General features: G+C 35.7%; 1 protein-coding gene across 1 annotated transcript; it reads left to right on the top strand.

Annotated features, from left to right (window-relative positions):
- Window positions 1-30,724: 30,724 nt before the first annotated feature.
- LOC142338237 (uncharacterized) lies at window positions 30,725-52,881 on the top strand. Its single transcript, XM_075387899.1, has 6 exons — window positions 30,725-30,938; window positions 32,400-32,564; window positions 43,205-43,303; window positions 43,737-43,915; window positions 49,353-49,468; window positions 52,400-52,881. Exons 1-6 carry the CDS (start codon window positions 30,855-30,857, stop codon window positions 52,702-52,704), a joined length of 948 nt encoding a protein of 315 aa, XP_075244014.1. The 5' UTR covers window positions 30,725-30,854; the 3' UTR covers window positions 52,705-52,881.
- The last annotated feature ends 19,208 nt before the right edge of the window (window positions 52,882-72,089 follow it).

Below are 72,089 nucleotides of genomic sequence, written 5' to 3'. Positions count from 1 at the left end.
TCCATTGCCTCCCCAGGATGTGTAAGTAAATCTACTTAATTTTTTCAGCTAATAGCATTTTGTTTAAATGACTTTCAAATTAAAATTTTTAGGATTTTACATATAAAAGCATGTAAAATTTTCTTTCAACTGCATCTTTGCTTTCATTTTCGTCGACATGTAATTCAATCTCCTTAAGAAATAATTCTAAATTTTTTCGTTGATTCTAATATTATTTTACTGGGTTGAATATATATATTTAGACTGATGGCTTCGACCAGTTAGTACCATATGTTTTTCGATATTTCTATTCTGTGCAATTTTTACTTCAATCTTCTATGTTGTCTTTTTTCTTTCGTAGTTTCCCGACTTTGTCTCATTAACAACCAGGCCATTGGTTTCTTGAGGTGATCCATTTTAATCCATCTCATTTGGATCCGTGTCTGTTACGACTTTTGAAAATATTGGTTTTCAATGAGATATTTGGATCCTTGAGATACGCCATTTTTGAAATTGTTTTTGATGCCTGTACCTTAGTGTCTGAAAACACAGGTCACAGTCGATTTCCATCGAGATATAATTTAATTTCTTTAACGGTTTTAATTTCAACCAATTTTTTCTGGGCTTTGTTACTGCTGTTACTACGAGAACTCAAAAAAAGGTTTGAGATGTTTTGTATATTTGTTTTTTTTTGTGGGATATGTGTTTTCTTTTTAATTTAACATAGTGTAACGGCTGCTCTCCTTGTGTTTCACAAAGAAAGCTTTACACCACCCAGTTCGTTCTGAGTGGTTACAAAATCTGTCGATTTTACAAAATCTGTCGAAAACACAGGTCACAGTAGATTTCCATCGAGATATAATTTAATTTCTTTAACGGTTTTACTTTCAACAAATTTTTTCTGGGCTTTGTTACTGCTGTTACTACGAGAGAATTCAAAAAACGTTTGAGATGTTTTGTATATTTGTTTTTTTAGTGGGATATGTGTTTTCTTTTTAATTTAACATAGTGTAACGGCTGCTCTCCTTGTGTTTCACAAAGAAAGCTTTACACCACGCAGTATGTTCTGAGTGGTTACAAAATCTGTCGATTTTACAAAATCTGTCGAAAACACAGGTCACAGTCGATTTCCATCGAGATATAATTTAATTTCTTTAACGGTTTTACTTGCAACCAATTTTTTCTGGGCTTTGTTACTACTGTTACTACGAGAATTCAAAAAAGATTTGAGATTTTATGTATATTTGTTTTTTTGTGGGATATGTGTTTTCTTTTTAATTTAACATAGTGTAACGGCTGCTCTCCTTGTGTTTCACAAAGAAAGCTTTACACCACCCAGTTCGTTCTGAGTGGTTACAAAATCTGTCGATTTTACAAAATCTGTCGAAAACACAGGTCACAATCGATTTCCATCGAGATATAATTTAGTTTCTTTAACGGTTTTACTTTCAACCAATTTTTTCTGGGCTTTGTTACTGCTGTTACTACGAGAACTCAAAAAAGGTTTGAGATGTTTTGTATACTTGTTTTTTTGTGGGATATGTGTTTTCTTTTTAATTTAACATAGTGTAACGGCTGCTCTCTTTGTGTTTCACAAAGAAAGCTTTACACCACGCAGTATGTTCTGAGTGGTTACAAAATCTGTCGATTTTACAAAATCTGTCGAAAACACAGGTCACAGTCGATTTCCATCGAGATATAATTTAATTTCTTTAACGGTTTTACTTGCAACCAATTTTTTCTGGGCTTTGTTACTACTGTTACTACGAGAATTCAAAAAAGATTTGAGATTTTATGTATATTTGTTTTTTTGTGGGATATGTGTTTTCTTTTTAATTTAACATAGTGTAACGGCTGCTCTCCTTGTGTTTCACAAAGAAAGCTTTACACCACCCAGTTCGTTCTGAGTGGTTACAAAATCTGTCGATTTTACAAAATCTGTCGAAAACACAGGTCACAATCGATTTCCATCGAGATATAATTTAGTTTCTTTAACGGTTTTACTTTCAACCAATTTTTTCTGGGCTTTGTTACTGCTGTTACTACGAGAACTCAAAAAAGGTTTGAGATGTTTTGTATACTTGTTTTTTTGTGGGATATGTGTTTTCTTTTTAATTTAACATAGTGTAACGGCTGCTCTCTTTGTGTTTCACAAAGAAAGCTTTACACCACGCAGTATGTTCTGAGTGGTTACAAAATCTGTCGATTTTACAAAATCTGTCGAAAACACAGGTCACAGTCGATTTCCATCGAGATATAATTTAATTTCTTTAACGGTTTTACTTGCAACCAATTTTTTCTGGGCTTTGTTACTACTGTTACTACGAGAATTCAAAAAAGATTTGAGATTTTATGTATATTTGTTTTTTTGTGGGATATGTGTTTTCTTTTTAATTTAACATAGTGTAACGGCTGCTCTCCTTGTGTTTCACAAAGAAAGCTTTACACCACCCAGTTCGTTCTGAGTGGTTACAAAATCTGTCGATTTTACAAAATCTGTCGAAAACACAGGTCACAGTCGATTTCCATCGAAATATAATTTAATTTCTTTAACGGTTTTAATTTCAACCAATTTTTTCTGGGCTTTGTTACTGCTGTTACTACGAGAACTCAAAAAAGGTTTGAGATGTTTTGTATATTTGTTTTTTTGTGGGAAATGTGTTTTCTTTTTAATTTAACATAGTGTAACGGCTGCTCTCCTTGTGTTTCACAAAGGAAGCTTTACACCACCCAGTTCGTTCTGAGTGGTTACAAAATCTGTCGATTTTACAAAATCTGTCGAAAACACAGGTCACAGTCGATTTCCATCGAGATAGAATTTAATTTCTTTAACGGTTTTACGTTCAACCAATTTTTTCTGGGCTTTGTTACTGCTGTTACTACGAGATTTCAAAAAATGTTTGAGATGTTTTTTATTTTTGTTTTTTTTTGTGGGATATGTGTTTTCTTTTTAATTTAACATAGATTGCCAGAAAAAAACCGCAAAAGCTTCATAGATCCGTATTTTTAAATTGAAACTGAAAAAACAGAACTAAAAAAGAAATTATTCTTTTCATTAACGCTGAGACGGTAAATTTTAATAAAGAACCTGTATAAATTATTGCCGTTTTTTAGCTGCTCTTAAATAACCTTTATATAGAGTGAAAAGCGCCGATCTGACTTTTTTTAGGATTGAAGCAAAGAAAGTCATTATTAAAGAAAAGAAATCATTTTTGAGAGTGATGTAAGTCACGTGTGACTAAAATTTTAATCACGCGAATGAACAAAAAAAACTCGCTTCACTAAGAGTGTAAAATGACGTCACCCACGCAATTCAGTTGAAATTACATGATCGAATGAACAAAAACCAGATTTGAAGTGGTTGTGAAGTCATATGGTCAAATAAAAATCTTGACAACCAAATAAAAAACCAAGATAAGGCCAATAATAGCCTGAGCCATCCTTTCGCGGCTATTATTAACGTTAATCGTAGGACCTATTTGCTTTGAAATTCAATCCAATTGAACTTTTTTGTTAAATGACAAGTTTATGGTTTTAACGGCTTCACTGCCATTTTGTGCAAAATTTAATTGAACTTTTATTTTTGCCGGCATTTTCCTTCTTTTTGTAGCCTTATGACGAACACTGGATAATACCAGGTCTGAAATGGCTCCTACGGAGATGTAGGTGAACTATTTAGTGATTTCAGTTAACAACTAATAGAAACGTGTGTTTGAACTTCGCACCTTTTTGCTTTTTGTCGACCTGTTACCCAGTCACAGAGAGGACAGCTCCTTTACGTTTTCTAATGAGGTATAGGTTAATTTGTTTTGTTTAAGTTTTATCTGATGCTGGTTTAATTTTTAATGATTTTTTAATATAAACATCGAGTTTTGGTTGTAATTAGTTTTTGATATTTGAATTCTATTACTGTTTTTTCTAGTAGTCCTATTAACAAAATGTTTCATTGGCCCTTTAGCGTTGTGATTTAATTATTGCATTCCGTTAGTGATTTAATGAACGATATGTATGGTTTTAAAAGTTTTTTTATCTCTTCATCATTTGGTAGCCAATTAACTCAACAATGTGGATGAGCGGGGTCGGAACATTGTGTGGGTACGCACATTACCGAGCCTCCTTTAGCGTTGTTGCAAGTCTAACTTACTCCCTGTCTAAATTACTCCTTGTTGCAAGTCTAATTTCAGTACTGACTCAGAGCTATGGTCATGTCACTTTTTACACTTCACTTATCAGTCTTGCGCACTACTTGGCCAAGACTTGCAAGTCTGTGTCCAAGTAGTTGAAGATTATTCTGAATCCGAATAAGTGCATAAAATAACGGCATTACCTAATAGCATTACGAACCAATAAAAATTACGAGAAAATGCGCCTTGTTCCAGTTGATTTTTATTGAAGACATTCTCAATACTGTCGCTCTTCGGCAGAATCAGGTTTGGAGTTTTCTGATTGCGACGAAATCTTTTAACCTGTAAACAATTGGAAACTTCTAATGACCAGAGTGCATAAGCTGGAACGAAAACTGGGTTCCAAAATGACAAAAAATTGACGGCATTTCGACAATCAATGAAAAGAATAATGGTTTTGTAGGTGAGATCTCGCTTACAAAACCATTATTCTTTTCATCATAAATAATGAGGGAAAGAAGTTACAAATATAACTAAGAAAAGATGTTTAAAATATGTGAAGGAAATATGCGCAAAAGCTAACGTTCCTTTTCCACACTGGTATCACACGTCAATGCCGCTCCAAACTCGAGCGCTGAAGGGGATTTAATGTTCTTTCAACTTTTAAGAGGCATCAAACTGTTCTTGAAAAATGTAAGAAGTCATTTCAGAACACCTGGGAACTTTAAGTTCGATGCTGATTGTTTGCAAGCCGCGAAACAAACTCGCGACTATTTTGGACTCACAAGAATCTGAAATAAATTTTTAATTGGTAGAAAAATGGTTGAACATGCAAAACATGAGCGTGACAAACGGATCGTGAACCCAAGAGTTTTGTTCTCTTTTAATTGTAGTGGAAAGTAATTTGCAACTTTGTTCCAAAAACATCATTAAAATTTACTTGTAATACATTATGTTTTTTACTAGAATTTATGCTAAATTTTTCAAATTTCAGACTTTTTTCATCAAAATGGCACCAAGTATCATTTTAGCCCACTTTCTCTATATTTGCTGGAAATATACACCTGGAAACTGTGGTAATTTTCTTCATAACTCAAAAAGAGGAGTAGTTGTACTCCCGCTTCTGGAATTATAATACTGCCATTTATTCTTAATTTTATATTCGATAACTATACAGAATGCATTATTTTGATATAATGAAAAATTTTTATTATAATTTGATCTATTTCATAGCTTTTTGAACAATTGAGTGTTTTTTTAGATGTGCAGAGATATCAGGTCTGATCTTGATTTCACCACGGATCCTCACGGTAATTTTTTGTAGATTTTAATGGAGCGCTGCCTTTTTCTAAAACGTTTCCACATTTCGAGCTTTTTATGTAAAATACTGCAAAAATTCCAAATTAGTTGGCTCAATTATTGATAGCTACTATTTACGAAAATGAGGCTCAGCAACCATATAATACGGTTTCAGAGTTATGTTTATGCTGTTTACGGCACTTACCAGTTCTTATCTTAAAATTCTGTGGATTTCTTATGTTTTGCTTTCATTTGTTGTACTATTTTGTTATCCAGTGATTTAGTCTCCCCAATCTAAGATCCAATTGACCCTTTTAAGGTATAATGGAACTTAGGCAATGCGTTCAGTTGATGTCTAATTTCTCTTATGACTTTAAATTTATTTGTTTTAAGAAAATGTTGGTGAATTTTCGAGCATCGCCAAAACTTTAAACTATTTCTCTCAACTTATGGAAGAATCTCAAAAAAATATACCTAACGGTTTTATCTTTATCTAATGATTTCTTGGTTTTGATACTACGAATTTTTAGTTTTCTGTTTTTGAGCATAATTGCTCGTTTTACAAGTTCCTTTTGTTTCCTTGTCGAATTATCATTTCATTAACAAGTCCAATACAATAAAAGGATTGCATAATTTAGAAAATGCACAGTTTTGAATAGTGGCTATCTGAATATGTCAATTTTTTTGTCTCGCAAAAATTAGTGGAATTAAAAGAAATTACCTATGTTTGTTTTTCATTTGTTGCTGTACGATATATACCTGATATAGATGTGTCTCAATTGCCTCCCCAGGATGTGTAAGTAAATCTATTTAATTATTTCAGCTGATAGCATTTTGTTTAAATGACTTTCAAATTAAAATTTTTAAGATTTTGCATATAAAAGCATAAAAAATTTTTTTCAACTGCATCTTTGCTTTCATTTTCGTCGACATGTAATTCAATCTCCTTAAGAAATAAATTTAAATTTTTTCGTTGATTCAAATAGGTTTTTACTGGGTTGAATATATATATTTAGACTGATAGCTTCGACCATTTAGTACCATGTGTTTTTCGATATTTCTATTCTGTGCAATTTTTACTTCAATCTTCTATGTTGTCTTTTTTCTTTCGTAGTTTCCCGACTTTGTCTCATTAACAACCAGGCCATTGGTTTCTTAAGGTGATCCATTTTAATCAATCTCATTTGAATCTGTGTCTGTTACGACTTTTGAAAATATTGGTTTTCAATGAGATATTTGGATCCTTGAGATACGCCATTTTTTAAATGGTTTTTGATGCCTGTACCTTAGTGTCTGAAAACACAGGTCACAGTCAATTTCCATCGAGATATAATTTATTTTTTTTAACGGTTTTACTTTCAACCAATTTTTTCTGGGCTGTGTTACTGCTGTTACTACGAGAACTCAAAAAAAGGTTTGAGATGTTTTGTATATTTGTTTTTTTGTGGGATATGTGTTTTCTTTTTAGTTTAACATAGTGTATTGGCTGCTCTCCTTGTGTTTCACAAAGAAAGCTTTACACCACCCAGTTCGTTCTGAGTGGTTACAAATCTGTCGATTTTACAAAATCTGTCGAAAACACAGGTCACAGTCGATTTCCAAAGAGATATAATTTAATTTCTTTAACGGTTTTACTTTCAACCAATTTTTTCTGGGCTTTGTTACTGCTGTTACTACGAGAATTCAAAAAAGGTTTGAGATGTTTTGTAATTTTGTTTTTTTTGTGGGATATGTGTTTTCTTTTTAATTTAACATAGTGTAACGGCTGCTCTCCTTGTGTTTCACAAAGAAAGTGCCCAGTTACACCGCCCAGTTCGTTATGAGTGGTTACAAAATCTGTCCGGATACTTCGTTTATGCAGTTTGCTTTTGTAACTGTATATCCGTTCTACTGTACTTACCGTTGCATTAACTAATTTAATTATCTTAATTTTGGATTTTTCTCAATTGACCTGGGTCCACAGATCACACAATACGGGATCTCTATATGTTTACCAGGTCAATCGTTTTGATGAAACAAATCTAAGGCAAAGATATATGCCTGAGAAGTGTTATAAAAAATTTGTTTCTAACTTAATCTTTGATGTGTGTGTTGCGATTTTTGCAGAGTACTCACGAGTTGAAGATTGGAAATCAGGACACAGAAAATTGATTTTACTGTTCGATACCAGACACAATATTTGATAGAATATTGCTCAAGACAAATTTTTGGTATCAAGACACAGTTTCAATTTAACAATTATACTGCTCAAGTGTTTGGTTTTTTGCAAGACGCAGTAACACATATACTGCTCAAGACTATATTATTTCAACAATTTTATTGCTGAGTTTATTTTCTAGCTCGAGTTGCTAGGCTGACAAGACAATTGGAGTTGTTATGAGTTCTTATTTTTGTTCAGTTTCTTAACAATTTTTCTGCTGACGTGGCATACGCGGCTGTTTCTGATTTGCTATACACATTTTCCTCACTAGGGGGATGGATAATCCGGATAAAAATAGAACACAGTAATAGTTTTCGTCCTACGGATTTTGTTTTTCCTTAAGCTCAGCTCCAACATCGCCGGCCCTGTTTTCCTTCGTGAAAACAACATCGCCAGTTGGTAGTACTGGAGCGAGCTTCACTATTGGCCTCTTGTAGTATCCATCTTTCGTTCGGATTTTCGCTGATCGAATCACTCCGTCGGAACCTTCAAAGGTTTTGGTTATTCGACCCAGATTGTAACATCCACGTTTGTCACTGTCTTTCACTAACCACACAAGATCACCCTGCTGAAGACTTCTGTCCGTTGTGGTCTGCCATTTTATTCGACTATTCAACGTTGGCAAGTACTCTTTGCGGAATCTTTCCCGGATGAGGTCTGCGTAGGCTTGTGTTTGTCGGAGGAGCTTTCTATGATCAACAAATTGCTCTGCACCTGATAGATACAGTAAACAAAGGTTCTTGTTGCCAAGTAGGAAATGGTTTGGAGTAATAGCTTCTAAATCCGTAGCATCCGAACTGACCCGTGTCAGCGGTCTAGCATTCAGCGTCGGTTCAACAAGACGCATCGTAGTTGACAGAACATCTTCCGTGACTGATCAATTGCCCAGCACTGCATACATTGCCTTCTTGAAACTCCTAACCAGTCTTTCCCACAGTCCTCCAAAGTGTGCTGCTGCAGGTGGGTTGAACTTCCATCTGATACCTTGTTGAATCAGATGTTCCTCAATTTGCCTCTTGTTCCATGCTGCTATATACTCTGCCAGTTCTTTTTCAGCTACAACGAAGTTTCTCCCGTTATCGCTAATCATTTTGACCGGTTTGCCTCTTCGAGCAATGAGCCGCATAATTGCGGTCAGACAACAATCGGTGTCTAGTTTTGGTACAATCTCTATATGTATCGCACCTACTGTAAGGCATGTGAACAGACAGCACCAACGCTTTTCGTTTCTTCGACCAATCTTTACTGTGAATGGTCCAAAATAGTCTACGCCCACATTCGCGAACACTGTTGATGCGACCAATCACTCCTCAGGTATATCTGCCATTACTGGTGCCTTTGTTTGGCCTCTTCCCTTTCGACATCTAATGCATTTGTTTTGGATCGATCTCAAAGCATTTCGTATGCCTAGGATCCAGAATTCCTGCTGAACTATGTTTCTGACATGCTCAGTACCTTCGTGATGACTATTCTTATGTTCATTTCGCAAGAATAATTCAACTACATGGTGCTTCCAATGTAACAGTATTGGATGCTTGGTTTCGCAATTCAATTGGCTTTTACCTATTCTGCCTTGGGCGCGAATAAGTTCTTGCTGGTCTATGAATGGTGAAAACTGGAGGATTTTGCTGTTTTTTGGAATTTCCTTTTCAGCCCTGAGAGATTTCATCTCTTCAACAAACTGTTCTTGATGCAGTAGTCTGAAGATGCTTGTGCAGCCTCTCTTTCTTCAACACTTAGTGTTTTTGTTGCCGGTTTGTGTTTATTGAATTTGCGCTGTACGTATGCCATTGTATTTACTAGTCGATTGTAATTGCTGAATCGTTTCCATTGAATCATTGGCTTTTTCTCATCAACCTTTGCTGAGAAGACCATTTCGTAGTTTTGTTCGTCTGAAGCAAATGTTAAATTCACCTGTTCAGGCCATTCGTTCTCTCGTTGCTTCAACCAGGCCGGCCCAGTGAGCCGTTCACTTCTCTTAAATTCGTCAGCATTGATCGCTCGTGTCCCGATATCAGCTGGATTGTAAATACCACTCTCATGATTACATTGTGAAACATTAGTTGTAGCCAAAATCTCAGCTACTCTGTTTGCAACAAACACCTGTTGCTTACGGTGGGAGCTGTGAATCCATTGCAGAACAGTAATGGAGTCTGTCCAAAAGTTAGAACTGTGAATCTTCGATTCGTGTTCCTTCACTATCTGCTCTTTAAGTCTCACCGCCATCACTGCTGCTTGTAGTTCCAGGCGTGGTATGGAAAAGTGTCGCATCGGTGCGACTCTGCACTTTCCGATTACAAATGCTAAGTCTGCTGAGTATTCTCTGGGCTTTGAACGTAGGTAAGCCGCTGCGCACATTGTGTCTTCAGATGCGTCTGCAAACACATGAAGTTCCCATTTGTCCTTGGATGTGCTGAAGTATCTTCTATCAATGCTTGTTTCCGCTACTTCTGGAAGCTGCGCTTTCCACTTCAGAAACTCTTCTTCTTCGTTAGGTTCTACGGTGTTGTCCCAATGTTATCCATTTTTGGTCCAGATGCTCTTCAGGAGTCGTCTCATATGGACACTGAATGGTGCAAACAGTCCAAAAGGATCAAACACTGAAGAAACTAGAGATAAGATCTTCCTTTGGGTGATTGGGTTCTCAACTTCCTTGATTGTACCTCAAATAACCTGTAGACTATCATCGGTTATCGTCCACTGAAGCCCAAGCACCGATGACCTTGCCTGGTTGGGTTCTACTTCAACCTACTTTGTTTTGGTGATCGTTCTTAAGTCCTCTGGGATTGCGGTGGTTACCGCGTCGCTGTTGATGATCCACTTCTTCAGTTCAAATCCATGTTTTGATAGACGAGGTTGCAGTTGTTTGAAAACCATGATTGCTTCTTCAGGTATTTCGAGTGACTTGATGAAATCGTCCATGTAGAAGTTGTTTTGGATTGTTTTTGCTGCAATTGGGAACTCGTCCTCGTTATCGATGGCTACTCGCTTCAGAGCGTAGTTGGCACATGTTGGTGAACTCTTTGCTCCGAAAACATGACGTTGATACTCGTAAATTTGCACAGGTTCGTTCACTGTTGGTCACCACAGGAATCTCAAGCAGCTTTTATCCCGTTCAGGAACTTGCACTTGAAGAAACATTGATTCAATATCTGCGGTTAGGGCTATTGGTCCTTCTCGAAATCTGAATATTGTTCCAATCAATCCGTGTAGTAGATCGGGTCCGGCTAACAACTTGTCATTTAGGCACATATCCTTGTATTTTGCTGCAGCGCTGCAAACACGGCGAACTTTACCCGGTTTGTTGGGGTTTAGTACTGGATGGTGTGGCAAATACCATTCCTTTCCGAAATTGCCTTTGACTTCCGATTTACCAAGGATCTTCACAAATCCTTTTTCAACATCTGTATCAATTGACTGTTGATACAACTCTTTTAAATTTGGGTCTTGTTGGAATCTTCGTTCCAGTGAGTAGAGCTGACCAAGGGCCCAGCCGTAGTTGTTTGGATGATTGGGTTCTTATTCACTCCAGAGCATGCCCACTTCGTACCGCTCGCCCGTAAACTTTGTTGTGCTCTCTAAAAGCTTCTGAGCTTGCTGCTCTTTCTTTGATTGACTTACAACATTTATTTTGGAAGCATAAGTTTCTATGTCCCACCATGATTGTATATTTTCGGCCACTTTCACATCTTCTGTGGAGGCGAAATGACAAACATTTTGACTTTTTTGCCTGTCATGGGACCACTTACTACCCATCCTAATTCTGTTAAGACGGCGAAAGGCTCACTTCGTGTTCCAATCTTATAGTCCAATGGATGTTGAATTTCGTAGGCATCTTGTCCAAGTATGATACCTACTTCCATCAGGTTGAATGTTCTGTTAGTGAGAACATTCAGGTGTCTGAAGTTGTTCTTCAGTTTCTTGTAATCATATGTTGTGTTTCCCAACGAGATTGATGGGTGTGCAAACGCTTCAATTGAATGCACCTTTGAATGTAGTCCCTTATTGTGATAGGAACCTTCTCTGTCCTCAAATCTTGCGTCCCATGTATGCCAGCTATGTTCAAGGTAACGTCCGTGCCTTTGGCTTGTAGTTGATCCTTGACACTTGGATCGATGAATGATGCTGTTGACCCACTATCGAGTAAAGCGTAAGTAGTCAACCTGTTACTACCAATCTGAACCGATACCGGAACTATTTGAAGAAAACTAGTAACTTGGTTACCCTGGTTGATTGTTGCTGCGCTTACGTTAACTGCGTGACTACCCTCGTCCATTTGGTTATCTGAGTGTAGCAGTCTGTTGTGCTTTTTTGTACATCCATTTATACCCCACGGGTGGACTTTACAATCTTTGATTGCATGCCCTTTCCCCAGACATCCATAACATAAGCATTCTTTTCCCACTGCTGCATAGCGATCGGTGACATTCATATTCTTAAATACTGGACAGTTCCATATTTTTTGAGTGCCATCCGCTAGTGTACAGTTGTTGTTTTGCATTTGCTTGGTTTCGTTCGCATTCGAACTCGCACTAATATTTGATGATTTTGAGAATCGTTTTTCCTTGTTAGCGTTTGGTCGATAATCTTCCTTTTGTTCGCTCTTGGTTGATGGCATTCCTTCATGGACAAAAGCCATTCGAGCTAACCATTTTTCAAGGAAAGTGAGATCGGGTCTATCTTCATGACACTTGTCAACGAAGAAAAACCACTTTTCTTTCAAGTTTGGGGGAAGTTTTTCAATTGCCACTTGCAGTGTTGAACTTGAACGCAGGTCGCCCTCATAATTGTATTGCTTTAGTGCATTAACTAGGTTGCTGATTATTGAGAAATTATAACGAGGTTGTTATTGAGAAATTAATTATAGCCGTTGAGTCGTGCGTCCGAATTGGTTGTTGTTTGCGCAATATGTTCAGCTGAGCGTCGACAATTAGGTAAGGTCGCCCAAACTTCCGTCCCAGGAATTCCCACGCTTGAGCGTAGAATTCTCCCGAATAGCCCATTCCTGATATAGCTGACTTTGCTTTACCTGACAACAAAGTTTTCAAGTGTCTCATTTTCTCTGAGTTGGGTATATCGCGATGGTGAACCGTTGCTTTGAACATATTCGACCACTCCGGCCACTCTAGGGGGTTTCTGTCGAATGAACGCAACTTCAACTTCGGTAGCTGACTACTACTGCTTGGTTTTTGCGCTTAAACCTGTCTTGTTCCCGGGCTGTGCTGGCACGCTCTCCACTTGGTGGCCGTGACTTAAGTACACTTTCGCGATTGAAGCTTACCCTGGGAAAATTGTTGTCGATCTTGGTTTTCGCACGCTCGAAACTATAATCTAGCAAGTTGGAGAATTTATCCGAGTTATCGAGCCAACCGGAAACATCTTTATTCTTCGGGGTTTTCCAATTGAATGGTGATCTACTTCGAATACTAGGGGCTGCACTGTCATCAGAATCTGAGGCTCGTGCGTCAAGAGCTTCTTTCTCGTAATCCAGTTTCAGTGCACCTTCTTCTTCAAAAAGTTGCATCTCCATTTCAAGCTCGTTCCTTTTCAATTCGAATTCAATTTTCTTCAACCTCATTTTTGACGCAAAGTCTTTCTCTAGAGCCGCAAGTCTTTCTGCCTTTTAAGCTCGTTTATCAGAGGAGGCCTTTGAATCATTGTCCTTGTTTGGGTTTCCATTTTCAACAGTTCGTTGAGAAACTCCTACAACAGACTGTGAAATCTTAGCGGCAGTTGGTTCTGCATCGCTGGTCAATTGAACAGTTTGCTTCTGTTGATCCGTCATGTTTGTTTCTCCGTGAATGTATGGTAACCAGTCTGCGTTTAATTTTTGTAAGAAATTTAGTCGTTGCGCTTCGTAACCCTCAAACAATTCTGGATCACGAAGAAGATTTGCTCAATTCCGAAGAAGAATGCAAAAAGAGTCGTCAAGCTTCAGCACCTGTTGATAGATGGTCTTGAGTTTGCTTGGTCTATCGTTGTTTCTGATTAGCTCCTGACCCTCCTGATTTTTTGCTTCGAGTTGTTCTTGGCAGTCGCTAATCTGTCTATGCAAAATGTCTTGACTCTGTGACGGAGTCACTTCGTTTGTACTTTGGGACTGCAGCTTGAATCTCTACAGTACTTTTATTTATTTGCTTTAATTAAGCCTTGCTCTTCAACTTCTAATGCACTTTGCCTAATTGGCTTTGCGTCGTTGAATTGCCTGTTGAGTTTTGTTCTCGTTCGTCGATGACTTCGTCACTTCAACTGTTGGGTTGGACAGCAGTTTATTCCACTGTCCGGGTCGGCGGATCAAATGTAACGGCTGCTCTCCTTTTGTTTCACAAAGAAAGTTTTACACCGCCCAGTTCGTTCTCTGAGTGGTTACAAAATCTGTCCGGATACTTCGTTTATGCAGTTTGTTTTTGTAACAGTATGTCCGTTCTGCTGTACTTACAGTTGCATTAACTAATTTAACTAACTTAGTTTTGGATTTTTCTCAATTGAACTGGGTCCACAGATCACACAATAAGGGATCTCTATATAATTACCAGTTCAATCGTTTTGATGAAACAAATCTAAGGCAAAAATATATGCCTGAGAAGTGTTATGAAAAATTTGTTTCTAACTTAATCCTTGATGTGTGAGTTGCGATTTTTGCAGAGTACTCACAAGTTGAAGATTGGAAATCAGGACACAGAAAATTGAATTCACTGTTCGAGACGTTTTCGATACAAGACACAATATTTGATAGAATATTGCTCAAGACAAATTTTTGGTATCAAGACACAGTATCAATTTAACAATTATACTGCTCAAGCGTTTGGTTTTTTGCAAGACGCAGTAAAACATATACTGCTCAAGACTATATTATTTCGCCAATTTTATTGCTGAGTTTATTTGCTAGCTCGAGTTGCTAGGCCGACAAGACAATTGGAGTTGTTATGAGTTCTTATTTTTGTTCTGTTTGTTAACAATTTTTCTGCTGACGTGGCATACGCGGCTGTTTCTGATTTGCTATACACAATTTCCTCGCTAGCGTGACGGATAATCCGGATAAAAATAGAACACAGTAATAGTTTTCGTCATACGCTTTTTGTTATTCCTTAAGTTCCTTAAGCTCAGCTCCAACACATAGATTGCCAGAAAAACCGCAAAAGCTTCAAAGATCCTTATTTTCAAAATGAAACTGAAAAAACAGACCTAAAAAAGAAATTATTCTTTTCATTAACGCTGAGATGGTAAATTTTAATAAAGAATCTGTATAAATTATTGCCTTTTTTAGCTGCTCTCAAATAACCTTTATATAGAGTTACAAGCGCCGATTTGACTTTTTTTAGGATTGAAGCAAAGAAAGTCATTATTAAAGAGAAGAAACCATTTTTGAGAGTGATGTAAGTCACGTGTGACTAAAATTTTAATCACGCGAATGAACAAAAAAAACTCGCTTCACTAAGAGTGTAAAAAGACGTCACCCACGCAATTCAGTTGAAATTACATGATCGAATGAATAAAAACCAGATTTGAAGTGGTTGTGAAGTCATATGGTCAAATAAAAATCTTGACAACCAAATAAAAAACCAAGATAAGGCCAATAACAGCCTGAGCCATCCTTTCGCGGCTATTATTAACGTTAATCGTACCTATTTGCTTTGAATTTCAATCCAATTGAACTTTTTTGATAAATGACAAGTTTATGGTTTTAACGGCTTCACTGCCATTTTGTGCAAAATTTAATTGAACTTTTATTTTTGCCGGCATTTTCCTTCTTTTTGTAGCCTTATGACGAACACTGGATAATAACAGGTCTGAAATGGTTCCTACGGAGATGTAGGTGAACTATTTAGTGATTTCAGTTAACAACTAATAGAAACGTGTGTTTGAACTTCGCACCTTTTTGCTTTTTGTCGACCTGTTACCCAGTCACAGAGAGGACAGCTCCTTTACGTTTTCTAATGAGGTATAGGTTAATTTGTTTTGTTTAAGTTTTATCTGATGCTGGTTTAATTTTTAATGATTTTTTAATATAAACATCGAGTTTTGGTTGTAATTAGTTTTTGATATTTGAATTCTATTACTGTTTTTTCTAGTAGTCCTATTAACAAAATGTTTCATTGGCCCTTTAGCGTTGTGATTTAATTATTGCATTCCGTTAGTGATTTAATGAACGATATGTATGGTTTTAAAAGTTTTTTTTATCTCTTCATCATTTGGTAGCCAATTAACTCAACAATGTGGATGAGCGGGGTCGGAACATTGTGTGGGTACGCACATTACCGAGCCTCCTTTAGCGTTGTTGCAAGTCTAACTTACTCCTTGTCTAAATTACTCCTTGTTGCAAGTCTAATTTCAGTACTGACTCAGAGCTATGGTCATGTCACTTTTTACACTTCACTTATCAGTCTTGCGCACTACTTGGCCAAGACTTGCAAGTCTGTGTCCAAGTAGTTGAAGATTATTCTGAATCCGAATAAGTGCATAAAATAACGGCATTACCTAATAGCATTACGAACCAATAAAAATTACGAGAAAATGCGCCTTGTTCCAGTTGATTTTTATTGAAGACATTCTCAATACTGTCGCTCTTCGTCAGAATCAGGTTTGGAGTTTTCTGATTGCGACGAAATCTTTTAACCTGTAAACAATTGGAAACTTCTAATGACCAGAGTGCATAAGCTGGAACGAAAACTGGGTTCCAAAATGACAAAAAATTGACGGCATTTCGACAATCAATGAAAAGAATAATGGTTTTGTAAGTGAGATCTCGCTTACAAAAGCATTATTCTTTTCATCATAAATTATGAGGGAAAGAAGTTACATAACTAAGAAAAGATGTTTAAAATATGCAAAGGAAACAAGCGCAAAAGCTAATGTTCCTTTTCCACACTAGTATCACACGTCAATGCCGCTCCAAACTCGAACGCTGAAGGGGATTTAATGTTCTTTCAACTTTTAAGAGGCAACAAACTGTTCTTGAAAAATATAAGAAGTCCTTGCAAGAGCAAAATGACACCTTAGTAAAACTCACTTTCGACAAACACTGAACATTCTGGGAAATGAAGTCCGAGAAATGAAGTCCTTTTGCTTTTAGTATGTTTTCTGATATTAAACAAAATTTATTTCACCCGTACTCTTTACACGGATTTGTGAACTTTGAGTCTAGTTCACCACTAAAATGTGCACGACCTCAGGAAAAAAACATTAGTGAAACTCCATGTCTACATTTTTACACATTTTAAAGAAAGCATAGTCCAAATGTGTTGAATAAATGAAATAAAAGGGCAAAAGTTTTCGGGGAATATCTACCATAAAATGGTCGGAAATTAAGCGGAGAATTGAACGAAAAGTCAGCAAGAATTTCAGAACACCTGGGAAGTTTAAGATCTATGCTGATTGTTTGCAAGCTGCGAAACAATTTCCCGACTATTTTTTGACCCACAAGAATTCAAAATAAAGTTTTAATTGGTAGAAAAATGGCTGAACAAGCAAAACATGAGCGTGACAAAGAGTTTTGTTCTCTTTTAATTTTAATAGAAAGTAATTTTCAACTTTGTTCCAAAAAAAAATCATTGAAATATACTTGTGCTACATTTTATTGAAGAAGATTCTGTAAATAATCATCCATAAAGAAGTATTTCTTATTAGGCAAAACTATAATAAACTTGATTAGTGGCCACTATTTTAGAAAGAAAATTCATTTCTATACGAACCCCTTTTTTGAGCGGGGTTGCTCGGCTACATTTTTTAAACTAGAATCTAGGGCTGTATACTGCAAAGTTATTAAAATTCAAATACCGCGAAATTATTAATTTGCGACAGATTTCACCTTCTTCATTTTTACAAAGAAAACTTGACCACATTTCGTTGAGCTTTAAAACTTTTCTGCGTTAAAAATTGACCCAGCGAAAGCAATTTTCTCACATACTTGTCCCTCTTCCGGTCTTAAATCCTGTTTTGTTTAATTGTTCACCCATCTATCGTTCTGATAACAACAGATCCATAACTTGGCGATCCGGGTTCACCCTTCTTAGAAACCATTTCGAAGACCATATATGGTTCCATCCAAGTCAAGGCAAAATTTCTTGCATGAACTTGCTATGGTTTCTAAGAAGCCATATATGATCTTTGGTATGATTTTCAAGATTTTTCATGAAAGTGGTAGTTTAGGCAGAGAAGCAGGTTTTCGTTCTTTTTCCCACCAATGGAACATTTTATGGTCTTGGATATGGTATCCAAGAAGCCATTATGATCTTGGATATGGTATCTAAGACACCATAGATGATCTTGGATATGGTTTCTAAGAATCAGCAAAATATTTTAAAACTACAATCAAATGAATGCCTTTCACTGCATTTCCGCAAATGGTAAGTTGTATGATCATGGATATGGTATCCAAGAAACCATTATGGTCTTGGATATGGTATCTAAGACACCATACATGATCTTGGACATGGTTTCTAAGAATCAGCAAAATATTTTAAAACTATTAAACAACTTGTTATTGATTGAAGAAGACAACAGAAATGTGAAAGAGAGGCGAACGTTTGCTTTGAGATTAGAGTGTTTTTTAGAGCCACTTGGAGTGCCATTTTTTGCTATGAGAATAGCAGAGAAAGAGGCAAGGAATGAAAAACTGTGTTTTAGCACCTATACAGTGGTCTAGATTATGTAAGCAACTGTCATAATTGTAAGGGTTGATTCAAAATATTACAACACGGTTGATTGTTCCTCCACAAATTTATTCATCAACTCGGCTTTGCTTAGGAATTTGGCAACAGAGAAGATGGTAACACAAAATGTAATTTTTTTCTCTCCATTGTTGCCATATAAAAGACGACATCAGAACACAGGGAAAAATGTAGTCTAATTAGCCACACAGTGCCTTAAGTTATGCAACTGTTGTCATTGCAATGAGAACCGATAAGAAACATTACCCCAGAGTTTTATCATAAAATCTTGAAAAATTTGGATTTGTCTCGGAACGTGTGGTTACAATAACATCAACTTTGGTTGCGATAACGCCAGTTGAATAACTTGTCGTTTAAATAATTTTTTAGAGCCCGATGAATACAGTGGCGAGCAGCTCGTCTGGTTTCAGGCTTATTTTTTTCCACTGTAGCTATGAAAATTACTCTGGCGATCAAAGAGTGATTACAAAAAAGTATGACCAAAGAAAATGACAAAAGTTTAGTAGTCAATTTCTCAAGTATCAGCTGCCTTTTTCTCCCATTTTTTTTTTAAAAAAAACGTCTTTGAACAATCTATACCGGCAATTAAACAGAATTTATAAGTTAAAAAGTAAACAATATGAGCCTGCAACTGTTCTAAAATATTTAATGAGTTTTTCTTTTGTTTAGTAAAGTGTTCATCACTGGATGGTGAGTTATTTTTACAATGAATTTCGATTGAAAGTTCAATGTTCCTGAGTAATGCTCTTCAATGCTAATTGGTCTCACATTTTGGGCGATATGTATTTGTGTGCTTCTTTTTAATTTCTCTTAAGCAAAGTTAGTGAAAATTATATTAGGATTGTTGGTCTTTAATTTTTATGCAACTTTTCTTTCGACCGTTTTTCTTTTGTCTGACCGTTTGACTCTCTCATGTATCTGTGTAAGATAAAGCATTAAATTTCATATTGTGCTAGGAACAACTGTATACATTTTTTCTCTCTCGATTATTGTTACAGGATTACAGAAAACAAGGCGCAACAAGCAGCCAACATTCTGAACAAAAAACCAAAATGAGATTCTTGACAATCGTTGCAACAATGAACTTGAATTCTCAACATAAACGGAACGATGTTTTAATTTGTGTTGTTCTTCTCTGAGGAAAATCTATTAAAAACTCATTTTGATTATCGTTAAATATGATTTGTAATTTCACAACTTTGCTTTTTAATATAAATTTTGTTCAATAAAAAGATTTATTTTAACCGTGAATTTCTCACAGCTAAAACTTTGGCTTCTTGTTACAGGCTATGGAGAGCTGACTCGTGAGGAGAAAAAGATAATGCTGGATGCTCATAATTACTACAGGAACTACTTGCCTCTCGATGACAGAACTGGGAAGACCTTCAGTGCAAGAGGAAAGCACGCCGTTGACATGAAGCTAATGCTGTGGGATACAGAACTGGAACAAACTGCCAAAGCAAGTATCTAGCAGTTGAAAAAAAACCACTGGTTTACCAAAAATCTGACGGCTCAAAAAGCTGTTGCTATTTTGACTCAAATTAGAAAAATTATCTTCCTACATAGGCCTTTAATTAACAAAGCTTTTTAATTAATTATTGGAGAGACATTCTCTCCTGTGAAACTAACTACCTGTGAGAACTAAATATCGAAATGAAGTATTTCATAAAAACTGGCGCAATTAATTAACAAAAAATTTGAAGACATGAAAAAACTTATTTTTACACAAATTGGTCAACTTACGGTGCAAGGTTAACACACAAATTCAAAAAGAAAAGCAATGAGGCCCCTGTTTGGTTCAAGCTTGAGCTTATTATGATAATCAATAATTTAAAATTATTCTTTCTTCAATGAACAAAAAACTGTTGTCAAATGATGGTCTGGAAATATCTGTTAAGCGCGTAAAAATTTAATACAGCAGGAATTCAATCTAATTATCAAACATCCCGGATCAGTACAGAATTACAGAACTTCCATTATGATTTTACTATGCTCAGAGTTGTGATCACTGCTTTTGTTAGACTTTTCATAGAAAAATTAATAGTATAGTTGAGTATAGTTAACACACAGATTCAAGAGAGAACTAATGAGGCCTTTGTTGGGTTCCACCCTGAACTTATTATGTTAATTAAAAAATTAAGCTTTCTTCAAAGAACAAAGATCTACTAGCAGTTGATGTTCTGGAAATATATGTTAGTTCAAAAAATATCTGAATATTTAGTGCAGCAGGACTTTCATTATGATTTTACTATGCCCAGAGTTCTGATTAATGCTTTTGTTAGACATATCATAGAAGAATTATAGTATAGTTGAGTACAGTTAACACACATATTCAACAAATGAATTTATGCGGCCTGTGTTGGGTTCAAGCTTGAGCTTATTATGATACGCAATAAATTAAAATTAATCTTTCTTCAAAGAACAAAGAGCTATTAGCAGTTGATGGCGTGGAAATATGTGTCAACCGCGTAACGATTTAGTACAGAGGAATTTGACCTAATTATTAATCATCCCGGATCAGTACAGATTTATGGATCTTTCATCCTTATTTTCCTATGCCCAGAGTTTTGATCATTGCCTTTCTAAATATTTCACAGAAGAATTCATAGTATATGTTGGGTAGAGTTAACAGACAGATTCGAGAAAAGAACTAATGAGGCCTGTGTTGGGTTCCAGCTTGAGCTCGTTATGATAACCAATAATATAAAAATAATCTTTCTTCAAAGAACAATGAAATTTTAGCAGTTGATGGTCTGGTAATATCCGTTAAGCGCGTAAAAAACTAGTACAGCTGGAATTCAATCTAATTATCAAACATCCCGGATCAGTACAAAGTTATAGAACTTTAATTATGGTTTTACTATGCCCAGAGTTCTGATCATTGCTTTTGTGAGACATTTCAAAAAAGATTTAATAGTATAATTGAACAGGGTTAACAAACAGATTCAAGCAGAGAACTAATGCGGCCTGTGTTGGTCTCAAGCAAGAGCTTAATATGATAATCAGTAACTTAAAATTAATCTTTCTTCAAAGAACAAAAATTATAAGCAGTTGATGGCCTGGAAATACCTGCGCGTAAAAGTTTAGTACAGCAGGAGTTTGATCTAAATATCAAACATCCTGGATCAGTACAGAATTATAGAACTTCCATTATGTTTTACTATGCCCGGAGTTCTGATCATTGCTTTTGTCAGACATTTCATAGTTGAGAATTTCCTATGAACATAATGATTAATCATACCTAGGCCATGTCTTCAACTTGGGTAACACCTACTAGGCTGCACTTGCACTTTCTCTATTTGGACTTTCTCTACTTGAACCTTCTTCACTTGCACTTTCTCTACTTGCGCTTGCTATAGCTAGCAACATCTATTCGAAGTTGAGCACGACCTCTTTAACACGCCACATTGACCTGCATCATTGTCTTTTCCTTCAACACAGAGATACATCTGAGCGGAACCTCCAGTCGTGTGTGACTTGTGGATGCTCCATTCGGCAACACAGATTGTACAAATAAGCGACACACACACCGAAGCTCATCCTAAAGCAAAAATAACACAAAAAAGTTTTGTTTGTGAATTTTGAAAGACAAAGATATCATAACAAACAAAAACAGTGGTGCAGATAACTGTCGCGTGTTAAAGAGGTCGTGTTATAGTTCGAATGGATGATAATAAGTATTTAACATGACGAAAAATTACTGTATTAAAGTTGTGGTTGATGGGGTGCAGGGGGGGGGGGTAGCAGAACGAGTTGGGTACTTTTCGTTGCACGAGTTTTTCTCACTGAAGCAAATCAAACTCTCAATCATCATATTCAGGCATCGAGTATTCCTTGGCACACAACTTGAAAATTTTCATCAGTCGCGAGATAGTATTTTGACTGGTTTTCGCTGAATTGCTTTTATTTCGTAGAATAAAACGCTGTGTCATGCTCCTTGGGCGTCAAGTAAAATTTCAAATTCATATCAAAATTTTCAATTTTTCCATAAATTTTTTATGACAATTGAAAAATACACATTTATTATGTTCATGGGAGATTCATTGAACAACTGATTGTGCGTTTGGTTTGAACATGATGCAGGGTAGCTTTACCATTGGGAAACTATGATTCAGTACTGATTTAACGTTTTACTATGATGAATTAGTACTGATATACTATGGCAACTTGGCCCGAGATACATGACTCAAAATGACACAATAGTGAGTCGTCTAATCGTGCTGCTACAAACGACCAACCAGTTATCACGAAAGTAATCAAATAAAAGTTGAAAATAAAATTCCGACTTCGCAATTCAGGAATGACAGCTGTCGACTAGTATGATTTACCTGTGAAAGCTCTTCTTGTACAAATATCCAAATAACAGAGGAAGCAACGTATTGATGAGTTCACGAATCAAACATCCGAAACCGATCCTGCAAAATGCATGTTTTATAACCGCCACAGCTTCTCAACCGGCAATTATAGCGCTCCTATTTTTTGCAATTCAAAGAATTTGACTTGTATTGGGGCGCTGATTTTTTAAGATATGTTCACACATTTTCGTGATTTTTGAAGTCAAATTGGAGTGGTGAATTTGGTCAAGCGGAAACAGGAAGTGGAGCGAAGAGGCGAGTGGTTTTACGGTGTAAAATTTTTTCACTCTAATTCTCAAGTAGAATGAGAAAACGGTGTTTGAACAAAATCTCGCTTTCTAGCTAGTGGTTTTTTGTTCACATGTGGCATTTTAACCTTCTTTTTTATTTTCTGATCTGAGTTTATTAGGACTTAGTTTTTTCCAATTCCATCCTAGTCGTTTTATGTCTTGTATAATGCTTAATTAATGAAAAATCTTTGATTTATAAGTCAGTACTGGTCCTTTTATGTTTTTTTACTTAATCAAACCAAAATTTTTCGCTTTACCTTAGTTAATAGCTTGTTCAACATTTTGCGTGAAATTTTTTTGACATCTCCAAGATAAATTGACTCTTCACTCATTTCGCTCAAAATGCTTTTAGACAGCAGTTGCTCAGCAAAGCAACTCAAAATGAACAGAGTCAGTATCAAAAAACGAAATCAGAAATAGAAACGGGATAAACTCATAAAATCCGGTTTTAGATGCCCGTTAGCCAATTTTTGTTCTCATAAGTCTTAGTTATTATCTCTAATGATTATTGTTATTGTTACTGGATCCTGTGTTGTTTGGCTATAAAACAGGAATATGTTCATTTACAAAAAGACATTAAAATTGTCTGCACTTTAAAAGTGTTTTCCTACAGCAATCGTTTTTTTTTCACCATTTCTTTCTTTCAATCCCAATCTTTGTAATGGAAATCAACGGAGGCGATTTTCCGGTAATCTGCCGGTAGTGTCTGACTGTTGAGCTTGCTCCTTTATATGCAAATGAAAACCATATCCCAGCGTCAATTAATCGGGTTATCGTTTTCAAATTAAACAAAGTTTTGTTCAAAAGGTTGGACAACTATTCTTGAAAAAGCTTTTTTGAGATATTTACCCAAGATTATGGAGCAGATTTCTTCCAAGAAGTAAAACTCTACTGCGAATACAGAACAAAATATGGACACTTATTTTATCAGAAATACAAAAAGATGCTGATTTTCAAACTCTCATTTTTCTAAACTCCTCCTTTGGTAGATTATTAGAACTCTAAGGAGAGGGTTCGAAAGCTAATAGTTTTTCACAAAGGCAAAATTTGCGCAAATGCTAGTTTGTCTTCAAACGTATTTTTTGTTTTTATTTTGATTTAATGTGATACAATTTGTGTTAATTTACCTGAGATTTTGCCAATTTTGAGATGTAGGCTTGCTTGCGTCTTCGTGGTTTAACACGGAATCACATTATTCGGGCCCCTTAGAAGACTTAGTATAGGAAAATAGGCTTAAAGAATATCCCTAACTCGATGACTGTTTTATATGCGTTTTGCGAGGCATAGATATCACACCCAGACAAACTAGCTGTCTTTCAAAACTGCAATTAAATTTTGTCGGTTTTCGTACAAACGCATGACCAAAGATTAGTTTGGTCTATTTTTGTTTCTTTTTGGAAACAGTTTTTCCAATTCACTCAAAGTCCTTTCCAGATCTAGTATATTGTTTAGGCAGTAAAAATTTTTTGAATTGTGTTTCACTACTTGTCCTGCTATGTTTTATTACTTAGTCAAACTAAAATTTTCCGCTTTACCATAGTTAACAGCTTGTTCAACATTTTGCGTGAAATTTTTTTGACATCTCCAAGATAAATTGACTCTTCACTAAATTTGCTCAAAATGCTTTTAGACAGCAGTTGCTCAGTAAAGCAACTCAAAATGAACAGAGTCAGTATCAGAAAACGAAATCAGAAATAGAAACGGGATAAACTCATAAAATCCGGTTTTAGATGCCCGTTAGCCAATTTTTGTTCTCATAAGTTTTAGTTATTATCTCTAATGATTATTGTTATTGTTACTGGATCCTGTGTTGTTTGGCTATAAAACAGGAATATGTTCATTTACAAAAAGACATTAAAATTGTCTGCACTTTAAAAGTGTTTTCCTACAGCAATCATTTTTTTCATCATATCTTTCTTTCAATCCCAATCGTAGCAATGGGAATCAACGGGGGCTATTTTCCAGTAATCTTCCGGGTGTGTCTGACAATTGAGCTTGCTTTTTATATGCAAATGAAAAACACATCCCATCGCCAATTAATCGGGTAATCGTTTTCAAATTACACAAAATTTCGTTCAAAATATCGGACAACTATTCTTGAAAAATCTTACTTGAGATATTCACCCAAGACTATGGAGCAGACTGAGAAGCAAATTTCTGCCAAGAATATGGAACAAAGTTTGAACAAGAATTCTATCATAATTACAGAAAGATGCTGATTTTCAAAATCTCATTTTTCTAAACTCCTCGTTTGGTAAATTATTAGAACTTTTAAGAGAGAGTTCAAAAGCTAATAGCTTATCACAAGGACAATTAGCGCAAATGCTAGTTTGTTTTAAAAAGTATTTTTGTTTTTATCTTGCTTTAATGTAATACAAACTGTGTTAATTTACCTGAGATTTTGCCAATTTTGAGATGAAGGCTTCCTTGTGTCTTCGTGGCCTAACAATGAATCACAATATTCTGGCTCCTTAGAAGACTTAGTATCGGAGAAAAAACTCAAGGATTATCTGTAATTCGACGAATGGATTATATGAGTTTTGCAACGCATAGATATCACACCCAGACAAGCTAGCTGTCATTTGAAAACTGCAATTTAACTTTTGTCGCTTTTTGTCGTATTTCTGCAGAGGGCAGTAAGTGAGTCCAGTTATAAAGTTCATTATTCAAAATAACGGCAGTTATACAACCGAACAAAACCCAAGATCAGTGTTTTTGCTGTTCTTCCTATGAACTTTTGCTTTACCCAATTAATCTTTTGAAAGATCAAGCTGTTTGCGTTAAAATTGTGATCAAATTGCATGGGTGGTGTGAAGGCTGTGTTAGAAGATATGAAGTTAAATACTTCGGAGTTAGAAATGGATCACTTGCCATCACAAAGTAATTTGACGGAGCGTGAGTCTGATCACAGATATTTTGCGTGGGTCAATTTTCATACAGGTAATTGGTTCTATTTTTAACTATAAAGGAAACAAACACATAAAAAATGGATTAAGTTGTAAATCCTAGATAATAAGATGGGTGTAATTTGGATATGTTGCCAGGTATATATTACGTAAACTGTTCTCTATAATACTTGGGGTAAAAATTGAATGATTTTGAGACAAATGTTGACTGTGAATCGGGAACTAGGAATCTATTTCTTTCACTCTCTTAGAGACAGGAAATTGTGACCAACTTATCTACCAACACAAAATTTTAGTATTGCTAATTGAATAATTGCTGCCGCAATTACCGATACTACAGAAGTAATATTAAAACACTCACGTGTACATTTTAAAATGCCGAAAGTCTGCAGTGCCAGAAGTCAAAATGCCAGAAGTTGCTACTTAGTCAGAAGTTAAATTTCGTTAACTTTCGTCATTTTAAAACGTGCGCGTTTCGTGTTTTAAGCATGGTTAAGTGACTCTGTAGAAGTCACTTCGAAATTCTGACTTAATATCTCGAACTGCTTCGCGGTTCTCGATAAACGCCAGAAGTTCTCAGTGACTTCAAGCAGAGTCACTTAACCATTACTAATTATTCACCCGTCGACTAAACAGGCCGTTCTTTGCAGTAAAATCTCTGAAGCCCAATGATGACCAAAAAAGAACATTAGTCGGCTCCAGGAATGACTTGAGAATCGATTCGGAGATAGTAATAAATCTCGTGGTTAACAATTTTGCTAAATGAAGGAAATCAGAAACATTCACAAGCAAGCGTGAATTTAGCCGATCTATTTCTGCTCCTGTGTTTCGCTCTAAGCATTAATATCTCCTCACCTCCGCTAAGCGGGAACATCTCTATCAGCAGCAACTTAAGTCTGCGTATTCAATCTAACAGCAAATACTAACTTCAACTCCATCCAGCCGTAAGATGGATAATTGTTAACACTAAAACATAGACACCCACCATATTTCATTTAACGAATACACCCTTTAACTGTTCCGACCCCCACTTTAGCGGAGAGGGAGGAACTATATAATCAACTGGGTTTTTTTTGTTCAGTCAATTTTGGCCGATCGATATATTCATAGTAGAGAATTGAGTGGTATCATTAAACAGCCCGTCCAGCGTAGAATACGGAATTAAAAAAATTTTTTTGATTTTCGTGTTTTACTGGGAGTTATCGAGGTTTAAATTTTTGTTGACATTAGACTGTTTTTGTTCACATTTTCAGTAATTTTTGCTAAAACTTGGCACAATATCGCTAATATAATTCAAAATATGTTAAAATTTTTAACGGCAGAGTGTTGTTGTTACCGCTAGAGATAAAAGACCGTTGCTGAATTGATTGATTGAAGTTTTTTTGGCTAAAATTTTTGATAAATTTTTCAAAATTCAAACTGTTTTCATCAAAAATGGCACAAAAAATGCTTTTTTGATCCACTTTGTTAAAATTTGCCAGACTTAGTGACCTAGAAATCTTAACACAGACTTCCTAATCTCAAAAAGAGCGCTAGTTGCAATTAGGCTACGCATGAAAGTCTTCTGGAACTAAATCTTTGCCGTTTTTTGCAGATTTAACTCGATAATTATACAAAATGTATCTTTTTTTCCTTATTTGAAGAATTCCACTCAACATTTGGTCTAAATCGCAAACAATTGGAGAAGATGGTCGGTTTGCAGGGCGCGCGACAAAATCTGGGAGAGGTTCGATAATATCATGGACTCTTAGAATCAGAGACTTTTTGGTTTTTATTTTTATGCTGCTTTTTTCAAAAAACTTTGCTTTTGTTCTTTTAACGTTAATTACTGACAATATTTTTTACGGCTCCGTTAAAGACAGCTCCAAAATACCTTAGTTGGAGGCCAAATGTAGATACAGTTTGTTTTCAGATAACCAAAGGGTTTTTATGGCTTTGAGGAAGAGTAAAATTTAACTGAATTCTGGTCTTTTGCCTTCAATTGTTATTCTTTTGGCAGTCTGATTTTTGAGTTTGACAACTCAAAGATCTTAATTTCTTCCTCAACAAGTGCAAGTGTACCTTTTCTATTCATTCGGTTGTTACCTAATGTCTCTTATGTTATTGAATATATTTGTTTTAAGGAAATTTCTGTGATTTTTTGAAATTGTCAATATTTTATATTATTTTAGTGAACATTTTGCTTATTCTCAATAAGTACAGGTCAACACTTCCTCCCTATAGAATACAAACTAATTTAGTTGCCGATTGTTTTAACAGAAGATTTTCTTGCTTTTGGTATTACGAGTTTCTAAACAAAAATTTTTACGCATAATTGCCCATTTTAGCTGTTGTTTTTTTAAATATAATTTGTCACATTATTTAACAATCTAACTGAAAGGCTTTACAGCATTTGAAACGGAACCTAATTTTTGTTTTCATAACCTATGGTTTGAAGGGCTGCGACACCGTTCTCTTGTAGAAGTTTGTAGAGTTTATTATTTTTGCCCTTTATTTGTTATTAATTTTTGTTGTCATATGCCAAATATTGTGTAATTAAAAATCTCAGTGGCCAATTACAGATAAAAATTTGAACTTAAATAACTGATATCAGTAAATAACGAACGGCTGTTTGGACTTTCAAAATAAATTTCTAGAAAAAAAGAGCAAAAGTATTCTTCAACTTAAACCTTTTTGTTCTGGTTTGCGTTTTTTTTTTCGTATTTTACAATGTGTCATTTTCGTAAATTTGCCTCATTATTTAGAGCTGTTTTAATGCTGTGTTGAATCAAACAATAATTTTTCTGTTGTTTAAACTTTTTAAATGATGTCTTCAGGGCTTAGACAACTTGTTTCAGAAGAGTTTTGTGGAGTTTAGATACTTTTCAGTTTTTGTGGTTCTTATTGTTGTCAGTTTGTGACAGTCGCTTTACACAAAGATGTTATGATGATCAAAGGAGACGCAAATGAAGATGTTATATTCTGGCAGTTATTATCTTATAAACTTAATGTCTTCAAAACTCTGGTTTCGTAAATTTGTTTTTGAAACTTGTATTTAATGCTCAGCTTTTATTTCATGTTTTTATGGTCTTATGATTTGGTCTCATTTTTAACAGTCGCAATTAGTTTTGCAACTAATAGTTGCAAGAAAACTGTCTACTCTTTTAGTCGAAAGCTTTTGTTGGCTATGAATTTTGAAAATATTTGTTTTTAATAAAAAAGAGATTTTTGAGATCTGCCAATTTTATTTCTTTTAATTTGTAGCTAAGCTTCTCTATATACAATTCACATCATTTATCTTTTGAAATACAATTTGCTCTTCATAACAATTTTTTTCCTCAAATAGACTTTCTTCTTGGAACAACCAGTTTTCATAAAACCAGTTTTTGTGACTTTTACAAATTTGCCCCTTAGGTTTTTGTTTTCTTTTCACAGTACCACAATAATGAGCGTCTTTTGACTTACAAATGTTGTAACCTGCAATAAATGCAAAAGATTTTTATATTGTTTTTAGTGATCACTTTAATATTCAATTGATTGGGGGGATATCGTTTTCGTGCATAATTTTTCGTGCAGATTTCGCCTGTGTTTGTCGTTCTGTTTGTAGTCGTTTGACATATCCTAGATAATGAAAGGCCTCTGTCGCTCTATATTGGGGTATAAAAGATTATCTCAATGATTTCATTTGATGCGTAATGTTTCTAATCAGTTCGAATTTAATACTTTTTTTAAAAAAAGCAATTTTTCAATGAATTTTTGCCGCTTTTGCTCATTTATAGTCGACTTGTTACCAAGTCGCATTGAGGAAAAGTCCCATATTTTTTTCCAAAAGGTACCCTTTAATCTTCTTAGTATAAACTTTATTTGATGCCCTTTTGATTTGGTTATTAGTGGTTTTCAAAAAATGGACAAGGAGTTTTGGTCGTAATCAATGGTTGTAACTATTTGATTTTTATTGCCGTCTTTTCTGGTAGTCGTATTATGGTAGCCACAGGTCTCATTGACCCTCTAGAGTATATTGTTTTATTCTTTTAGTAGTTTGTTGAACGATATGTTGATATGTTAATTTTTTTTATCTCTTCCTCATTTGGTAGACAATTAAGTGAAAAATGTAGATGAGCGGGGTCGGAACTTAATGTGCGAACGCACATTACCGATCCTCCTTGTTGTGCTCTATCTTTTACAGAACTTCTCTAATTATTTTTCTTCATGCGTCACTGTTTTCCTTTATAGAATCTAAGCAGTTAATTGTCTATAGTGGCAACTGTATTGTGAACCAGATTGAGATTTATGATTTATGGCGAATGCAAAGTAAGCCCAGAGGCAAGCAAGCCGACAGAAAAGCAAGCCCGAAGTTATGTAATAGTTATGTAATCTATCAGAAATAATACATTGTCAGACGTTATAATCAATACTGCGCGTAGTATTATAGTGCATAATGTATTCCAATGCACCAAAGAAACAAAAATGCGTCAATTGTTAGACATCTAGTGGGTACGGGCCTCAGCAGACCGCTGTCCATGGCCATGCCTCTCATCCGCTGTGGGATGTAATCCGGAAATAGCGGGCCGGCCCGCCAGGGGCAACTTAAAATACGGGTATCCGAAAATTTTTCGGCTTACTTGAGCTCATTTTCAAAATTCGGCTTGCTTGCCTATCGGCTCGCTTGACCGCCACCGAGATTTATACTTAATGAAACCTAAGGTGGCTTATGAATAGCTTTTTAACTCTTATTGTGATGAGCACAGCGAACACCTAGAATACCTACCACACGGAGTTGAAACATGGTACCGAAGAACCACAAAAAGTGTTATATTTTGTCAAATTTTAGAATATTTGAGAATTTCGGAAATATTAGTGTAGTTGAGAATTTCCGATTCCAGAATAGTATCCAGCAATATTTGATCAAATAATTTAAGGACATCGCAGCCAAATGTGTGAAGCACCACGACATGGTTGAAAGCAACCACACTTGGGCAGTTAGGATGACAAAACAGAGCATGTACATTGGACAGAATCTGTACGGGAGGAGTAAGTGGAATAGTATACACAATGTGTCATTGGCAGTTGACAAATGGTACAAGGAGGTCCGGTTCTTCAACTGGGATGACTTCTCATGCGATACAGGAGGCGATGGCGAGTTTGCTGTTTTTTTTCCTCTCTCTCTCTCTCTCTCTCTTTCTCAATATATATATATATATATATATATACATATATATATATATATATATATATATATATATGTGTGTGTGTGTGTGTGTGTGTGTGTGTATTTCTCTATTGTTCTACATATATACATATATATATATATATATATATATATATATATGTGTGTGTGTGTGTGTGTGTGTGTGTGTATTTCTCTATTGTTCTACATATTTTTACTAAATCACTCTTTCAATTTACTTAAGTTGCTGAAAATCTAAGTAAAAACCCGAAACCCTTCAACGAGAATTTCGTCGTAAAACCAATCATGACAAGACATGGGTTGAAAGTTCCTAATTTTGAACAGACTGAAATCATTCTTAAAGCGGAAAATGTGGATAAAATTCTTTACATGTCTGTCTCATATTTTGTGTTGGTGTAATTAATTTCTTACGGTGAGCAAAAAATTTAACGTGAAACAATTTTTTCTTGCCTTAAGAAATTTCACTGATCGTTAATACAGTTATGTATCCTGCAGTCAAAATAATGCTTTCCAATTTGATTCTTTGTTTGGTTTTTTAATTTTGTTTAGTTGCTTATAAGCAACTAAAAAAAAACAAATTATAAAAACCAACTTAAAATCAAATTGGAAATTTGAACAATGAAAAGTCGACTGCAAAGATAACGATAGTAACCTTTGCAGTCCATTTTGCAGACTGTTCAAATTTAGGAACTTTCAACCCATGTCTTGTCATGATTGGTTTCTCGACGAAATTCTCATCATGACCAATAACATTTTTCACCAATTTATAGGATTTATTTGAAACTACCGTTTATTCTAATCTTGAGAATCTTGAAAGTAGGATTATACTACGTTTGTTATTAAAAATGACAGAAATTTGTTATTAAAAATGCCAGAAATTTGTTTTTAAAAATGCCAGAAATTTGTTATTAAAAATGCCAGAAATTTGTTATTAAAAATGCAGAATTGTGCGTTAATATTCAACTTAATATGAAAAATGCGCCCAGTTACGTTCATTTGAAAATATGTTCAACAATAATAAAAACTGGTTAATATTTCTTGAGTTTTGATGTTCAGTCGTCGGAGTCTTTATCTTGCAAGTTTTAATTATCGAGAACGAGAGCTATTCAATCTTGCAGTCAAAATTTTGCTCAAATTCTGTCTTTAATTCTCTAAAAGACAACAAGATGTGAATTCCCTGCAATTAATGGCATGTTAACAAATTTCTTTGTCATAATGCAAAGTTTTTCTACAAATGCGTAAAACGAGATCTTTGAACAACACTTAATTCACTCTATTCAGAACATTTGGATGACAACTGTTTGTGGAAAAGTTTTATGAAATGTTTGGCAGATAACAAATTTAGTGGACTTTATTTTTTTTAAGTTAATATCTTTTGCCACCCCTTCAAACCTTTTTGTTCATTTCAGATTCGGCAACGTGCAATCACTTTACTGAGATTACATGGGACTACACAGAGTTCGTGGGTTGTGCCAGGGAGAAATGTGAGACAGACCAAAAAAGGAAAGAAATGGACTAATATGATCTGTCACTACTCCCCAATGGGAAACGTCTATGGAGAAGCACCGTTCAAGGTTTACACTTCAAAAAAATTAACCAACAACTGAAATGTTCAATTACAAAAGTGTTTTATATCAGCAACAATTTTTTGGTAGGGTTAATTTTTTTACCATACAAAGACTATATATATGACTCTTAGTTTTCATTCAAAGACCATATATGGTTATCTATTAATGATTAAAATATCATATCTTGTTCTAAAAAATATATGCAAGATAATACTTAGAAATTTTGTATGTCTTATATGGAACCCAAAAAATCTTTGAATCATTACCAAAAATGTTCATGTCGAAAATAAAAATGTAAAATAATGTAAAATAAAAATGGCTTCTATTTTAATGTAGTTCATTTTTGGTAATAATTTCTATTTAGTTACATCAAAAAAACTGTCGTGCAACAATCAAGTCAGAAGTAAAACTTGAAAAAACATTGACCTTTGTCCTTATCGCAACCAAAACGAGTTGGTTGTTCCCGCAACTTAAAACTGATATAAAAACTTAACAAACTGTCTAGAACAATGTAATTGAATCCTTATCTACATTCTCTTACATTTTATGGTTTACCCCTCGTTCAAAGAACAAAACCTTCTTTCCCCAAAACAATTTTGAGGACAAAAGTCTCCCCTGTTACCGGCAAATAATTTCTTTGTTCCACAACTTGTGCGACGCACTGAAGAGAGCATCAGCGGTCAGTGCAACCATCAAGTGCCTAGCACAGTAAACGGAACCCGAAAGCTGGGAGCCGGTCAAGACAAAGAAAAGACACAGAAAAGACACAGAAAAGACACAGAAAAGACGCACAAAAAAAAGACAAGCAATTTTTTCAGCGACGAAGCCAAGTTTGGGTTACAAACGTCACCCCGACGAGAGGATCTAGTTTTTTTTACTGGTTTCAGACGTCACCAGCAGAAGTCCGCCCGAGGTCTCAGACGTTACCTCTGATGTCCTGTTCCCCGGTTAGAGCCATCCAAAATCTCTATTTTTTTTTCGACAAAAAGCCTCCAAAATTGATATTTGTCCCCCAAAAAAACCTTATTTGTTACTATAACACCTCGATTCATAAACCTTGACTAGTTTCATTGTTTTCAAAGCGAGTAAAGCAATTTTCTCATTTTTAAAGAAAAATCTGCGAAAAGAAAAACACAAAAATCAGAGAAAATTTCCTTAAATCAGAAAATTCAAAAAACACAATTTAGTTTTCTGACTACCTATCCGTTTCAATTGCGGAAAAAACTATTAAACCACTCTTTTGAATTGGTATGTAACCAAACAGAAAGCTATTTGCATCGATATATCACATCGGTATCATATCAATGAGAAATGTCAGAAAAAATTTTTTGAATTCAGAAAATTCAAAAAACACAATTTAGTTTTCTGACTACATATCCGTTTCAATTGCGGAAAAAATTATTAAACCACTCTTTTGAATTAGTTTGTAATCAAACAGAAAGCTATTTGCATCGATGTATCCAATCAGTATCATATAAATAGGAAATGTCGGAGAAAATTTTTTGAATTCAGAAAATTCAAAAAACACAATTTAGTTTTCTGACTACATATCCGTTTCAATTGCGGAAAAAACTATTAAACCACTCTTTTGAATTGGTTTGTAATCAAACAGAAAGCTATTTGCGTCGATATATCCAATCAGTATCATATAAATAAGAAATGTCGGAGAAAATTTTTTGAATTCAGAAAATTCAAAAAACACAATTTAGTTTTCTGACTACATATCCGTTTCAATTGCGGAAAAAACTATTAAACCACTCCTTTGAATTGGTTTGTAATCAAACAGAAAGCTATTTGCATCGATGTAACCAATCAGTATCATATAAATAAGAAATGTCGGAGAAAATTTTTTGAATTCAGAAAATTCAAAAAACACAATTTAGTTTTCTGACTACATATCCGTTTGAATTGCGGAAAAAACCATTAAACCACCCTCTTGAAATGCTTTGTAATCAAGCAGAAAGATATTTGCATCGATATATCGAATCAGTACCATATCAAAAAGAAATGTCAGAAAAAAAATTTTTGAAATCAGAAAATTCAAAAAACACAATTTAGTTTTCTGAATCCATATTCGTTTCAATTGCGGATTAAACCATTGAAACACTCTACTGAATTGGTTTGCATTCAGAAACAAAGCCATTTTCATCGATTTATCCAATCAGTATCATGTAAATGGAAAATGTCAGAAAAAATTTTTTTGAAATCATAAAATTCAAAAAACACAAGTTAATTTTCTGACTACATATTCATTTGAATTGTCGAATAAACCACTAAACAAACCCCCTAAGACAAGTCATTGTCAGTCTGTTTGATTGTTTCACCTGTATAGGGAAGTAAATAGAAAGTCTTTAGGCGCCACACCAAATATCAAAACTTTCATTTGACAAAAATAAATACCATTTTATTTTTTTTGGAAAAAACTTCCAAAACTTTTGCAGAAGTCCTCGGTCTCAGACGTTGCCGTCTGCGAAGTCCCTTTATCCCTATTGGTTTCAGACGTTACCATCAGCAGAAGAGGAGTTTTCAAATGAAATTGGTTCCAGTAGTCACCAGAAATTTTGATGTCTTTTTTCCTACTTTCAATTTTTTTCTGAAAGGCAGATCTCAGACGCTAATTGTCGGAGAGAGCTTTGAGAGTTCAATACAGTCAATGCATTTTGTAAATAACGAAGACAGAGTGAAAAAGAGCAGATAAAGTCTCACAGTTTTGAAGAAAACGAAAAGTTTTGCAAAACCCGGGAAGACAATTTCCGAAAGAATTCTAAAGTTTCCCACAATATGACTCGTCTCTGCAACTTTCTAGCATTCAGTAGCCCTTTTGTAGCCCTTGTTGCCTAAACGCATCGCATTTTTGCTAATTTCTTATCTTTAGCCGTCAAAACAACAATAAACTCCTAGAAAAAGAACAGGTTTCAAAGTTAATTCGCAAAAACTGTGACGGGTATTCATTAATCATAGTTTGGTTAGGGTTAGGGAACTAAGGAAAAAAATTTTGGGTAGCTTTACAAGCTTTCTGTTTGGTAATTTATTCGTATTTGAGAGAAACAGACGAGCTTATTGAAGTTTTCATGAAAAAGAAGTTTATTGTAACAATTATTTGAGTTCTTGTCTAGTATTGGCTCAACTGCATAATTGTAGCAAGGCACAATTTTCCTGTAAACCACAGTAGCCACACATACTAGTTCAAACAGTTAACGCCAGCTCTTTAAGCGAAACTTGTGTTAATTCAACAAAAAACAAGCAATTATTTAGGTCTGTTGAACGAAAAACAGTTAAAACGCGCGAACGTTCGGAAAAGCTTTTAGGTTTTTTTAGTGCAAAAAGCTAGATTTAGCACACAAAACACATTCTAGGACATCACTTTTTGAGAAAAGTTGCGTCGCTGGTCTTTTTAACAAGAAAAAACTAGGATCATTAGCATTCAAACATTAGGCACCTTTTTTCAAATCAAAAATTTGCATCGCTACGGTTCTCAAAGCCGTTCTTCACCCTCAGTAACGAGCTGCATCACCAACAGCATCAATAGTCAGCTACAACAGAGCAGCAGCCACCAATATGTCGAAGCAGAACAGCGCTGAATGTCAATTTGCCATCAACATGTTCAAAGCGACAGAAATGTCAATGAAAAAACTGCTCGATCTCCTTGAGAAAACTGTGGAGCAGAAAAAGAGTTTCCGATCATTGTCTTTGATGATCAACAAAATAAAAGGCCAGGAAACAGAGCTCAAGAAACTCTCAGAGGAAGTGATGAGACAGCAGCCACATCAAAGCACTGCATCATCTATATTGAATAGGCAAACGGCACTAATAACTCGCCTCAATGAACTGGAACTCCGAGTCGACCTGTTGGACGACGATGGCCAGCTCAGTCAGTCTTCCAGTCGCATTAGAGATGATGTCAGCATGATCTCCAGCAGAAGAAACTTGTCTCGGCAATCAACACCTGCGCCCAGTGACGACAAGGAACGAATCCAGCATCAGCGCGATATAGAAGAAAAGCAGAACAGCAGTAACATCTTCAATCAGCCGCCCCCATTACCACCACGGCCAAGACAACCATCATTGTTTCTACAAACATCTAATGAACCAGGACTTCAAATTCAGCATGTGCTTGAAGCCCACCAAAGAAATCCTAAAAAGGAAGTTCATGAAAGTCTTCTAAAATCGAAAAATAACCTTGAAAACCAAACAAACGCTCCGAATCCTTTTCCCTGCTTTGACAAAGATACCAGCCAAGAATTCACATCTCCAACAAGATCAGGGAAACTCGAAATTGCCTCCAACCTGGTAAATAGAGATGTCTGCGATATTGAAACAGCTCAAATCAACTTGAGTGACAAATTTGACACGTCGCAGAACCTTTTGCCTCCAATCCAAAATTTGAACCTTTCAGGTAATCATTCACTTTCAAACCCCTTCAATTTGGCCGATCCACCTATTCAATTACAGGCAGATGGTCTATTTGCCCAAAACTCGGTATTGGAGAAAACCTTTAATTTAAACTTGCCTAATCAAAGCAATAATCAGGATTCAACTGCCAACAGAAATCCTCTATACCATAATTTTCCCAATCTGCAACAGGATTTTGGACCTTCTCAAACTCAAATAGGAAAAAGTGGATACCTCGATAGTCAACTGTTGAACTGTGATCTGCAAAAACTCCCCTGCTTACCCACAGTGGCAAACAGAACCTCGCATCTCCCAAGTAGGACTGATCAAATAGTCGCAGAAAACAAATGCCTACAATCCAATCATGGTATTAATCCTATAACTGGGGTACATTCCGCAGGTTTCCCTCCAATTACTGTGCCCCTGATGGAACAACAGCATCAAAATACCGTCTTAAATCCTGCAGCTCCTAATTTTCTGCCAAACCAGGTAGCTCCACAATCAAACGGAATTGCAGCTCCTGTGCAATTTCCACAACCTGTTTACAGTCAACATAGAATTGCCAGCACTTTCCCAGTTAAACAATGTGTCACACATCCCAGTCAGTGTGTAACAACCAGTTTATTCATGGCTCACAAGCTCCATCGAACTTTCAAGCTCCAGTAACTTCCACGATCCATGCCCCAATGTGCACTAATCAACCGCTAAATCCTGTTGGACAAAATCAGTTAGGCCAGCCTTTAATTAACCAGAGTTTAATTCCCACTGTCAATCAACAAATAAGCTCAGTATACTCGAACCCTAATGTAACACAGGAAAAAGGAAATGTTGATTTCAAACATTCAATCAAATTGCCACCTTTGAAACTTCAGAATTTCAATGGTGACCCGATCCATTTTCACGAGTGGATCAATATTTTCAACACGATGATTCACAACAACCCTTCCATTACAGACACGCATCGTATAACCTACTTGCAGAATTCTGTAAGTGGGAAAGCAAAGGACTTGATCCATGCTTATTCCTGCGATCCATCTTATTATCAGACAGCACTGAATGAAATAATCCGACATTTCGGTGATCGTACGATAATTGTGAACACGTTCATTAACCAGCTCGAAAACTGGCAAATGAACTTCCAAAACAAGCAAAGCTTCATTGCCTTTTCCTCATTTTTGAAAAGACTTGTGCAAGCTTTCCAATACCTTGGCTTTACAGCAGACCTCCAGTCTACAACACTCATTAAGAAAGTCAAAGAGAAAACACCACATCATTTGGTTCTGAAATGGACAGAACACTGTCTTACCGATCTCAGCTCAGACCCGACTCTCGTGGACTTTCAACAATAGTTAGAGCTCCAAGCTCAAATCTACGACAAAGTGAGTCGGGAAAGCAATCAAAGAACCATCAGTTCTCAAGCCTCAAAGTTTGTCAACTCGAAAAACCTGCAAACCAAGCCAAACAATAGCAACCTCGCAGTTTCAGTCAACAACGCATCAGCGGAAAACAGTAGAAAACATTGGAACTTTGCGCCTCAGCAAAAACAACCGTCCACTTCACAAAACGTTCCGAATAAAGCTTTTAACACAAAACGATCTTGTGAGAAGTGCAAACAAGAACACAGCATTGCCACATGCCCTGAGTATCAATTGTGCTCACCAAGTGATCGATACAACCTTGTTAGCCAAAACAATTTGTCTACAAATTGCTTGAGCAACAAACACCACAAACAATCGTGCCCATCGCAAAAACGATGTCAGGTTTGCAGTGGATTCCACCACAAAACTCTTCATGATCCTGCCAAGCAAATCAAACGCCCTACAGCAGCCTTTTCCACTGAAGTTGTTTCTGGTAGCAATCCAACAGCTTCTTCTAGTAGTAACGATTCAAGTCAAAATCCAAAAACATCTTCTCAACAGAAAAGTCGAACAAACAAAGCCCCCAACAGCCGTTATGGCCAAACTTTCAACAACCAAAGCCATCAAAACTTGCAACGACGTAATTTAAATGGCAATGCAATTAACCAATCGTTCAGCATTAACCAGTGCTCAGAAACACCGAAAAATTGGTATGAGCAATTGCAGCTTATTCCGGTTTCATTCCTCAAGGGGGATAAAGCATTCGATACCTACGCCCTCATAGATCCCGGTAGCCAATTCAGCTTTGTATTGGACGCCATAGCTGAATTTCTTGAGCTTCCCCGTGAAACTCAACAGTCAGTACCACTACAATTTCTCAATACAGAGAACAGCATGTCCCTCTCAAAAATTGTTGAGCCCGTCACAATAACTCCATACAAGTCAACTGAAATATCGTTTGAACGCTCTCGAACGTTCAGCACCCCGTCTCTGAATTTCGCAGCTGCAAAAATTTTTGAACTTAATCAAATTTGTGATGCCTTCAACAGTTTGCGCCACATACATTTCCCAAATATTGCCGATGGCAAAATCGGCGCCCTCCTCGGTGTTAACGCATTCGCATTCACCTACCCCACACATGTTATACCTGGCAATCAAAATCAACCGTTTGGTGTGAAAACTAAACTTGGTTGGACCCCCGCTGGTGAATATGAGAATTGTATCTCAGCCACCACTCAACAGCCCGCAAGTCAGCAGAAGAAATTTATTTTCAATGTGTCAAGAAACAGAACAGATGAACCCGGACTTGACGAACTTGTTCAACAGTTCTGGAGTATTGAAGCAGATGGCATTCAGAAGGACCGTGAACAAGTTTACACAAAGCAAGAAGAACAGTTTCTTGATATTGTGAAGAACTCCATCAATCACAATGGTGAGAGATATGAAATCAAACTGCCCTGGAAATCAGAAATAAAGTTGGAAAACAACTTCTATTCTGCACTGAACCAAGTCAAAAACCTCAACACACGCCTTCAGCGTAAACCTTCGTTGCAAGAAAAATACAATAAGACTCTCTTGACAGACCTCGAGAAAAACTATGTCAAACCGGTGGAAATGCAAGATCCTCAACCAGACAGAATTTGGTACCTGCCACACCATCCTGTGGAAAATATCAATAAGCCCGGAAAAGTCCGCCGAGTTGCAAATGCCGCATCAAAATTCCGCGGCCAATCGCTTAATTCAAACCTTCTTACTGGACCAGATCTCCTTAATAACCTTTTAGGTGTCCTTATGAGATTTCGAGAACATCCCGTGGCGGTCCTTGCGGACATCGAAGGCATGTTTATGCAAATCGCCATCCATCAGTTTGATCAATCTGCTCTTCGATTTCTCTGGTTAGCAGACAATCAGATACAACAGTACCAATTTACCAGACTCATCTTTGGAGCAAATTGCTCGCCTTCGTGCGCAATATACGTTCTTAACCATTGTGCCAAAGAGAAAAGTCAACAGTTCCCAGAAGCCCTCAAAGCTGTCAGAAAGCACTTTTACATGGATGACTACATCCAATCACATGCAACAGAAAAAGACGCTTGTAAGGCAGTTCTTCAAACAAAACATTGTCTAAAAACAGGTGGGTTTCGACTCACAAAATTTGTTTCAAATAGCTCTATAGTTCTAAACCAAATCCCTCCAGATGACAAAGACAACCAGACAGATATTGTTCGAGTTCTTGGTGTTAAATGGAATCTTGAGAAAGACTGTTTTTTTATGAAACCTTTCGCTGATTTCCCAAAAGATGCGTTAGCGTACACTCAACGTAAGATCTTTAGTCTTGTCTCCTCGATCTTCGACCCAATTGGGATAATGTCGCCATCAACGATCCGTTTCAAAATAGTTCTTCAAGAACTGTGGAAACTTGGGAAAAAATGGGATGAACAAATTGCCCCTCAAGTAATTAAACCACTTCAAAAGAATTTGGACTTATACTTTTCTTCACCAGAAGTGACATTGAACAGAACTCTCAATAAGAGTTGCCATTCACCAGAAAGTGAAAATGAAATCCATGTATTTGTCGACGCCTCAGCTGTAGCAGTTGCAGCCGTTGCATACTTGAAAACAGTTCCTAACTTAGCCACTGATGTTGAAACTTGTTACTTAATAGGCAAATGCAAAGTTGCTCCAATTAAACAAATCAGCATACCCAAATTAGAGTTGGAAGCCGCAGTCATCGGAGTGCGCATCCTTTCAACCATCATGAAAGAGTCATCGTTTCACATTACTCGTTCTATACTCTGGACAGATAGTCAAGTAGTACTTGACTGGTTATCCACAACCAAGAAACAACCTGTTTTTGTTGCGAATCGCCTCAAAGAAATCCTTGCATCAACTGATGCTTACCAATGGAAACACGTTACCACCAAAGAAAATCCAGCTGACCACGGGACCCGTGGTCTCAATCCAGACGAAATACCAGCCAAGTGGCTAACAGCGCCAGCATTTCTTTCCACAAGACAGCTCAGTGCTCCTGAAAACTCTCCAAAGCATGTGTTAGCAACGCATGAAATTTCACGCAATTTGTCGGAGCAAATAATCGACCCGACACGATTCTGAACTTGGAACAAGTTGCTCCTGACATTAGCAACAGTCTTCAATTTGGTCTTCCGGATTAGAAAACAAAGGCCTAAAGATCAGCAGTATATAACAGAAGACGTCATTCTTGCAAGAAACCGGCTGATCAAAATGTCGCAGCAAAATTTCTTCTTCTCAACAATCCAAGCCCTGAAACGTGGTTCCAGGATAGATTCAAAGTGCAAAATCCGTTCGCTCAACCCAATGTTGGACAGCAATGGAATCCTTCGGTCATGCGGAAGATTGCAGTTTGCGCCATATAACCTCGAAGTCGAGAAATTACCGATTATACTGCACGCAAAAGACAAGATAGCGAGACTCTATATAGAGCATGCACACAACATTTGCGTTCACCAAGGAACAGAGCCAGTGAAGCCTTTGTGCAGCAGAGATACCACATCATTGGACTCAGAAAAACACTTTTAAGTATAAAGTACAGATGTTTTCTCTGCAGACGATTTGCCGCTCAAAACATTCAACCCGTCATGGCTCCCCTGCCTGCCTGCCGTTTCCCGACAGACTCTACCCAGTATCCTTTCGCGAACAGCGGAGTCGACTTTTTTGGACCCTTTTATATAGAAGATGCCAAAGGACAGATTGAAAAACACTACGGCCTCATCTTCACTTGCCTGGTTACTAGGTGTGTCCATCTAGAAGCTTGTCCCGATCTCAACACTGACACTTTTTTAAACGCCTATCGACGTTTTGTAAGCCGCAGATGCCAGCCAATAACAATGCTCAGCGACAATGGCAAGACATTTATTGGTGCATCTGAGGAACTAAAAAGATCTGTGAAATGTCTCGACAACGACAAAATCTACAAAGCAATGGCAGCAACGAACACAACCTGGAAGTTCAATCCTCCCTATGGACCTCATTTTGGCGGTATTTGGGAGCGCTTGATCCAGACCGCGAAACGCACTCTATTGATCATTCTAGGCTCCAGAAGACTGTCGCTTGATGTGTTCAGGACAATTTTGGTCGAGACCGAAGCTATACTGAACTCCAGACCACTAACGATTGTCGCTGACATTCCAGAAAATGAAATGCTTCTCATGCCAAACCATTTTCTGATCAACAGACCATTCAACTCTCTCCCACCTGGAAAGTTCGACAGCCAAGAACCCGCCAGTTTCAAGTCTTGGAAGAATGTGCAACAAATGGTCAACCATTTCTGGAAACGACTCGTCAAGGAGTATCTTCCGACACTGTTAAAGAGGTCTAAATGGAGCGATAGTGGCCAAACACCACTGAGAGTCAACGACATTGTTTGGATTCTGAAAGATATGACTCCACGTGGAATTTGGCCCCTTGGACGTGTTCTCGAGGTCTACCCTGGACGAGATGGACAACACCGTGTGGTGAAGGTGAAAACGGCTTACGGCACGTACGTTCGCCCGGTCTCCGCGCTCGCACGCGTTTTGGCTGATTAGCCCATTTTTTCTTGACCTTTTTTCGAAATGGTTTTCTAGGCAACTTGGGTTACACCCTCTTCGACGATCTGGTCAAACGTCTGTGATGTGTTAGTTGGCCTCCTCTTTCCCCTGGAGCATGTCGTGCAACAATCAAGTCAGAAGTAAAACTTGAAAAAACATTGACTTTTGTCCTTATCGCAACCAAAACGAGTTGGTTGTTCCCGCAACTTAAAACTGATATAAAAACTTAACAAACTGTCTAGAACAATGTAATTGAATCCTTATCTACATTCTCTTACAAAAACAATCTCATAATCTCGAAACAGAAAATGTTTTTTTCCTTTACAAGGTGTCTGACAAACGAGAAAAGTGCTCCGACCCAGAAAGGGAATTGAATTGTCAATACGGAAATCTCTGCTCACTTCGAAAGGGTGCCAAAGACAGAGAGGTAGGTTTCGTTTATTTAAGATTTCAAGGCTAGGAGCAGCAATTCAGGTGTAATTGTAAGTTGCAAAAACTACTTATGGGATACTATCTATTTCGGGATCTTTTCCGTTTGTGCCCCCTCCCCCTCCCCCCCCCCGCCATGCTACAGAACATATGTCAGGAAAATAACATTAACAAGCATCAGTAATGTGCGTTTGCACATAATGTTCCAGCCCATCATCTTGAAAAGTAAAAAATGAAGAAAAAAATAGAATAAAAAGTAAAATGAGTAAAATATATAGCCCATATAGCCCCATTACGGTGTGTTTACGGCGATGGGGTGTATACATTATATGGCCAAATTACATAAAGCGAGCCGTAATGACAAAGACCCAACTCTCTTGCCTAATTTTGCGGTGAAAGTGTGCATACATGTTACATATGTTGCATGTTAGATTATGTGTGGAGAAGACAACCACAATAACGACTATCTCACGAATGCACTTCACAACAATGACTGTGACCAGAAGAGCAGTAACTTCTACAGGGCATTCGAGTACACTCCTGCAGTCTGTGGTCTCTGTCTCAGGAACATGCCATTCGAGTGCAAGAACCTTCAACCTGACCCAGAAAGGTGTGTGATTGGGGGTGCATGGGTGGTCCTTTGAGTATTCCAGATGAGTTTCAAAGAAATTTTGTGCTTTAAAGTTTTCTTCATTCATTTCAATTTGCATTTTTTCAGTCATATGGAAGTCACAAATCGTGAATAAAACTATGCTATATGTTAAAAGCAATCGGAATTTTTTGTAAAAAACGTATTAGCGGTTGTACAAAACATTTGTTACCGTAGCGAACGTAGCAAAAAATAAGAACTGTGATTATTGCTGTATCCTGTTGCTTTTTTAAGCACTATGGATACTCTTGTTGGACATATACGGTGTCCGAAATTCTGATCTTGGCCATAAATGTGTTATTCGTTTCCAGATATAATCTGAAACTTGATGTCACCCATCAAACAACCAGCGGCAACGTAAGATGTCTATCTACTAACTTTTTCCGTACCTGGCCCCTTCTTTGCGAGGCTTATGGCATCTTGTTTTGCTGCGAAAATATTTGCTTAGAAAAAAACTGGGTCAATATTTTCAGTAAAAAAGCTATGCGTGGGGCCACAATGAGACGAACTTTTACGAAAATGCAGCTCATAAATATTACATTTTTTAGGATGCAATGGGCTACAGGGGGGGGGGGGGGGGGCTTTAAAAATGTAAGAGTGGTGCAGCCAAGGGTTTTGAAATGATATAAGAGTCGGGCTGCAATGGGATGACTTCTGAGAGTGTCATTCCATTGCACACCCAACCTTACACCGTTTACCCCCCCCCCCCCCCGCAGCTCCAACCGCACATTGTTTTAACCCCCATATTCGAAGACTGAGACATATTAAACCTACAAACTCTGTGCCCTCAGCCTTGGCCTGATTCTCGTTACTCTTTAAACCACAGATGCTTGTTCGATACTCGTCAGTTCAGCTATATGGATAATATTTGTTTGATGAATCTATTTTTTACCCATCTCAATAAAGTACCTCACATATATCTTTTTTACTCCCCCTTGGCAACCCAACTCTTATAATAATTTATTCCCCTTGGAAAATTAACCCCTCATTCTTACATCAATTCAGTCTCCTTTTGCAGCCCCAGTCTTACATCCTTTGAACCCTTTCAATACCTTAACGATTTTGTCATTTTACCCCATTCAGAAACGTAAGATTACCCCTTTCGCGACCCCTATAAACATTTTGAGCTCAACGGTGGCGGAGAAGGGTTAAGTCCTCCGAAGTCTTACCATTGAAGCCCACTCTTATGTCTTGATTTGGGACGGAAGAGGTAATTCCTCCGAAGTCCGTCCGGTGCAGCATATTCTTGCATCACGATTTCCGTCATAAGAGTAATTCCTCAGATGTCCTCAAATTACAGCCCAGTTTCAAATCACGATTTTGATCAGGGGGTAATTTGCCAGAAGTTCTCCCATTGCAGCTGCACTCTTACACCATTTTACTCCCACTCTTACATCCTTTCACCCCGCTTTGACTTTGACAAACTCAGACATCATTTTTACAAAATAATGTAAGTAATTTAGGGAGAGACATTCAACCCAGGAAACATCCAAACCTTCAATTAATTAATTCCAATACTTAAAAAAGTCGTTGCTTTTTATTTCTGCGCAAAATTGGAGATTGTTTTTGTTTATATTTTTCGATGTGATTCTTGGAGTTGAATCGGGCCCGAAAGTTTATTAATTAATCAGTGATCAAGAAAAGATGAACTCTGTCGCTTTTACATAATGCATAATTCATGGAGTTATAAAAGATGATCAGGGTTGCATTCAGAGTGTTCAACTTGGATGCTGACAAGTGAAAATTTTTTTAAGCATCGTTTTGAGTGCTCTGAGAGGATAATTATGTCAAGCGTAACTAACAAAAAATACCTTTTTTTTAGTTTTTCAACTTTTTTGTAAGGGATTAACGGAAGTAGTGCTGAATTTTAGGCTGGTTATTATTTATGAAAAGCCCTGAACGCCTTTAATTTTATTTTGTATTAATGTTTTGATATCGACAAAAAGTACAGATTTTTCCAAGTAGTGTAAAAAAAATATGTTTAGGATTGTTTTGTGTTCGTTGCATGTTCATTACTTTTAGTTGTGGATCTATGGAAAAATATGCTAAAAACGTGCTCAATGATTGTAAATATTGGGTGGCAACTATGAGAGAATTGATCTAAATGGGCTCATTTTTTGATTTTTCGGTCTAGAAAATGAACCCGCATTCAAATTTTGATTCTAATCGAAAATAAACCCCAACTTAAACAAATCCCCACCTGAAATAAACCCCCACTTAAACAAATCCCATGTAATAATGCATTTCGATTATGCTAGTTTGTTCGGTTGTTTTAGTTTCATATCAAGTCCCTTGCCCGGGTTGCTCATCATACACATTTCTTAGTAGTCCTATTAGGTCATATATGATTCCTAGTATTCATACAAGGCCATATATGAATTGTATGATTTCTTTGTAGCCTTACAAGGATCATATATGATTTCCTAGAAATCATACAGGGATCATACAAAAAATTCAATGCCTAAAAACTGTAGCTTTTGAAAAAATTTCTTGGAAATCATAAAAGGTCATATATGACATATAAAACATTGATTGATTCCACAAATTCCCGTATAATGTAGTCAGAGGATATAATAAATTAAAATATCGCATTTGCATTCCACATTTGATTCTTTTTGAGTGCGAAAAGAATAACTTTCAAACTTATATATATTCAGAAAGCCAATTTGATGTTATCTCCAAAAATTTTTTCAAATATTTTTTATAAATGAGCATTTATAGGTATAAGCTGGCTTCAGAGAATATCAGAATTTTATTTATCTATTTGGACTTACTCTTTAATTTCGTGCCCAACTTTGCAAATGATATTGTACGTTTGAGTCTTTTGGAGCATCACAAAGTGATGCCGGGGAATGGCATAAGTGAGTCCTTGCGGAATGAAATTTTTAAAAGACCTAAATGGTTAAAAATTTATGAAAAATAGATGTATGATTCTTGGTATTCATACTAGGATCAAATATGATTTCCTAATAGTCATATATGATTTCTTAGTAGTCATACAAGGATCGTACTAGGAAATACGTTATAATATTTAAAGTCTTCCGCATGGCCCACGAGGCATGTCCAAATGCGCTAAATACCGTTTCCTCAAAATTTAAAGGTTTTTTTTCCGTGGCGAAGGTTTCCTTAAGATTTGTTTCATGTCCAAAATTAGGTCGCGTTTTTTTCCTGCGAATTGTTGTTCAAACCGTAGATTTTGAGACCTTTGTCTCAGAGGAACCCTTTGGTTCACTGTAATAATGTTACAGTGATAATGCAAATGTATCGTTGACATAAAAGATGAGCCAGCCTGTAATTTTTGTGCGTTTTTTGATCAGGTCTCTCTAAACCATAGCTTCATATTGACCAGATACTAACCAATCCTGGCAGCAATGGGGGCTTAAAGTGAAAGTTAAAGACGCCAAAAAAGTTGCCGTAGTAATCAATGAAGTACAATAAAGAGAAAATAACGGCCTGATGGGCGGAGAATGATAGAATGGAACCAGCTTCTATGAATCCACAGCACAGAAAAACAATTGAACAGCTTCTATACCGCAGATATTGTTCAGCTTCTATACCGCAGAAACAAAAAAACATAGCAGGACAAGTCCTGATGTACAATTCAAAGAATTTTCATTGACTAAACAAGAAAACTAGACCTAGAATGGACTATGAGAGAATTGAGAAAACCATTTCTAAAAAAAATCAGATAAAAAAAAACAAAAAAAAACAGAAAATTAATGTCAAAATGCCGCTAGCGAGAACAAAAAACCACAAACGAGAAATGTCAATCTGATTCTCACAAAAAACTAGGCCAATAATGAACTATGAATGGAGTGGAAAACCATTTGGAAAAAAATCCGATAAAAAAAATCGAAAAAAAACAGTAAACATCAAATTGAAATTGCCGCATGTGAACAAAAAACCACTAGCGAGAAAGCGAATTTTTGTTCAAACACCGATTTCTCACTCTACTTCAAAATTAGAGCGAAAAAATATCACGCTGCAAAACCACTCGCTTTTTCGCTCCATATCCTGTTTCGGCGTGACCAAAATCACTACTCCAATTTGACTTCAAAAATCATGAAAATGTGTGAACAGATCTTAAAAAAAAACATAGCCGGAAGAATTCCGGAAACGACTTGAAAGAAAAAATTGTCCATACTTATGACCAAACAAATAGAGCAACTATTGTGAACCCTGAACCTCCACAAAGGCCATAAAAAATAAGGAAGAATAGAAACCGCATTCAAAAACAAATTGAACAAAAAAAACTAGAAAAACTAAATGAGTTTTTTTTAAATAGTACAAGGAAACATTGAGCAGAGTAAAGTTCCTTTGCAATTAGAGCAATGAAAACCTGGCAAAATAATGGGCAAGTCGTAATAGGCTAAGAAAATTGTCTAAGATTTTTTTTTTAAAAAGAAAAATTGCAAAAAAAAAGAAAATTGGTTCCAAATTTCTCAATTTTTCTGTCAATTTTACTAAAAAAAATATATTTTATACCAAGAAAACTTGAGTCAATTGGTATCTGAAAATTCCTTAAGTAACACGCTTCTATTAAAATTCCACTTAAAGCATTAAAACAAAAAAAACAGGCAAAAAGTCATTAAAATTCGTATAAAAATGAGCAAAACTGATCAAAAAACCTACAAATTATTATTAAACTCTAATTAACTACTTGAAATTTTCAATTCCTATCAAAACAAGCCTAAAACTAATACAATATCATAATCAAACCTCATAACCATCAAAAGTTGAAAAAAACTGCTTTTAAATGCCGCACGTGAACAAAAAAATTTCGCTCGCTTAGAGAAAATTTTTTCACACATCAATTTCTCGCTCTCTTAAAAACAGCGGTATGAACAAAAACCACGCTCTTTTCGCTCCGCTCTTTTGTTCAGCACCAAAATCACTCCAAATTTTTTCACGCGTTTCATTTCCCGCTTCAAAAATCACTCCAATAAAATTGATTAAAAAAAGGACTTCTCCAATACTCCTCTTCGAGTCGTAAAAAAGACAGCACCCCAAAACAATTCAAATTCTTTGAATTGTAAAAAGTTCTTTCCCATTATATCACCATGCCCCCCCCCTTAGTGGTAATGTAACGTACACGCCCTCCCAATAAAATCATGGTAAACATACAATAATGTGGGGCTATAATTTCGGGAGGGGGTCGTATAATGGGAAGAACCAAAAATTAGTATTCCCGGGTCGCCGATTCTTAGTAATCATACTAAGATCATATATGATACCATACAAATCATAGAGTATATCTTAGTATGATCTTAATAAAATTTCCATTTTTTTATATATGACTTTGTATAATTTTTATGAGATCATAAATGATCTTTGTATTAAAACCAAGAAACCATAAGCAATGACGTAAGCAATTGTTATATATAAATATTTTGTTCAGATGTATCAATGAGGCGAATGCGGACAATTGTCATTCTAACAAAGTGAAGTACACAGACTGTCCCATTAACTGTCAAAGCTGTACCGATTACCTGGAGTTGGAGGCAGCTAATCAAGGTAAGAGAAAAGAAACACCATCAAAATCAGTTCCAACTTTGCGCAGCGATAAATAATCTGATACACTTGGGTCTTGCCTTCCGTTTTAGCCCCCTCACGAAATAGCGCCCACCTCTAAAAGACAACGTTTAAATTTTGCTCTCTCTAATTGTGATATACAATTATATGCAATATATGTCATCATGCTAACGAGTACGCTATTGCTGTTTCTGGAGAAAAATAACAAAATGTGACATTTGATAGTTAGTTTTAATTAGATTGAGATAATGTTCTGCATGAGAGATAAAATATTACGTCTTATATTTTAATAAAAACTAGAATAGCATTTGGGAATATCCATTTTTCTCCCATTCAAAGCTTTCCGTATCTCAAAATTAACGCAAGGCTCGACACGCTTTTTTCAAGTTTTTAAAAAATTTTAAAATTTCCCAAGAAACTATCATACGGATAGGACATCTTTGCCATATGTCATATCGTATTTCATATTTAGTTCAGTTTCAATTTCCATTTTGCAGTTCATATTTTGATATTGAATTTTAAGTTGTTCATAATTGTAGACCGAATACTGTCTGTTCACGTTATAAACATTTTCAGTATTTCTGTTGTGTTGCGTGATCAATCTGTGACCAAATTGTTGCTATTCCTTAACTGAATTGTATTTAATCTGAAAAAAACGCGCTTCAAATTAGTATCTAAATGTTAGAATAGTCATTCGTGACGATATCTCCAATCAAAGTTTTAGAGTAACATAAATCAAATAAAAAAAATAGGCATACGCAGATTCTCACTCACTTTTCAAACATAGCAATTGCAGTGCAACTTGATAAGCTAAACTATCACACTGCATAACAGAATCTATCTTAGAGATAATGCGCATCAGATAATTTTGTTAGCAAATTTTTAATTCATAATTACTTTTGAATTCCTTACTTTTGAGAGAAAGTCTGCATAACAGTATTTTTTTTCAAGCTTTACTATAAAAAACACTTTATGCGTGGTTTTTGAAATCAACGATTCATAAACGATCCTGAAACTCTCGTTTCTCTGTTGTTTTTTGAAAGTATGAATTTATAAATTGACAAAACACTTAGTTAGATAACTCATGGTCGAAATCAGTTCTAAGTTTAGTTGATTCTCAGGAATTTTTATTACGGTCAGGTTTGTACCCAAAAATCACCATGGTACCCACGCAATTGAGTCTTTGCCAGTTGTTTGTTCCCAAGAACCCCCATAATGAGTTCCTGAAAATATCGTCCTCATCACCCTACACAATCGTGCTGAAAAAATGAAGATTGTCCCCACTCATTGGGTGACAAACGAGTTCTCGCTCACCAATACCTGGGCTGCCAGAAATGGATTTGTTTTGTTTTGGTCCCATGACACCATTATTTTTTTTTAAAAAAAAAGGAAAGGGGGAGTGATTTCAGACATTATTAAGCAAATAATCCACAGGACAACTGCTTTTGTTCAAATTGGCCAAATTCTCTTTATTTCGATTTTTAACAATAGAACTTTTTTGATCAAATAACTCTTCTTTCTGATAAGGTCTCAATTTTTTTCGAAATGTTCTAAGCAAGAATATCTATATAATGTTTTCTTCTGGTTTTTGCTTTCTTCTTCACTATACATGCAACTTCCCAATCGTTCAAAATAAAAATAGAAAAATTTTTTCCCTGTCAATTTTTAATGAATCAAATTTCACGAGGAGAGATAGATCACTTTCCGTATGGGATATATCATTTTTAGCGTAATTAGACCAAAAGAAATTGGACGTAACCGGTGTCGAATCTAAATGATCAGAATCATAGATTTTTTTAAATTGTTGCCTGTAATTCACCTGACTGTGTTACGTAATCAGAGTGATTCATGTTCTACGTTTATATTTAAATGAACTTTTTTTCAGGTTTAAGCTGTTGGCACTAACTTTATAACGGGCAAAAATTTTACTTCACTCTAAGAGGAAAACTGAAGTGAGATAAAAACTCTTTTGTCGTTTAACGTTGTTCTTAATATTTATACAATACGATATATTTTAGAAAGATTCTTTTTTTTAATGTTTTTGATGAATTTTGTGAGTTGATTGAATTATGTCTCCGAGACTTCCACACGTAATGTGTTCAAACTCTGATTACAAGCATTTTGAATCAATGTGAAAATGCAGCACTGGGCATCAAATTGCTGAAGTTTGTTCCTAAAAAGTCAACGATCAAAATACGAACTGTTACCGACATGACCTCAAGAAACGGAATGAAACAGAGCTTGATCGAGGGCAAATATGAATGAAATAGAATGATGGAATGAGATATGAATCATAGAAAAGCAACTAATTTGAAATAAATAGCCAAAGTATTTTTTAAATTGATCTTGTCTTTCCCAGGCTGCGGTTTTTTCAGAGAAATAATTTAAAAAAGCGCTGAAATGCGCTAAAATTATATAAGACATGCGCCGTATACTCGTGCATTTCTGAAAAGCATTATCATGTAAGATTTTCGAGCTGAATTGAAGGCTTTTTGAACTACCGCATTTTTTATATCTGTTACAACCGTCTCTGTATTCAGAAACCCAGCTCGAACTCTGGCCTCAGGAAAATAATCTCCCCTTCTTCCATTGCGCTGAAAAAAAACCCTAGGCTGTAAGGTTTGTGTTAAACTTTTTAGCAGCCGACCAATCAGAGCTGATCAAGCGCTGACATTTCTATCAGCAAAATGCTTGAATAAACTCAGATTTTGAAAGGAAAGTTCTGAAAAAGTGCTGAATTTATGTAAGAAATGCGCTGAAAACGGGCTAAATTTATAAAAATTAACCCATGTGAGGAAACGTTTCACCCATTTTTAACCCAATTAAACCCATTTTTAACCCAGTTTTAAGGCAAATACGTTTGAAAAAAGAGACTGTACCCTATGGCGCCGAATCATTTTGAATTTGATTTAGGGAGAAGTCAACGAGATTTCAACGTCACCCTGGGCACTTTAGTCTACAACGATGGGGGACTCTACCCTGGAAGCCTGAACGAACGCAACGAATGCCCCTCACACCTACCCGTAGTTGTAGAGGGTTTATTGGAGGCCAGAACTGAGTCAGCCCCCCTGTCAGGAATCGTGGAGTCCGTGTTCCCCGCTCTAGACAACGATGTATTCGTTCAGACGCAATCGGGAGACGATAAGGATGTTTCTGCAAAACTGATGAGCAATCTTATGATATGCGTAGTTATAACTTTGCTAAGCTCTCTCGTATAATGAGTTAAATACTGTATAAATAGATGAGCACCCGTAGCGAATAGCTCAATTATAAATCAGAAATAGACAAATATAAAGACAAATCGTTCATTTAAAATAATTGGATCTTTTTTCGCTTCGCTATGTAACTCCCCCTCTCCAACTTAAATAAATTAAACATTTTAAATTGCTCTTTAATTGTTCCAACATTTTTCCAAAGGGGGGATATTTACGGGAGGCTGGCTTTTTTTCTACCGTCAAAAATTTCACTTTTTTTTTATGCATCGTCAGAAATTTGAAAAAATGGAACTCGAAAAATCGAAAAGGCAAAAAGTCGCTCGGGGTTGGGGACGTGAGAGATTGCATTGAAAATTAAGAGAAAATAAACGGATAAACTTTTGTTACAGGGAATTTTGATGGTCACGAATAGTTCTTCACATTTTCAAACGATTTTAACTTGGAGAAAAAGCTTCCAAAAAATAACTTATTTTGCTTTTTTTTTCTCAAAATTTTGTTGAACAACTATTGTAACCAATAATGTTTCCTTTATCGAACAGCTTTTTTGTTGAACATAGATGATTTCAGGCAAATTAGAGCTCGCTCCCAATGTAGCCAAAAATAAGTTTGAAATTGTTAAACTAAAAGCAGGAAAATGCATTTTTTCTAATTTGTAGTGTTATTTTTGCAAAAAATTCTTCTAATTCTTCTAATAAATCACAAAACGAACCAACTAAGTATTTTTGGAACCGCAGAGACGTAAAAAATTGATTCATTTAATGGACATTAGATGAACCCAAATCATTTTTGAAAAGTAAAGTTGAAAGTATCTTTTTATTTGCATTACTTATGTTGTCAGAGGAGATTGTTCGAACTAACCTCCACCAGTAAAATGTAATGCAATACAGAAGATTTTGAGAGTTAAAGAGGCTAATAATCGCCAGGCTATAGAACTTAATAAAAATGCTCAAAAAATTGAAGACAAGAAGAAAACTATTTTTCCTTTCTCTGCATTTTGACATTTCCTTTGGTATTGACATTTTTCAGACTGTAGATATTTCTCTAAAATGAAAAAATACCAAAAGGTTTTTGATTGTTAGAGTCCTCATATAATTGTGGAAGAAAGATTTTCAAGGATAAAGAAATTTTTCTTTTTCAGTTCTCAAAAAAAACGAAAAGTTTTTATTTCGTTTAAATACTCCGAAGATTGAACACACCAAAACGTACATTTTACTTGAAATTAATTTTTCTCAATACTTCCAGAAACGAGCCTTTGGGAACAGCTTGTAACATTCCCTTGAAATTTAGACACAGTAAGAGTCAGGGTGCAAAAACAATCAAAAAATTGAAAACAGATTAAATAATTTTTGCTTCAAAAGGCGGTTTTAAACAAATTGAAAAACAAAATTCTGTTTTTCAAATTTAGCTAGCATGATATCTGTGAGATATTGCAAAAAAAAATCGGTCCATTTATCTCATGAAACATCAAAACTGACAACATTTTCGTACAAGAAATGAAAGAATTTTTTCAAAATTTGGTGTCAGTTTTACAATTACCATATACAATCGACCAATGAAGTCCACACTTAGTTTTCAGAAATTAAACACGACATAAATGAATAATGCGAACCATGCGTAAAGATCAACTGCCGAAACCAATTGAAGATTTTTTTGCGCCGGGATTTTTGTAGGTGTTTTTGTATACGTGCGTGCCCTCTTATATATATATATATATATATATATATATATAATATATATATATATATATGTATATATTTATATATATATATATATATATATTATATATATATATATGCATGTATATATATATATATATATATATATATATATATATATATATATATATATATAGATATATATATATTTCATTTCGAGTATATATATAATGTGTCTGTTTTGTGTGTATGGGTATAGGAGAGTGAGAAAAAGAACGAATTGCTGTGAGATGGTTAGTTCCTTTAAATGTTAGACACAAGTAGAGGCAGATCGCAAACAGTGTCAAAGATCATAAAAATGATAACGGTTTCTTTATTGTTGCTACAAAATGGGTTTTTGCCATAAATTTTTCAAAAAGTGCCATTATGTTAACTGAATCCAGCCCGTAAAATATTTAGCAGATTTTGAATAAATAACGATTTTTGCCCATTATGCTCATGATAAGGTCAAAATGAAAACCTTTTCTGGAAAAAACTTCATAAAAAAGTCACTTCAATGTTTCTCTTAGCGACTCATTTGGCTTAAGAATCCTCCTAGCTTTCCAGATAATAAAACAAGACAAAAATGAACGAAACGAATCATGGGAAAGATCAGTTGCCGAAAAAATAAAGGACATAAAAATGTGTCGTGTTCTTTGTATATTTCGTCTGTGTATGTGTGCGTGCGCTGGCGTAGGTATATATATATATATATATATATTATATATATATATATATATATGTGTGTGTGTGTGTGTGTGTGTGTGTGTGTGTGTGTGTGTGTGTAATGTGCGCGGTATCTGCAAAAGAGAGAGAAAATTGGTCTCAAGGAGTTAGTTCTTTTAAATGTTAGACACAAATAGAAGCAGACTGCGGAAACCTTTCAGAAATCATCAAAAAAGAAATATTACATATTATTTGTTAAAAAATTGCGGTTTTAAGTTTTTCCAGAACCCAAATTTATTTTAGTTTTAAATTTCGCCGTTGAAAAAACACCGGCAATTTTTTATTAAAGAACAATATTTTCATTGTGCTCGTGAGATATCAAAAATCACAATTATGGGTAACACATTCAAAAGTTTCATTTCAAAGTTTAGTGTCACAATTACATTTCAAAATTACTTTCAACTTTTATTTCATAATTTAGTGCCAAAATTACAATTAGCGATACAATTGTGTAAACTAGTTCACGCCTATTTGTTTAATAAGAAAAATATTTAAGACTCAATTGGACATGACCAACCTTGAGTAAAGATCAGTTGCCAAAAAGAAAATTCTGTTTAAAATATTTTTTGTTTTAGGGGTTGTGTTTGTGTGATTTTCTTTGTGTGTTTAATGTGCGTGGTTTGTCTTTCAATTTGTACGACAGTTACCTTTCTAGAATGTTCTAAGGACTTATCGTTTTTGTCTATTGAAAAAAGAAAACGTATTTTCTGGTTCAAGCAGCACAAGTTATTTTTTGCAAAGCAGACTTTCGGATACTACCAACGGTTTTTCTGACGGAATATGATGGTTGTTTTTACAACCTTGAGAGTTATGTAGCAACATACTGAGCTACGCACAGAGTCGCACGAGCCATCTTGTTAGCAATGTACCAATATACCAGATCACTTAAAGGAACGATAAAATATGAACAACTATTTTTTAAAATTTATCTTTCTAGGTGCAGTAAAGGCATTACTTAGTTGCAGCTAAATTCTAGGGTTTTCGTCATCAAGGCCTCATACTTCTAAAGGAAAAAATATGTTTGTGTTGTCAACATGAACATCAAGATATGGTAGATGTGTCTCTGAGTGTTTATAGGTGTTTGTGTGTTTTTTTTGTGTACATTGTACTCATGTGTGATCATTCAATTGCTTTATAACACATTCAAAATCGACCGCTAAAAACGTGTGAAATGAAATCGTGAGATATCCTGACTTATAGTGACAAAGGTTTGTAGAGTGCTTACAGGTACTGAACTACAAGTCTATTTCACTACTGATCAATTCTAAATGCAACTATCATGGTTTAACAGAACTAGAAAATCCTTAATAAAAGTATATAACCACAAAATTGTCCAGAGCGACTTGGATTAAAATTTGTCGTCTTGGCCACGACATGGATTTAGCCAAGACGTGCACAAGACTGACAATTTTAAAAAAGACACGATAATAGTTCTGAATCAGTACTAAAATTAGACTAGCCGTTCGACTTGCAGAGTACTGAAATTGACTTGGCCCTGTTATGTAATTTCTGGCTCAACAGGAGGGTACTTGAGCGCAGTTAATTAACACGAGGAAATTAAAAAACGAGAGTTAAAAGGCTGAGGGAGAGAGGATGAAATGTCAGAGATCGGAGATAACCTTAAGATTGGCAAAAAGAAATAATCAGCAAACATTTAATTTTTAGATCAATATAAACCAAGATTATTAGATAATGGAGACCACGCAGATTTAATTAAAAAGAAATATAATAAAAAAAATTTCTGGTTTTTTAGAAACGGGAATAAATGATGGAAAATTATAGGAAAATTCATCTTTCTCGATATTGATGAGCTATAAAACAAATATTTTTATGATTTCCGAACAATAGAAGCTTCTAAAGAAAAGTGACATTCTACTTTTCAACAGTGATCACTGCAGCTAGCCTTTTCATGCCAAGAAGATGTTGAAATAACGCTTTTGCTCCGACCCCTCCTGAGGAGGGGGGGAGGGGGGGGGGGGGGGGGGGGGGGAGGAACCATATATTCAAATACATTTTTTTGTTCAGTCAATTTTTGACGGATTTTGACCGTAGAGAGTTGTGAGTGTATCATTAAAAAGCCCGTCCAGCGTAGAATATGGAATTAAAACGATTTTTTTTATTTCGTTTTCTAGTTAGTTTTTGTGAATAGTAGACCGATTTGCAATATTTTTAATTATATTTTCCGAAATTTTTTGTATAGATTGTCGTCAATTTTACTAATATATGTAAAAGTTGTTAACAATAGTACTGTTGATTTTATTATTAATTTTAATTTTATTTGATTTAAATACAAAAAACTATTTGTTAACCATTTTGATATAATTTTTTGGGCTAAATTTTCGGCTAATGATTTTAAAATTCAGCCTTTTTCATCACAAATTGCACGAAATAAGCTTCTTTAGACTACTTTCATGATAATTGCCAAAATTACACACCCCAAAACATCAACAAAATCTTTGAGAACTTTAACTTTACTCTATGATTATCAAAAAGGCAGCCTGTATTTTCTACCATTAAACTAAAAAAATATCTAGATCTATAACATTCGAAACAATTGAGTGTCTCTAGTGGACGAACAGCAATAGCAACACTGGTTTTGGTCCAAACGTGGACTGTTACAATCCAAAAAAAATTCAGATTGTAATCAGTCGGTCTTTTTTTAAAAAAAAATTTGATCTTTATTATGTTAAATAAAGAACAGAACAATTCAAATCAAAACACACTGTTTGCAGGTCCATTTGTCTTCCTGAGCAATTCCCAATTAATGTCTCTTTTTCTTTATTGAAAGATTATGGTCAATTTGAATTTTAAAATTGTTTGATAAACAATGGCTTTTTGAGTTTTGTCACTATTTTTTTTAACTTGGTAAACTTGTAGCTTAGTGTCAGCAAAGAACAAACAATTCTTCGTCTTCGTCTTTCTAAGGAATTAAAATTTATAATATTGTGGTTTAACGCTTTATTTTTTTTGGCTTTTACACTACTAGAATTCACATTTTTTTATTTAGGCATTGCCCCATTTTTCACGTTTTTATTTCACATGATCACCTTATTGACAGTTCACATTTTAATTTATTGGCGTTCAAAATAGAGCAAAAAATAAGATAAGCAGTTCTTTAAAGGCATAAATTATGATTTTAACGGCTTCGAGGCGCCTTTCTCGAAGAATTTAATTTAATTTTTTACATACTGTCGTTTTTGATTTGTCATTTTAGTCGTATGAAATTTCCAGGAAAATCAAAGGTCTCATTGGCATTTCATGGAGGCATAAATGGTCTTTTATTCCGACTTGATTAGATAGCTGATGGTTTTCGTAACTTGGAAAACAAATGCTTTCAAAAAATGTGAAAAAGTTCAAAAAATAAAGAAAAACTTCGCATTTTTGTACTTTTTTCTTTATTTGTTGACTAATATTGTTAATTACAGGTCACCAAGGCAATTATTGTTGTCAAAGAAAAGTGCAAAATCTAATCTTTCTAAAGAATTTGTTATGAGTTTACTGGCTTCGACACGGGTTTTTCGAAAAAAAGTAAACTAGTTTTGATTTTTGTCTATATTTGACGCACTTTTTGTGGGCTTAAGCATATTCCGAATAACTGCAGCTCTCAAGTGCTTTTTTTGGATTTTGGACGAATAGACAAACCTATTTAATTATTTCAATTTGTAGCTAATGGCTTTAATGACTTTGAAAAAAAATTTCGAAAAAAAACAAATGGATTATATTATTTCCCTTTTTTTGTTTTTTGGTCTGCTTGTTTTCTTTTCTCATTAATAGTGTCATTAATGAGAGATCAAAAAGAACATTATGGGCGTTTGAGGAAAGCTCAATTGAACAAATTTTGAAGAGCAATATATGGCTTTACGACTTCTACAGATTTTGCTCGCAAGTTTTAATTCAATTTTTGTTTGCTGTCTCTGTTTGTTGTTCTTTTTGTAACCGATTAAAAAATGAATTATGACAGGTCCTAATGACTTGCTATAAAAGCGTATGTGGTCTTAAACATAATTGATGTTTTCAGTCGCTATCTAATGGTTTTCATTGTTTCGAAAGTAGTTGTTTTTAATAATCTAAACAAATTTCCTTTTGCTGTTTTTTTTTGTTCTTTTATGTCTAATTGTTGCTGATCCTTATTGTGGAGTGGTCCCATATCTTTTATAGTGAAGTATAAGTTAGATTGTTCTGTTTCATTTTTATCTGACGCTTTTTTGACCTTTTTAATTTTTTTTTAAATGGACATTAAAGATTTGCATGAAATTAAAGTTTGTTGTCATTGTTGTTTGATTTTGTTGTTCATCTTGACTTGCTTTCTTAATAATGGTTGATCTCATCAATCTAATGCGGCGCTTTTTAATCCAATGAGCTATATGCGTTGGAGGCTATCTTTTTGTTCATGCATTTTTCTTTGAAAAATACTTAAATTTTTGGGGTTTTTCTGTCGGTTCCTCATTTGGTAGACATTTATGCCAAAAATGTGGATGAACGGGGTCATAATTTTATGTGCAAACGCACAATACCGAGCCTCCTTGTTTGTTTTCTATTTGTAAAAGCAGTTGTATTTTAAAAATAACGTTGAAAAAAGGGGGAAAATAATATATTCTGTAACCTTGACAAGCTGCTGCAGGGCATAGAATGGATTTTGTTTATTTTTAAAAGAATACCCAGCCATTGTTTGAATTTTTTTAGAAAACTTTTTTCAACCCAACTCAATACGTTCGCCCCAATTTTTTTATTCTCTGAAAGTGTGCTTTTAAATGAAAGAATTTTTAAATGAGAAAAAAACGGTCTCTCGGCCGGTGGTTTTCAAATGTCCAAAAAGAAAGCCGATTTGGCAAGAAATCACTAAAGGAGGAAAAAGTTGGAGAATTTTTGGAACTGTTGTTTCTTTTTTCCCTCTACCGTGCTTTGATCACAAAAAAAATTGGACCTCATAGCTTTTCCGTTACAGTTCCATCCCTTGATCGGAGACGCTATGAGGAAAACCTATGAGAAAGTTGCATTTTTTCACACTATATACCCATAGTTTCTGGCAAATTGCTCCAGTCAAACTCCAGTTCTCTCTGGATTTTTTTTTTCAATCGCGGAAAGTTACCGATTGGAGTAATCATTAGCTTTTCTAAAGGCATCGTGAGATCGTTGTTCTTGGACATGATATCCAAGATGACTGGTCATAACATGATATTCTTAACAAGACAGAACTGTGATAACCATGTTTTGGCGGTTTCTCTCAAGAGCTCATTATAATCTTTTAATATACCTTCAAAGATACTAAATTACAGCTCGGATGACTTAACAAGCTCAGTTTGATCAACAAAAGCTTTATGGTTAAGTTAATTTTTAAAGCCAATTGTTAACATCTCATTAGTTTTGACAGAACTCAAAATGTTATCTTGCATTTTAAAGATGTTTAACTCAACGATATCATTCTATGTGAACAACTAAATTGATGAAAATAATTTCTGAATTGATTTGCTCTTTTACTTGATTAGTTTCTCATAAGTGTATACAATTTTGGTACCATTTTTGTCAAAATGTTTTCTATTGTCTTTTACTATAAAGGAAAACGTTTTTTGTCGCAAAATAACACTTGATAAATTATTGAGTTGTCAAGTATTAAAACAATGCGGTTTTTACTAAGTTTTGACCGGGAAAACGGGTCTTTCCCTTTATACCCCCCCCCCCCCCCCCAGATTGGTCATATAATGTATAACCCCCCACCGCCATCATTGCAAACATGCCTTAAGGGGGGCTACAAAGGGAAAGACCCAGAAGAGCCAGTCAGCTCAAATTGCTTGATATTATTTAGAAAAGTGCAACACGTATTTTGGGCATCGCTATTAGGGGAAAACCCCAATAACATAGAATCATTTATAGCATGATAAAATATTTTACAGCATCCTTCTTACTATGTTAATTTTTTTCTGATGTCAGCGGATATTTCCTGTCCTTGAAACCCACACGTGCAAGTTTTAAGATGCCGGATCTCTGCATTTACAGATTCTGCAGCGCCAAATTTTACTATCTACAATGTCAGATTTAAAAACTGACAAATCTTTTGGTTCAAGCAACGTTGCGTGAATTGGCTAGTCATTTCGAAAATCCGGCTTATATTTCGAACCCCCAACTCGGATCAGGATTATTGCCAGATTTTCTCGGTGTCTTCATCAGAGTCACGTGACCTATACAAAACCTAGGCTGCTATTAGGAATGCTGGTTCAAGATCAGTACTGGGGCATTTTCTCAATTGCTCATTGTAAACGACACAATTTTTTATTTTTCAAAGCAGAATATTTTATTGCGATTATTTAACATTGAACCTAATTTTTCAGGCTGCTAAAACATTCAAACATCAAATCTTGCATTTACAAAAACAGCATAAAATTGCAAACTCAATTGAGCTAAAACAGTTTGAATTGAAGTGAAGATTGCGTCATACTATTTAGCTATTTTCCGAGTGACCTTTAAAAGGACCTCAAGTCATTTTTCATGAATAATTCATTCAATTAGTCTAGACTTGATAGTCATTCGCAGACTTTGTCTCCCACTGTTCAATGCATCAGTTGATCTAACATTGTACAACGTGAGCTGTGTCTAAAACGCCCTTTAATTAAAAAAAATGCAAATGAGTAATCAATTGCTGCCTTGTACTGAATATTTTCAAAGGAATCAAAGACTAACTAGAGTGTACCACTTATTATTATCTCACTCTTTTTTTCTGGAGAAAGAAGATCACTGCTGCGTTCTTGAGATTCGCAATTAAAAAGCGATGAAGGGAAAATTTTGCTATATTTGTTAACATCTGCTACGAAAACCAGCTTTGATTTGTTTCTGTCGCGGAAATTTTGTTACCGCCCCTGGTCGAATATCAACATCGCTATGCCATCAAAATTTTAAGGGATTTTAAATGCGACTCAAATTATTTGAGTTTGAGCATCAGACCTTTGGCAAATTTCGAGATAGGGTTCATAATCATTTCTGTATATTTGCCCAATTTTTTATTGTTAGAATTGTTTGAAGTTACTGAAATTGCGTAAAAGACATACGTGTAAACACCCGGGTTGGGGTTGCATATTATCCCACCGATGGGTCATTGAACGTCCCTGTACCATTTAGAGCTCTACAACCAGATTCTAGGAAGATAACGGTTTCTATCAGTAAAAGCTGGCTAACCGAGGCCTCTCGGTAACGTACGTTCGCTCATAATGTTCAAACGCCGCTCATATACATTCTTTGCGTAAAAATCTACCAAATTAGGCAGAGAAAGAAAAAAGAGAAAATAATAAGGTAGAGCATGCTTTGGAATTGAAAATTTAATGTAATCTCCAAAGAGGACAGACATATGTAACAGCGAAGTTATTAGCCGTCTGGTTAGTTTTTCTACAAAATCAACTAAGTGACATAAAAACAGGAAGGCAAGTAAATATCAATGAAGTAAGGAAAGATTCAAAATATGAATAAACTTTTTCAAAAGTAAAAGTTGTCCTAGTCAGCAGTTTCTGTTATAAAAGGGAATTACGAAGCCATTGAAATGACATATTCTGATGAGACCTGTTACTAATGAGAAAAATAGAGAAGTCAACAAAATAAATACAAAAAACTCGTAAAAAATCCACTTGGTTTCAGTAAACAGCAGCTTGGTGCTGTCAATAATAAGAACAAAAAAAATTTAAAAGGCAGAAAAACGAAATATTGTTTTCAAAGGCAAACGTTTCCAAAATCATAAAAAGCATAAACTGTTTACTGGAAATGAAATAAGAATCTTTGCACCATAAAAAAACACTAACTGTGATCTCAATAGTTAACTTCAGCGATTGAAAATCTCAAAATCCAAAAAAGAAAACAGATCCATTATTTAATAAAAATTCTACAAGACCCTTGTCAATGTTAATTGTTTTTCCTTCTCTCTATTTGTCTCAGCAAGAACATTTTGGTCAAAAAAATATCGATAAAAGTGGCTGTAGAAGTTACAATAGTTTCAGTGAAACCGAATATTCATTTTTGATATAGACAATCAAAGGTGAACCCAAAAATCAGAAAAGAAAGCTGCAGTTTCACGTTTTCTGTGGTCTGAAACCATTCTAATTTCAAATTTTTCCTCGCCGTAACACTGTTTCAGAAATTGCAAAATAGTGGAATTTGATGTTTTAATTGTCATATTTCTTTCGATTAAGAAGCCTTCATTATCAATCGAACCAAAATTTTCTCATTATTTCTAAAGCTTATTCTTGCAACATCCGCTTAGCGTGGTTTTTGGTAGAAACGAAAAATAATGTATTGAATCCAAAATAATGTAGGCAATTCAATAGGCAGGCGGAAAAAGCAAGTTAAACGAATCAACCTAGTTCAGAAGGTCATAATAGAACAAGTCCTGTAATACAAATTAAGCAAAGAAAAAGAGAAAACTCAGTTGTTCCGCAGATGGCTTTGCACAACAGTTGTTAAACTTACTTTTAGCAACCTTTGGTTTTAACGTAATCAAAGATTAGATTGATACGCATATTGAGATAAGAACCCTAATCACGCACAGTCGAGAAAAGGCAAAATAAGTATAAGAAAAAAGCTGAAAAGCTGGAAAAAATTAGCAATGTAAAATGGTTTTATGAAACAGTTGGCGTCTCACTGATTCCAATGCATACTAACTTTTTTGTAGGTATGAAAAGAACAAAAAAACGTATATAAAACAGGAAATGCCGATGAGAATCTTTAGTTCATCGGACTCTTTGGCTTCAGTTGCTCATCCCTTTTTTGAAGTTGTAATCAGTGGTGTGAAGTGGTAAATGTATGGCACAATGTTGAACTGTGCAGTCCAGATAAAAGCTAAAACTCTCTATCAATGTTTTAAATCCCGTGAAATTTTCTTGCATTTTGAAAAATCTGGCCACTTTTTTGAATTCACAGATTCAAGTATCATTAGTATTAAATCAAGGTTTTACACCGCCAGGTTCGTTGCCGCGTTTTTGAATCCTCCGAAAATCTGTGCGGACACAACGTTTTATTTTGATTTACTTTCTGTGAACTGTTTTATCCGCTGTACTGTAGAATACCGTTGGCTTATTTGATGCCAAATTAGTCCCAATAGCTAATTTTTTGGCCTTGCTGAATATTCAATTGCTTCACTTTAATGAATCACATCGATAAAATTTGGAATAAACAAAAACTCCAAAGTCACACTTTTTCCTTGATTATCTTCTAGACTGTTTATGCTAATAAGCTAACAGTTTACGCTCCTATGAACGTAGGGTAGCCCCAACTTTTGACGTAAAAATAAACCAGACAACCTGAACAATATTGATTGGCTTGGATTTCAGAAATTATACTATGAAATTATAAAATGTAATTCTGTGTAAAAAAAAATCTCTGATTCACCAGTCAACAAACTGGAATAAGCTTAGGCTATTATTAAATGAATGAAATGAGAATGAACAGTTTGTCTGCTTTAACAATCTACTTACTATGAACTTTGTTCACTAATGTAAACGTTTGAGAACTTCACAGCTCTGTCCTTTTTTTTAAGTCAGAGCAAAGATATGATTTTCAATTAGTTAAGCTGATTTACTGAAATAAGACACAGTAACAAGAAGTTTATTGCTCAAGGGTTTTGCTTCAATATTCACTTCAGGTAAATTTAATATGATCAAAACTGCGAATTTCAACTGACATTTTAAAACTTATTTTCTAAAGCTCTTTTTCTGTTTCTAGCCAAGTGGATTAACGTGTCAAAACTGACTTTACATAACGATGATGACAGAGCGTGAAGTGTTTTCACTAAGGAGGTTTAACCATATTGAACAATTGTCGAATATTCTGTGCTAATAAATGAGTTTGTTGCAATGCCATTGTAAAGAACCTGATGCAAACTGGTAACGGATTTTGTAAGTACTACCTAAGTTGCAAAACTGATTCTGGGTACTGTTTGTACTTCGTACGTGAGGTAGAATATCCACTTATATGTGGTATTCACGTACTACTGAAGGTTACAAACTAATTACTTTGAAAATCGAGAACAACTCAATTGGGAGTCGTAAATAACAAAAATGAGAGTTAAATAAAAAATCAGAAAAGATTTACTGCACCAAAAAAGCATAAATGCGATTCATTTATACTCTCAGTTTCATGATTAAAAGTGAGACCGAAAGGAAACTTTTGTGGCACAAGATCATTGAGATCAAAAATCGAGTTTCACTGCCGTTGCATTCGCCGTCTCATCCGTTCGCATTGAGCACATAGCATCCCTTTTTTCGAGCACGATATCGCTGCGGTAGCAGTCATCTTTCCATCCTGTGATGGTTTCAAAAGAAACATCAAGAAACTTAGAGGTTTTCTTTATTAAAGTTTCAAAGAACAAAAGAAGAACTTACCTGACGAACTTCGTTGCTATGTCGATAAGTAATGGCCACAAAACTAAACTCAATTCTAATTTTGATTTGGCGCTATCAATATCTTATTGACCTATCAATCATATGTCAGAAGTAAATTCTCCCACCAACAGAAACCTGATTCTAACATCCACTGACTTCCAACTGATGAACTCGATTGTACCTAGGCCATATATGATTCTCATGAAATGTTGATGAAAATAGAAAATCACCTCCGGGATTCGGAACTAAGATCTATTCACATGTCAATCAGGTAAAATTTTTTAGCAAATCTAAAATTTCTTTATATTTTCGCATAGATAACTACTATAAATACGGGCCAATTTTTGAATTTTTTCAGTTCCAAATTTAATTTAAAATTCAACTTTTTGAATTCTTTTGACCCGTGTCATCGACCACGACATTGGTGTCCAGACCAACTACAGACAAACAAATTTTGGATCTACAGAATGCTACTGCGTGGATTTTGTCTTTTGTTGCGAAATGTCGAGCAGAGAAGAAAGAGGACAAAATCAACACCGATGATATTGTACAGGACCTACAGGTAACCAATCTCTTTCTTAGTATGTGCAGACAAGATGCAATTATTAAACTTAGGAGCCTAATTAGTCCTAGGAATTTAGTAGACATTCCGTTTAAAGACATCAGATTGGCAATTCAAAATTATATTTCACCTAAAGAGAGAGTAGTAACGGCAGAAGGGGCTGAATTTCTGTCCGTAATAAAAGGTGTAGTGGAGTCAGACAACGATTTCTTTGCAGGACTTAGAGAAGAAGCACGCTATTGTGACTTCGAAAAACTCAAAACAGCTGCCAACCCCGAAGAGGAATTGTTAAAAATAAAATTAACTCAGGTTTGAGGGACCCTGAAGCAAAACTTAGACAACTAGACGGTATTAAAGCAAACCCAACTATGTCGATTACTGAAAAGACCGAGAGCGTACAGTTCAGAAGTCAAGCAATGGCTTTTGCAAGTTCTTCATCAGGTAATAAGCCTTTTACTGTGAAAGAAGAAATTTGGTTCAATTTCAAAAAGACATTTCGAAACCCAAATGAAAAGTGTACGGCTAATAAAAGCAAAAATATGTGCACTAGGTGTTGAGGTAAACCACATTCTAGTAGACCCTGTCCAGCGCTAATTAAAAAATGCAACACTTGTGAAAAGGTGGGACACTTCTCAAAAAAGTGTCGAAGCAAACCCCAACCAAATTCAGGTAAGTACAATAAACAGAATAACTTTTGCGAAGAAGGAAACACTTCTTCAGAGCAAGCATCTCCAGCATCGGAGATGGTAATGTTTCATACTAAAGAACAAATCGTTAGAATGTGTGCGACATGGGAATATATCTCAATAAATAATTGCAAAGTAAAATTGCAGTTAGACACAGGTGCAGATAGCACAGTGATATCGTCAAAAATATGGATCACTTACTTGTGGGATCACTTACTTGTGGGATCACCTACTTGTGACGTTGAGTTGAACGGAAACAGGTTCACACAAAAACAACTAGCAGTTGTGCAGTTTACTAAAGAATTTGGACTACTTGGTAGAGACCTTTTACCCAAGCACGGTGTGAACAACATCACAACCGAACACTTACCTGCTGTAAAGGGTTACAGTGCTCAACTGAACCTGATACCAGGATCACAGCCAATGTTCTGCAAAGCCAGAAAACTACCTCTAACTCTTCAAGACAAGGTCATAGAGAAGCTGGAACAGATGGTCAGACAGGGCATCCTTGACCGGTATAGCCAGGAGGAGTCACTAATGCATCTCCAGTGGCGTGGCAGATAAAGAAGAGTGGAGAACTGAGACTTTGCGTGGACTTTAAAGTGCATATCATTGGCAAGGTGATGGATGAGGACTACCCAATACCAGACATGGAGACAGTTTTCACAACATACATGTAGCCTCAAACTTTGCATTAATTGACCTATCAGATGCGTACTATCAAATTGAACTTGACGAAGAAGCATATGATATATGCACAATCAACACATCTCAGGGACAGTTCAAGATGTGCCGACTACCTCAGGGATTGAAAAACTCTTCCTCAATCTTTCAAAATTGCATCGAATTAACACTAAAAATAATCAGGGGCCTTGTGATTTTACAAGGCGATGTGTTGGTGTATGGAACTACCAAGGAACAGTTCGACAAGAGAATGCTTGCAGTCAAGAGTCAACTACGTGAGAAAAATGTTACTATTAATGAGAAAAAATCTAACTCAAAGCCAGTCGACAGCACTTGCTTTTTGGGATACTCCAATTCAAAGGAGGAAATAGCACTAGATACCAAACACGTTAAAAAAATAAAAAATTCAAAAGCACCAACTATCCACAAACAAATCGAACATTTTGCAACAAAAATAGACTGAGAAAAAGCGACCCTTAATTAACATGAGAAATAGTGATTTCTCATGGGGAAAAATGCAACAAAAAGCCTTTTAAGACATAAAAAATGAATTATGTGCTAACCCACTTGTACAGCCAAATAGTTTACAAGAAGAAGCAACAGTTAGAGTTACTACTGACGCCTCTGAAAAAACCATTGGCTGGGTTCTTTCGCAATAAGGACTTCCAGTATCTAAAATATGACACCAGAGGAGCAAAACTACTCGAACTTAGTCCGGGACGCGCTGGCAATTGTGTTTGTGGTCACAAGATTGAAGCAATTTTCTCGTGAAAGATGATTTACCCTTCAGACGGACCACAAACCACTCAAATATCTCTTTGCACCAGACGAAGAGATCCCGAAGACATCATCAGCTAGAACCACAAGAGCTCTAACGGGCTTCGATTATTAGTTGAAGTACACACCAGGAGAGCAGATACCCCATGCAGATAATTTGAGCAGAATGGAGTTTGACGAAGACGAATCCGACAACGATCGAGTGTGCTTCGCAATCAATGACATCTAGTTCGCTCGGAGTAATTTGGTGACCCAAGCCGAAATCAAAACTGAACTTGGATTAAACAGACTCTTCAAGGACATAATGAAATGAATCAAAAGCGGCAATTGGAAACCATGTTCAGAAGCGGAAAAAGGATTAGAATAACACAAAGATGCACTGACCATACACAATGGAATCGTCTTCAGAGTTGTTGCTCCTTTCATTCCACTCAAACTACGACACTTGGTTTTGGCAAATCGGCAAAAGCGCATGAGACACATCCTGGGAAGAATGCAACTGGGGCTTCAGTCAGAACGATTTCATGGTGGCCTGGAATAACCCAAGACGTTCAACATTTTTTTAGTAAATGTAACCATTCTCAAATGAACAGGCCTAGCCTGGGAAAAACAGTCTCTGCGTGACCAGATGCCGAGGTTTGGGAACGTTTCCACATGGACTGGGGTTATGTTAAGGACCAGGGCAGTGTCTTAGTAATTGTTGACGCGGGTTCTGGCTAGATAGAAGCTTTTCCCGCGAGAAATAGAACATCAGAAACATTTGAAGTGTATCTTAGTCAAATCTTTGCAAGATTCGGAATACATTAATCTTAAAGTGACCATAAACAGTGGTGTGAATCACTGGGAATTAAGAAAGCGGTATAACCCGTCTATCATCCAAGAGCTAATGGAATAGCTGAAAGAGTAGTTCAGACAGTGAAACGGGCACTTCAAGCATGAAGTCCCAGTCATAATGTGTCATTTGAAGCACTCCTGCAAAGGGTACTGATGACACATCGCAACATTTCAAAGACGAGGAGCAAAACTCCAGGTAAATTCTTGTTGGCACGCAGAGTGAGACTAGCAGCAATAGCAGATTTCGACTTGTGCGAACCCATTCAATTCAAGACCAATGAAAAGACAAAAACAGTTCCTGCTACCTCCATCATCAAGTAGGGCTTGAACACATGTTTCATACAGCCCGAAAACTTAACACAGACTATTCTAGTGAGCGACAGCCAAATTGCTGGATTAGAAGAACATGGAACCACCAGAACCTTCACGAACATCAACAAGAAACAGAAAACAACCCGACAGATTTGGTGATCCTATACCCACAAACTTGCTTAAAAAAGAAGAGAAGATGTGATGGTTTCAAAGAAACATCAAGAAACTTAGAAGTTTCTTTTGTCAAAGAACAAAAGAAGAACTTACCTGAAGAACTTTTTTGCTACGTCGATTAGTAATGGCCACAAAACTAAACTCAATTCTAATTTTGTTTTGGCGCTATCAATATCCTATTGACCTATCAATCATATGTCAGAAGTAAATTCTCCCAACAACAGAAACCTGATTCTAACATCCACTGACCTCCAACTGATGAACTCGATTGTACCTAGGCCATATATGATTCTCAGGAAAGGTTGATGAAAATAGAAAATCACCTCCGGGTTTCGGAACTAAGATCTATTCACATGTCAATCAAGTAAAATGTTTTTAGCTAATCTAAATTTTCTCTGTATATTTTCGCATAGATAACTACTATAAATACGAGCTAATTTTTGTATATTTTCAGTTCCAAATTTAATTTAAAATTCAATTTTTTGAATTCTTTTGACCCGTGTTATCGACCACGACACATCCTTCATTGGATAGAACGGCTTCTGGGGTGACGTCATCCTCTTATTAATAGTGATTAACGATTTTTTTGTAGGGAAATTAGAGAGTTATGGTGAAGTACTTAAAACGCGTGACTGGGTAAAGCGTCTTTCTACCATGATAACATTAGTTCTATTTGCTTTTAAAATTTTTGTAAGCAGTTTGATTTTTGGAAAAGCAGTCTATTGCAGCTGATAAATTTCAAGCAATTTTTTTGACAAAAATTGGGTACCAAAACATAGATGATATTTTTTAAAAATTTTTTTCATTACCTGCTTTATGTGGTGCACATTGCTTAACCGGATCAACTGGTTTGAGGTTCTTGCCGATTGCGATGCAGGTGTAACATTCAGCTGTACTGACAGTCAGGTCACTGCTACTGTCTGCCCAGCAGGGCGTGGCCATGTATATCATGCCCAATGTTTGCGGGTGGGTGGTGTGTAATTAACTGAAAAGAAGTTCTCGCATAGCGTTTTGGATTGCTACCTTCTCATCGGTTAAAAAAGCGGATTTTGAAATCTTGCCAGTTTGATTCAATGTATGGATTTATAGCATTTAGACCGGCTTTTTTGTTTGTTAATGCACACCCGGGTCAAATTTTTCCGCCTAAAATGATGTAAGAGTGGGGCTGCAATGGGAGGATTTTTTAGGAAAGTGCAGCTCAAAACTCTTACGTCGTTTTGAGCTGCATTAGGCTTCCAACGGGGGTAAAATGGTGCAAGAGTGAGGGGGTAAAAAACAAACTAACCCCCCACTCTTACATCTTTTTGGTCTGTCAAGAGGGGTAAAATGATGTAAGAGTTCGGGAGTAATTTCTCCATTAAGCAGCCTCGTACTTCTTTTTCTTTTAGTACCTCTTTGTTTCTGGTCAGTGAAGCATTTTTTAAATTATTTTACGGAAATAATTACTATTGATTTTGAGGACAGTATTGTTACGCCGACTATCTGCTAGGTGCGTGCTTTGAATAGAAGAAATGCCATGCCAAGCACGGATAGATGTAGATCGTTGTTGACGCACTGGGTGAGGTGCTCCTTCAAAAGTGATATAGTTTTCGGTCGTTAGGTGGATTAGTTTTTGCGGAATGCATAGTGAGTTTGTTGATTGAGTTTAATTCATGATGGTCGAGAGAAATTGCGCTGTGTGTAATGACTTTAATAGGGGATCAGAGATAGTGTCGGTTAGTTTTAGGTATTTTGCAGTTGAATAATTTTTTTGTTGTGTGAGGACACTCAATTCCTTGTCATAAGGGCGAAGTTTATTTATAAAGGTGTTGTGTGAGATTTAGCCAACCAAACACATTTTTGCGCCTGGCAAATATTAAAACTGGAAGTTGATGCGGAAGGCGGCGGTCAACCCAGCGAGTGAGACGGCTGTTACACGACTTATTAAAAGTGTGATCTAAAAGAACTAATAATAACGTTTGGTGGTGAACAAATGCAGTAAATTGTTGTCCGTACAAATAATTTCTGAAACATTCAATCGACCATAATATCCCTAATAAGTCTAAATCATTAATGCTAAAATGTTCGTCGCAAAAAAATGAAAAACGAGGGACAAAAACTATGTGTTTCCAACCATCTACTTTTATTTGCTCTAAAGCCGCCACTAGAGCTGACCGAGAAGCGTCGGATTTTACGCCAGCTCCAAATTTTGTGTTGTAGTGAGAGTTCTCAGCAGCAATTGAGCTGCAAGTCTTAATTTCGAAAAAAAAGTTTGTCATGTATTTTTGTTCAAAAAAATTTTTCTTATTTCCGAAGAGCAAGACAAAGACTATGGGGATGACGTAATTGAGCTATATTCGGCGTAAATTTACTGATATAAAATGCGGAACATGCATCGAGTGGGGCTTTTGCACATTTTTAGTATGACTGATCTTTTGCTTTCGAGGGAGAAAAAACCACTCTGTTACAAGGCGATAGCCTGGCCAATCGATTTCAGTTTTAGCGAAACGAAAAATCGGAAAATTAGCACGGAGATGATAGTCATCTGCGTCTTTTTGGTAGGCGACTAAATCATTAAGATGTTCCGCTGCTAAACCCGTACTTG

This window comes from Convolutriloba macropyga, chromosome 4 (genome assembly GCF_964194025.1).
Source record: "Convolutriloba macropyga chromosome 4, txConMacr16.3, whole genome shotgun sequence".
Taxonomy (NCBI): Eukaryota; Metazoa; Xenacoelomorpha; order Acoela; family Convolutidae; genus Convolutriloba; species Convolutriloba macropyga.
This window is presented reverse-complemented; position numbering and strand designations above follow the sequence as displayed.

Excerpts from the sequence above, each read along its gene's own strand:
- LOC142338237 (XM_075387899.1), top strand. The coding sequence starts at position 30,855 with ATGTGTCATTGGCAGTTGACAAATGGTACAAGGAGGTCCGGTTCTTCA. Across the intron at positions 32,565-43,204 it reads ATGGAGAAGCACCGTTCAAG|GTGTCTGACAAACGAGAAAA; the intron begins GTTTACACTTCA and ends TTCCTTTACAAG. Across the intron at positions 43,916-49,352 it reads CTTCAACCTGACCCAGAAAG|ATGTATCAATGAGGCGAATG; the intron begins GTGTGTGATTGG and ends TATTTTGTTCAG.